Below are 72,089 nucleotides of genomic sequence, written 5' to 3'. Positions count from 1 at the left end.
TCCATACAATTCAATGCAGTACTATGCGGGCAATAACAACACCAACACAAAGTTCACTACGAGACATGCCATATTTGCGCGATTCTAACGCGCACCTTTTGTTTTTTTGCTAAAAGCAGCCTTTATTTATTTCATTTCATTTCATTTATTTGCTCCTTAAAGGCCCGAAGGCATTACATAAGGGGGGGCTTGCGCCAAGGTATAAGAATACATACACCGAAAATAACAACAACAAAAACAAGACTACAATAAAAAGCAACATCAGTTAGGAATAGCGAAACTATTGCAAACATAATTACTCGACAGATAGAGGGAGAGAGAGAGAGAAAAAAAAGAGAAAACGTGACAACGGAATTTTCACAATCGATTCGGCAGGGGTATCACGTGAAGGCTGAAAGGTTCGCCGTTTCAAGTTTCTTGCGAAATAATTTTCGGTTAGGGCATGCAGCTATGTCATTGGGTAGGGAATTCCAAATTGCTATTGCGTGAGGAAAGAAAGAACTATTCATTGATAATGTACGGCACTTGATTCTAGAGATTGGGTGACTATGGTTAAGACGGGCAGAAGCTCTTGGTGGGGGCGTTAATAAAGCATGTCGTGATTGGGACGGGAAATAAAAGGTGTGTAGAAGGCACAAACGAGCGATAACGCGGCGTGTAGCGAGGGTGGGGAGGTTGATGGACTGTTTGAGTGACGTCACACTGACTGTGTGAGAGTACTGTGATGTTATAAAACGGGTGGCACGGTTTTGTATCGATTCCAAATCGTGAGAAAGATATGATTGCGAGGGGTTCCAAATTGATGATGCATATTCTAGCCTTGGTCGAACGAACGTTAGATATGCAAGTTTTTTAACATCGGCGGATGCGGTTTTAAGGTTGCGACGGAGGTAGCCAAGTGTGCGTGAAGCGTCTGAGCAGATGGATTCGATATGGGACACCCATGACAACGATGACGTCAGATGAACACCAAGGTATTTATACGTAGTGGCCGGGATTACTGGTACTGATTTAATTGTGTAAAGGTGTTGAGCAATAGTGTGTTTTCGGGAGAATGACAAGACTTTGCATTTTTCGAGGTTTAATGGCATGAGGGATTTATCGCACCAAGTAGAAATTGTGTTGAGATCGTGTTGCAAGGAGTGGTTGTCAGAGGGACAGCGGATGGGGTTATAGATGACGCAGTCATCAGCGAATAATCGTAATTTTGTTGTAATATTGGTAGGTAAATCGTTTATGTAGATGAGGAACAACAATGGTGACAGGCTTGCGCCTTGCGGGACTCCAGAAGTTACATTGGTGAGCGATGAGCGTTGGTTGTTAGCGGTAGTATATTGCATGCGGCCTTGTAGAAAGTGTTCGATCCAGCGTAGTATATTAATGGGAATTCCAAGAGAAGAAAGCTTAAGCAAGAGAAGATTATGGGGAACCCGGTCAAACGCCTTTGAAAAATCCAGAAATACTGCGTCCACTTGGAGGTTGTCTTCCATGTTGTAAAAGATGTCATATGTAAATTCTGCTAACTGCGTTTCGCAGGAAAATGACTTTCGAAAACCGTGTTGATGTGGATAGAAGAAGTTAGTTGTTTCCAGGTAATTCATGAGGGCAGATGCTATTATATGCTCGAGCAATTTGCAGGGGACACTTGTGAGCGAAATAGGACGATAGTTAGCGGGGTCTGCTCGATTTCCCGATTTAAAAAGCGGCACAACCTGCGCAACCCTCCAATCATCGGGAATGATGCTGGATTCTAAGGATTGCGAAAATATCAAGAAAAGTATCTGACTGGATAAAACAATAGTGTTTTTCAATAATTTACTGTTAATTTGATCACAACCGGCAGAAGATGACAACTTAAGTTCTTTGATGAGATTAAAAATGCCTTCACAGCTAACGTGGATAGCGGACATCGTGCTCACGCAAGTGGTTGAAATGGGGACCGAAATAGCAGCGTTAATAGGGGAAAAAACGGAACAAAAATAGTCATTTAAGGCATCTGCACACTTATCGTTATTTATTGGCTCGTTGCCTTGGTCAGTAAGTTGTATTAGATTAGAGCCGGGCTTATTGCTAATCATGCGCCAAAACTTGTTGGGGTTAGTTTGAAGAATATTTAGCAGGTCTGTAGAGAAGAATTTTTGTTTAGCTTTACCTAACTCCTGAATGTACTGTTTAGAACATAACTGGTACCTGTGCCAGGCCTCAGAATGACCAGTTGCGTTTGCTCGTTTGTACAGACGTTTCTTACGGTTTAGGAGTGATTTCAAATGTTTATTAAACCAAGGGTTGTTTGAATCAGTCTTGACCAGAATATTCGGTACGTATTTCTTTTTTAAGTTTAGCATGACATTTTTATAAATTTCCCAGTTTGCGTTGACAGAGCGGTTTAGGTATATATTTTTAAAGTCTTGAAAGAAATGCTCTAGCTCCCGGTTAAACGCCTCAAAATTTCCTTTCCTGTAATCGCAGATGAACTTTTTTGATGGTGATCTTTTACGTAGTGGCAGGGAAAGGCAAATATGTATAAGATTGTGGTCGCTCAAGCCTCCAAGAACAGTAACATTTTGAACGTTATCAGGGCAGGATGTTAGCAGTAAGTCTAGTGTATTATCTCCTCTGGTAGGGGACGTTATCATTTGATTAAGGTTGAAGTCCAAAATTAAGTTTATAAACTCTTTTGATTCGCTGTGCGGTGAACTGTGGGTAGTTGTCAGCAAAGGCCATGAAATTTCCGGAAAGTTAAAATCTCCGTACAGAAAAATAGGTGCTTGTGGAAACATATCTCTAACGCGAGTAAGTGAAGAACGGAGGCAGCTACAGAAGGAATTGGGGTGATCCGGTGGGCGGTAGCAGATGCCAAATACTGACTTCACATTGGTGTTGTACACGAGCACCCATGTTAGTTCCAAGTCACCGTCATGAAAGATGAGGGAAGAAGAGAAATAATTCTTTACGGCGATTAGGACGCCGCCACCGCGGCGATTGCTGCGGTCACGACGATAAAGCGTCAAATTGAGATTGGCGGGAAATATTTCACTATCATTTATGTCCTCGTTCAACCAAGTTTCTGTTAATAGGATTATATCTGCCGATACGTCTTCAATAAAGCTGCAAAATGCATCGCGTTTTGGAATAATACTGCGCACGTTAGTAAAGGCGATGTTAAGGGTCATATAAGATAGGGTCGACTGGCGGAACGGAGGCGGGGAAAGATATGTCTTAGCGTGTCATTGGCCATCAGGTGCAGCGCTTTCTGGTGAACTAGATGAAGACGAAAGTGTACTTTGACTAGAGATTTCGATGACTGTGTCTGAAACAGGGTCATAGGAATAAGACTTCGAGCCAACGAGGAGCTTATCGAGTTGCAGTTTGAAGGCGCACTTTTTCGGACGAATAAATTTGATTAGCTTAGCACGTGCGAGTCGTGTTGCCGCTTCAAAGTCTTCTCTAATGGCAAAATCTGTTCCTTGAAGTTTTCGGCCACATGCAAGAATTTTTTCTTTAATTTTGAAATGGGCAAGCTTTATGATTACAGGGCGCTTTTTGTTAGCGGAATATCTGCCCAGGCGATGAGACCGTTCAATGTCATTTGGGCTCAGCTGCAGTTCCAAGTTGTTAGCACAAAATTGTAAAACCTTTTCTTCCGACTCCTTCCAAGTTTCTTTTTCGCAGTCGTCAAGGCCTAAGAAAAGAATGTTATTTCGGCGCATGCGGTTGTTCGCGTCGATGTGAGCGGCCTTCAAAACCTCGAGTTCCTGTTTCATCTGGGAAGTTTCATTTAGTTGAGTGGTGGACGTTGGCTCGGACTGTTTTAATTCTAGCATGTTAATCCGGTTACTCAATGACGATATCAGCTGTTCATGGGCAGCTTGAGCTGCCTTGACTTGAACTAGCTCTGCACGAATATCTGTTTGCCCGTCTTCCAGTTTTTTGATAGCAGCAACCAGCGAGGCGATGTCAGGCTTAGGAGGCCCGGGGTTGACCTCTACATCTCCCGACAGTAACAGCAACAACTCAGACAACAAGTGGTATGCAAACGAATCGCTTATTAGGCGAATAATGCTACTGCACTGCAGGTCGCTGGGGCACGACACCGCGACAAGGAAACGGTTGCTGCTTCGATATTCTTCAGAACAAGTAAGGTAACAAACCTGGAACAGTAGAAGGGCGGTGAACATGTTGCGGCGAACGATGTCGTGCCCCAAGCGTCCTGCGCGGCTGTCCAGCTTATATACACTACGATGCGGTCCCGTCACAGATGACGTACACGAATGAACATGTTGCCAGGTGACGAGGGGAATCCGGGCCAGAACTGGTGGTTCTGGTTTTGTTGGTGGGCGCAGGAATTTTCCAGGAAGCGGAAGCCGAGTGACGAATGCCGGGGTGTCTGGGCCCTCCATGGTTGTGAGTGGTCCAGGGAAAAGGCATGCTGTCGGGGAAATCCAGTAGGCCAGGGCCTGGAACAGTAGAAGGGCGGTGAACATGTTGCGGCGAACGATGTCGTGCCCCAAGCGTCCTGCGCGGCTGTCCAGCTTATATACACTACGATGCGGTCCCGTCACAGATGACGTACACGAATGAACATGTTGCCAGGTGACGAGGGGAATCCGGGCCAGAACTGGTGGTTCTGGTTTTGTTGGTGGGCGCAGGAATTTTCCAGGAAGCGGAAGCCGAGTGACGAATGCCGGGGTGTCTGGGCCCTCCATGGTTGTGAGTGGTCCAGGGAAAAGGCATGCTGTCGGGGAAATCCAGTAGGCCAGGGCCTGGAACAGTAGAAGGGCGGTGAACATGTTGCGGCGAACGATTTATTTATTTATTTATTTATTTATTTATTTATTTACATTACCTGCAGCGCCAATAAGGCATTACAGCAGGGGGTATACAGAAATACATTTATATAGTTCGTCACATGGGGGAAAAAAGAGAAGTGGGTGTGTGACACAAATCAGCACAACAGTGAGTCAGATGTACAAGCAATGCCACCGTCGGAAAAAAAAAATTACAAGTGTGACAGAAACGTGCGGAACAGAGCATCAGATGTACAATCAACAGTATTACCTGGTAGCTTATTCCATTCACCGAGGGAATGGGCCGGCAATGGAACCCGCGTCCTCGTGGTCAGCAGCGCAACGCCTTAACCACTCAGCGCGCATAGAAACCGTTCAACCGGACACTATATTACGTCGTAACGGCTACAGGCACATACGTCTGCTGTGTAGAGGAGACGACGGCTGTCCTGTTACCTTCATGAGCCCCTGGAGCGCTCTGCTTCCTTCGTTTTGAAGACAATCGTGGCACGGCAGCATCGGGCGAGGGCCTCACATAGTTCTGTGTCCGCGCGGGGACCCTGAGTGCGCTCACTATCCATTACTAGGACGAAGTGCAGCATCCACACGCGCTCAACGCATTCGCAGCGGGGGAGGAGGAAAACTTTTATTGAGCACTGTGTTCGGTGGGAGCGGCCCCTCAGTTATAAGAAGCTGGCTTGGTGAAGAAACAGCGCGGTTTGACGAGAACGCAAGGAAAAGAGCCAGTCAGGACGAGCGCTCTCCTGTCTGGTTCTTTTCCTTGCGTTCTCGTCAAACCGCGCTGTTTCTTCCCCGTGTCGCAACACCAACTCGCCCAACTTTCCAGCCTGCTGTGGTAAAGCTGGGTTTTCATGAGTCATGACGCCCCCAGAGGATGCGAGGTAGCAAACCTGGTTGTCCCCAGAATTTGCAAAGTGGGTCGTATTGGTAAGGAAACGGTAAATTCATTTTAATGAAGTGTGTGTGTGTGTGTGGGAAGGGGGGGGGGGAGGGAGTAGGGGGGGGGGGGAGGGAGGGAGGGGGAGGGAGTAAGGGGGAGGGAGTAAAAGAGGCTATCGACCAGCGAAGAAAGGCGTCTAGAGAACATAGAGAAGCAAAAAGAACTAGTATGGAACCGGAGGTAGTGAAGGAAAAGTGGGATGTCTACCGTGGGAAAAAACTAGAAGTGCAGAAAATGGTGCAAGCGAATATCAAGCAGAAAAGCGAACAATGGATGTCAGAAATACGGAAGAAGGACAAAAGCGCATCCAAGAAGTTTTGGAACCATGTAAAATCACTAAGCTCAAAAAACGATAACCATCAAAAATTCCTGATTGATGAGGAGGGGGAACACTTAGAAGGAGAGCACGCGTTGGCGCATATTCATCGAGTGATTAGTGAGAAGTTTAGGATAATAGTGGTAGGGAAACCTGCACCGATAACATCAGCGCCACAAAAGACTGCGGAAAGGGAAATAAGTTTGAGCAACCTTGATTGGAAAAAAGCAGAGCAAAAGGTTTCCCCTCAGACAGCAGTGGGCCCGGACGGAATACCAATGCAACTGATAAACATACTTGGACCTAAAAGTAAGGAATCGTTTATGAGGGCAATAGATAAGGTAATAGAAACCAAACAAGTACCAGAGGACTGGTTAGAAAGTAGGATGAATTTAATATATAAAGGCAGAGGAGACAAAGCCAGTATTGAGGCATACAGACCACTCACAGTAACGTCGGTGGTGTATAGATTCGTAATGCAGGCGATAAAATCAGAAATTCAAGCATGGATGGAAGAAAATGAAATACTTGGTGAACTGCAGAATGGATTTAGACAAGACAGGCGACTGGATGACAATCTGTTCGTGATAACGCAATGCATTGAAATTGCGAAAGCACAGAATAGACCACTATGGATTACGTTCTTGGACATTAAAGGGGCATATGACAACGTAAACAGAGAACGGCTGTGGAGAATGTTGAAACTCCAGGGATTAGATGACGAGTTAGTACAGTTCCTTATAGCAATCTATAAAGACAATAGAGTGCACCTTACTTGGGAAGGACAGAAATGCGCCCGGCAGGTCAACATCCATCGGGGACTGAAACAGGGATGCCCTTTGAGCCCAATACTGTTCATGCTTTACATGGCAGGGTTAGAAAAGAAACTGGAAGAAAGTCAAGTAGGGTTTAGCCTAACCCATATGCTGCAAGGCGAAGTGGTACAACAGCATATTCCGGGAATGTTATACGCAGACGACATTGTTCTTTTAGCTGATAACCAAACCGATATGCAGCGGCTAATAAATATTTGCGGCCAGGAAGCCACTGACCTCGGGTTAAATTTCGGTGCAGAAAAATCAGGAATAATGGTTTTCAATGACGCTACCACCGACGTAGTGTCTATCCAGCAAGGCGAATTACCTAGAGTCAAGGAATATAAATATTTGGGAGTGTGGATAAACGAAGGGGATAGCTACTTAAGTACTCACGAGGAGCAACTTAAGGTTAAGGGAAAGCGAAACGCAGCTATAATGAAGCATAGAGCTCTGTGGGGGTATAACAAATATGAAGTAGTAAGAGGAATGTGGAAAGGAGTAATGGTTCCGGGTCTCACGTTTGCGAATGCGGTACTCTGCTTAAAATCAGACGTTCTATCACGCCTTGAAGTAAACCAGAGAACGGTAGGACGTCTGGCCTTAGGCGCGCATGGAAAAACAACTAACGAAGCAGTTCAGGGAGATATGGGCTGGGCGTCGTTTGAAGTTAGAGAAGCTCAGAGTAAAATATGCTTTGAGATGAGGTTGAGGGCAATGGATCAACGAAGGTGGGCAGCTAAGGTTTTTAGGTACCTATACTTGAAAAGCGTGGACACGCAGTGGTTAAGAAAGACTAGAATGCTAACGATGAAATACGGAAAGAACAGTGGGGAATCCAAAACAGCCAAGGTAACCAAAAAAGAGGCAAGGCAGATTGAAACGAATAAATGGAGGGAAAAAATGGAAGCCAAAACGTCGTTAGAGATGTACAGGGCTGAGAAGATGAACATCAGAAAGGAAAATTTCTACGATAATTCCCAGGGCAGTGCTTTGCTTTTTGAGGCTAGAGCAGGTTGCCTGCGAACTAAGAGTTTTGTGGGGAAGTATTCACAAAATGATGGGGTATGCGTGGTCTGCGGAAAAGAAACAGAAACTATGCGGCACATCGTGCTAGAGTGTGAGGGTATCCATCCAAATCTACATAAAGGGAATATTGGGCTGTCAGAAGCCCTAGGATTTAAAGGTATCACAGAGGAAGTTAACTTCAAGGCTGTCGAGGGGACGAAAAGAAGATTAGAATGCTGGTGGACGAAAAGCAGAGAGGGGAATATTGCCTAGGACAGTTACCACTTGTAACAGAAAAAAAAAAGTATTTTGTGCCTAATAAGCTTTTTGTGCCTGCCCTAAGCAGCGCTAGTATTGAACCAAAAGTGTAAAACATAGGTATATTAGGTTTTTTTTGGTAAGATGACATGTCATCACCCCGATACAAAGGGGAAACCAATAGAAATCATCATCATCATCAGGAACCTGGGAGTGAGCCCCGAGTATTCGGAGGAAACGGCACGGTAGTGAAGGCCCGTCCATTCGATGTCCGAGTGAACGCCGAGAAAGCACTGCACCTCGAACCAGAAAAAAAAAGTGCGCTGAGTTACAATCAGGGAACACGTGCTCCACTGTCACCTGCGTCCCCAGACATGAAGCATCCTGCGCCGCGCGGCAAAAAGAAGCAACGATCCCACCCCAGGGTAAAAATGAAAGAAAAGGTGTTTATAGCCAGCCTGTATCGGCAGGGACAAACATGGGTCGGCGTACTCACTCTTGAGTACACTCATTTGTACTCATTTGTACTCAAACACATGAGCGAATATGATGATGAGCGAGTGCAGACAAATACAAAAAGAGTGAGTACGATGAAGAGTGAGTACAGATCCAGGAAAGAAGTAAGTACGATGGCGAGTGAGCACAGATGTGAGTACATGGACTGGCGAGTACAGTACTCATGAGTACTACACGCGAGTGAATGTACTCGTGAGTAATGCACTCGCGACTACTGTACTCATGAGTACAGCATTCGCGAGTACATGTACTCACGAGTACATGCACTCGAGAGTCGAGAGTAGTACTCATGAGTGCTGTACTCGCCAGTACAAACTTGTGAGTTTGACCCCGCACTCGAGTCGCGACGTGTATGCACTAGTCTCACGCATTTGGCGGCGCCCGCTCGTTGCGGCTTTGCCTTAATAAAAGCCCAGGCAAGTATGTGGCTTCGCTGCAGTTCTTTCGTTCAAATTGTTCGATGGGAGGGGCGCGAGAGGCTGCTTGCATGTACAACGCACGCTACAGCCACCCTTTCTCGGTCTGAAAGAATCGGTAACAGGTGGAGCTTTTACCCCTTTCAGTTAGACAAAAAGGTGAGAAGGGAACGAGGAGAACCAACAACTCGTACGAGCTGGAAGCGTTCTCTGACTGGTTTTGTCGAGTCCATAGACCTAGTGCAGCGTGTGAACGCAAGTGGTTGATTGAGAGAACAAATTAGTCGAAACACTTTTGAATACGAGTAAATGTGAGGACAGAGACTGAGTACAAGTGAATACAAATGAGTGCGAATGAGTACAGATTGAGTACGAGTACACGTGAGAACAGATAGAGTACGAATGAGTACAGATTGAGTACGAGTACTAATGAGGACTAATGAGTTTTAGTAAAAGCGAGTATGATTACAAATGAGCATGTGATGAGTGAGTATGAGTGATTTTGAGTACAGACAAGCTTTTAGGGGCGAAGCTCCTCTTGCTCGGGCCATATACCGCTGATGATGATTGCGCCAGGATGCACTTAGGGATCAACCAACTTAAGATTGAACGAAGAGGACAAAACGTTCAACGCGTTCGTTGCTACCCAACAAGGAGGAGAGGAAGAAGAAGAGGTTGTCGTTCGTCATCTGCGAGCTCAAGACACGTACCGGGGGTACGCGACACAAGACGCTCTGCAGAAGGCGACGGCCAAGGGGCTAAAATGTCACACACCGAACTTTGCAACTTACCCATGGAGATTCTCATCGTCCCAAACAAGCCCTACATGATCACCACAAACATCGACGTCGTCGACGGGCTTGTCAATGGAGCGGTGGGAAGTCTCAAGCTTTGCGAGCGAGGAGTGGTGGTCTTGACGCGGCGGCGCCCGGTTTCGTTCCCACGACTCCCTGGCCGTGACAGGAGGTACGTGGCGCTCTTCCCACTGCGCTACAAACCAAGACGCGAGCATGGCTACGAAGACGCCTTATATCCTTCACTCATTCAGATGGTGCACGCCGTCAAGAAGACCTATAACAACGTGTCGAGTCTTTATATGATGTGTGGGCGAATGTTTCACGGTTTTACCGATCAGCATTTTAGCTTCGCCCCTCTCATCATCATTCACTTCGTGGAGATGGCGGGATTTTTTTGTCTTAGAAGTTGAGTTCTTTCTGTTTTGCCGACCTATGGGGACAATTAAAGCACGTTTCAATACGCCTCGCTCAGCCGCCCGGACCATCGGCCGTCGGTATCCCCTTTGTGACAAGGGTACGGTTCAATAGAAAGCTTCTGTTCACTGTAACAAGGTCGTAGTAAAGCTGACGAGGCTGCTAGGACTGATGCTCAAGAAGGGGGACAGCGCCAGTAATTGCCTGTGACGGCTCGAGCGCCAAGATGAAAAATGGAGTGTTGACTATTTTTTTATAGTCACAATGCCAGGCAGACTGATCCTACGAGCCCACCGAATCGTGAGCACATAACTATCATTTGGTATTTGGAGGAGGAGGGGGAGGGGGGGGGGCAATGTACATTGATGCTGGTAAATGTTAAAACGGTTAAGATTTGCATAAAGACAAAACGAAGCCTTCATTCTGATTACGTCGGTCCACTACGTTCCCGCCCTGGCTGCTGGATTGATTGATTGATTGATTGATTGATTGATTGATTGATTGATTGATTGATTGATTGATTGATTGATTGATTGATTGATTGATTGATTGATTGATTGATTGATTGTGTGGTTTACAGCGCCGAAGCTGCATCTGGCCTCCATCAGAAAAGCAGCCAGCGCGGCCGGGACCGTACCCGCGTCCTTGAGCTCAGCAGCACAACGCCTTAGCCACTGAGTCACCGCGGCGGATGGCTGCTAGAACCACTTCATGGAGGCAAATCACGGTCCTCTAAGAATACAGGGTGGGCCAGTCAGGAGTAAAAATTGTAGGAACGTTAGTTGCGTAGTAATGTTTTAAGAGTATTAGCTAATCTAGGGCATGCTTCGCTGGCCCTTAGCTGTATTGAAGACTCCTTGTGTAATTTGTAATAAAGCAGGTATTTGTTTTATTCTACTGCTTGCACACACCACGCCTGGCAGATCTATACATGGCCATTCAGGTTTTTTTTCTCTCTCTCTTCCTCCATTCCCCATTACCATTTCTGCAGAAAGACGCCCCGCCCTTCCTTTCCCCCCATATCTTGCACCGTAGTCCCACAGTGAGCTGACGACAAGACATTACCGCGTCCGACAGTACGATCGTGGGGGAGGGGAGTGGTCTGCCTTGATGGATGGCGTATTTATTCTGGTGACGATGGCCACCGACTAGCGGCCGCCACTCGATCCGATAAGTGCGTTCTCCGAGGCGACACGGAAAGTCCCTTTTCGGCTCTGCCAGGGCCGCGCCGCTGCGGCCAGGCATCGACCGCGGCTGCAACTACCTCCCTTTCCCATGAAAGAGCCGGCAGGCCGCAACCCGAGATTGGACCGCGAGGACGCACGCTGCTCCTTGCGTTTTCGATCCGCCCGAGAAGCGTCGGCTGGGTGACAACGACGCGGCGCAAAACAGCCAAAAGCAACGCCGCAGTAATAAAGACGGCGAACAAGCTTGAAGAAATACCGCAATTTTACGCCGTTGCTATAGGGGAGCTGAGATAGATCGATATAGAGCAAAATCCGATCTGTGATCCTGTCCTGCTTGTATTTCACTTGTCGGGCCTTACTTTATGATCCCCCCCCCCCTCACTCCCGATCGCGTCTTTCTTTTTTTTTCCCCGCGCTGTCTCTGCCTGTCCCCTAACTTTTCTTGCGTTCTCCTTGGGTGCGCGAAGTCAGCGCTGTCACCGTGCCCGGTCGGCAGAGCCCTAAAAAGAGCTCGGTTGCGGTCTCATCTTGAATGCGCCTGCTTCGCACCCTGCGTGCCCCGTCGGGCGCTGGGAGCAGCAAAAGGCGGCGAAGTTGAGCGCCGTCACCTGCTGCGTCTTGCCGCGGAAGCATAGTCTCAGCTGGAGGAGGGAAGAAGAACAAAAGAAAGGGGAGCCCTGTCAGAGAGAGCAAAAGGCGAAGTTTTACACGCTTCAAGCTCTCCAGGGGTGTCGGGATTTTGCAACAGCCTCGCTGGACACCCACTTTCGGCGGGTCGGAATATTTTTATTTTATGTGTGGAGCATATCTTGGAGAATCCCGGCATGTTTTTTTGGCATCGGTTTAGTGACTTGGGTTGTTTGCAGTCGGCTTTTTGCTGCCGCCATTTCCAAGCGGAATCAAGCTCATGTTACGGAAAGACTTGGTACACCTACACACACGAGCGGAGAACCAACAGTTTATTCGTACGGTAGGAAACATAAAACACACACACACACATGTGACACGCACACACACGCACGCACACACACAGACGCACGCACGCACGCAAGAAGACAGGACTTGCACCGAGTTGAGGCTGCAACCTTGTCCGAAGCGCTCCTTCCTGTTTCCTTATATATGTCAGCGGCAGCCACAACACAATGTACTACTAATTCACAGCAGCGCATGAGCAGCTCTCTACAGCTCTCTTTTTGCGCTCCATCTCTATATCTCCTTTCGCGCGGCCCAGCCTGGTTTATGAGCTCAGCTTCAGTTATCTCCAAGACGACTGCTATCCGAAGGAGAGATAGAGCGACGGAGAGCTAGAAGGCCACCAGGCACGTTTCTTTCAAGAGCGTTCGTTAGCCTGTTAGCATGTTCCCTTCCACGCATTCAACGCACTCCCATCCTCTTACTGCAGGTCTCTCCCCTAGTATCCGGATCGCTCGTTGTGTTAAGCTCCAGAAGCTTATTAGAGACAGAAAAGACGACTTTGAAGTCCTAGCATTGGGCCACTTTTTTCCCAATGCGTGGTAACTTGTGCAAACATTGGATAACGGCAACACGCCTTGGGTCTGCTCAACGTTGTCCCTGCACATGACTGAGCCTAATTATCACCCATTCTTCCCGGCATTGTCTCGGAAACGGAAGCGGGAACAGGTGTTGGATATCCAGTGCTCTGGACTCTGCTCCTCTTGGCCGTGAAAGTTACCGGCAGTAAGGTGCGGTCAGGGTTTTGCCTTAGAATTCTTAAAACACAGGGTGACAATAGCCCCTTTTCACACGTTTAGAATGGGCCCAGTTGTGAGGCAGACGGTGTTTTTGTTTGTTTGTTTGTTTGTTTGTTTGTTTGTTTGTTTGTTTGTTTGTTTGTTTGTTTGGTGCGCGGTATCATAGCACCACCAGACGCCGTCAGGACTGAAATAAACCGAATATCTAAAATCCTGATTCCCCTTATTACCGGAAGCTCGAATATTATTTGGTCCAGAGGATACAGGCAATTCCGCAACAAAATTAACGTCTTCGCGCACTAACGTTCCAGCGCATTGGGTTCACACTGCACGGCAAATAAAAATCGCCAACCCTTCCAAACACGCGCGCAACATGTGTGGTGTGCGGTCTACAGATATGTCTCTTGTACTGTGTATAAGTTTCCGATTTATATTTGCACTTTTTTTTCTAGAAATTTACTGCAAACAAACGGCTCCTTCTCTAAAAACCACGCAACATAAAGCAGTTTTTATGGTGGAGGCGAAAAACTAGAACAGCCCTGGGTGCGCATCTTTGTCAACAGCCCACAAGATGGTCTAATAACTTCCTACCTTCCTTCCACTACTACTTGCCCCATAAGTTATAACCCAGATTTATGTTCGGTGCGTAATGCCCCTAGGTCGCATAGTATAACAGGTTCAAAATGCTCAGAACTGCAGATCACTCGGTTTCAGTACATCAGCATTTCAAATTTTCAACCACATAGAGGCCTTAGTCATGGCGGGCAGCTTTAACGCTCGGTGTCCTCATCTCGCGCACCTCCCGCCCTCGTGTTCCGGAAAGAAAGAAGAAGAAAAAAAGCCGAAAAGCAAACTTTTGACTTTTTTTTTTTTCAAAATCATGGGGTACGGGATCCCTTCAACAAGAATTACTGGTTATGGCCCTGCACCAGAGCAGGGTAACATCGTTTAGAAAACAAGGTAAAAGGTACACGCACCCGTGCGGCGAATGTTCTGGAACTTTTAAAGGGTCCACCCATGAAGACAAAATAGAAGTTTGGTTCATTAGAAAGACTGCCTTGTCCCGATAACAACGACACCGATTTTACCGCAAACTTCGAACCAATAATGGAGACATTAAAAAGCATGTGAAGCAGTGGCGACTCCCTAGCCACTTTCCGGCAACTTTTCTATGACGTCACATAATCTTGTCTGTGCGGGCCGCCGAACTAACCAATCGCTAGACGCGTGACTGGACGATTGTAGTAGGACGTTTAGTTCTGTTTGATCGCATCACTTGAATACAGTTGATCACTTGATCGCATCACTTGAGTGCAGTTAACTCGTTGATAAAGTGTTTTTTATTGCTGGCCCACATGACGTCACTCCCGCTCATAACACGTCACTGTAGCGGGAAATTTGAATGTTTTTCATATTTCTTGCATTTTTTTCGGTTAAAAACGTCTTTCGTGGTTGGAAAAGAGCTGAGTTAAGTACTGAAGCCTAGTTCTTTCAATTTAGGCAAAGTTGTATTTTTTCTTGCTCAGAAGCCTTGCTCAGATGCCTGCCAGGACTTGCACGGCCGGGATGTTTTCGCCAAGCGCAGGGAGGCGTCCGCACCCCAATAGACTCGAGGCCCAGGCAAGTGGTTTTGCACGTGTGCAGGCCAGGTTCGCTGTGCATCGACTTCCGTGAACAAGTCGCCATAAAACATGCGCAGGCGTCGAGAAAGGAAAGATGCGTATCGATTTCATTTCGGGAAGAGGAACAACAAAGATCCCGTTTCACTGGGTTGTGACAGTCGGCGCTGTTGCGGGATATATTTGGTCCATCTTCTGTGCTGCTTATTTTTGTCTTTTCTTTTTCTTGCGTACTGGGGGAGACGACTCGCGGCAAGTGTAAGCTTAAGCGCCGCGTGCTTCGTTTGTGGAAATTGTACAGAGCCGAAGTTGAGACGTGAGTGTGCCTGACTGCAGTGCGATGGAGCATTTCCCACTAGCGATTGACATACATCGCATGCGACCGCCGGCGCCGCGATGAAGAGGTGTTCATATATTATAGCGACTATGCCCGGGTACAAGCTAAGAACGGTAATAGCGCATGTAGTGTGTCACTCTGCCGAAGCAAAGAAATCATGACGTCGCACGCGCTACCTTCGAAAGGACTCGAGGTTGCGCTCACTCGGGGAAATCGTCGTTTGCACTGCGTTTGACTTTAAAGTTTACACTCGGAAGAGCATTAAGTTCGTTAGTTTTATTTATGCACCTGCTAGTATTTTGGCTTACCAAAGTACTCGCAGTAACGGACAGTTTTCTCAGTGCGGAGGAACAGCTGGTTGTGGTGATAAGGCGTATAGAGGCAGTGTCGATGGCGACAAAGAACGGAAGGCCGTTTGGCCTTAGGAGCGCCGCATGGTAAAACAACTAACGAAGCAGTGCAGTGAGATATGGGCTGGACGTCGTTTGAAGTTCGAGAAGCTCAGAGTACAATATGTTTTGAGGGGAGGTTGAGAGAAATGGACCCATGTAGGTGGACAGCCAAATGTTTTAGGTACTATCGTGATAAACTGAAATACGAACAGCGGTGCGCGTGGTTTTCAGTAGATGCTGCGCTCCCTGGCGACGGGCCGCGTATGCACAGAAGGCATAAGGTTGGGAAAGCCCTCTGGTAACTTATTCTATACTGCGCAGGTGAAGCCCCTCACTTAGAATGCGGATCATGTACTAAAAACCACGCGCACCGTTGTTCGTATTTATATTTATCCCGATAGTACCTATACTATAAAAGTCGACACGCAGTGGCTAACGAAGACTGGAAGGCGAACGATGAAATACGGAAAGAACAGTGGAGAATCAAAGGCAGCCAAGGTAACCAAAAAAAGAAGAAAGGCAGATAAAAACAAATAATTGGAGAGAAAAATTGGAAGCTAAAACGTCGTTAGAGATGTACAGTGCAGAGAAATCGGCCATCAGAAAGGAAAATTTCTACGATAATTCCAAGAGCAGTGCTTTACTTTTTGAGGCTCCAGCAGGTTGCTTGAGAACTAACACCATTGTGAGAAAGTATAGGAAAATGATGGGGTTACACAGTGATTTCCCTACACCCCCCCTAGGGGGTGTGTAGACCCCCCCCTAGTTTTTCTGGACACCCCCCCTTGAATCCCCAAATTTCACTCTTGTCAGTCCTTGTATGGACCTTTTTCACTGTGCATGCGCGGGCTGCCCGTCTGCTATTCTTGGCAGTAGCCTCGGGCAAAATAAACAAAAGTGCGCCCACCGAGCTTGCTGCGCCCCCCGAGGCCGCCTTTGACTTGAACTAAGTGCAGTAAACACACATATAATTTACTTTCTTCATTGATTCGGTGCCGTTCTTTGTTTACAACCGTAATCTTTGCAGAAGCTCTTTCAGCATGTACATTTAAAATGGGCAATTTGGCGAGGCGAAGCGCTACGGAAGCTAATCCTGGCGTTTTAATAAATCGGGAGCGTACAATCGGTGCCTGATTTATAAGTGCTGCATAATTCGTGTACTACCTAAACATTGTTTCAAGAACTCAAATTTCGTCACTGGCCCTGGTAAAAAGTTCGAAAATGTCCTTATACGTTGAAAAATGGCGGGAAATTAAAAAAAAAGAACTGAATACGGACCTTTCATGGTAAAAAATTAATTTCTCTATATTTGTTTTTTCTTATATTGAATAGAAAGCACCGCCTCTCAGGTGTGTGTATATATATATATATATATATATATATATAGCAAATGAAAAACGTGCGTCACGGGGATGAGCGTTTGGTTAACAGACGTCTATTATTTAACTAGTGGGATAAAAAAACAGCTTTTCTAGTTTATGATGATGATGATGATGATGATGATGATGATTTCTATTGGTTTCCCCTTTGTATCGGGGTGATGACATGTCATCTCACCAAAAAAGACCAATACACCTATGTTTTACACTTTTGGTTCAATACTAGCGCTGCTTAGGGCAGGCACAAAAAGCTTATTAGGCACGAAATACTTATTTTTTTTCTGTTACAGGTGGTAACTGTCCTAGGCAATATTCCCCTCTCTGCTTTTCGTCCACCAGCATTCTAATCTTCTTTTCGTCCCCTCGACAGCCTTGAAGTTAACTTCCTCTGTGATACCCTTAAATCCTAGGGCTTCTGAAAGCCCAATATTCCCTTCATGTAGATTTGGATGGATACCCTCACATTCTAGCACGATGTGCCGCATAGTTTCTGTTTCTTTTCCGCAGACCCCCCTTCCCTCCCTCCCCCCCCCCCCCCCCAGAGCCATTGAGACACCCCCCCTTGATTCGATGCCTGGGGAAACCCCTGATGGGGTATGCCGCAGTGTGCGGAAAAGCAACAGAAACTGTCCGGCACATTGTGTTGGAATGTGAGTGTATGCATCCAAATCTACATGAGGGAAATATTCGGCTTCCACAAGCCCTAGGATTTCTTGGTAGGACAGAGGGAGTTGACTTCAAGGCTGCCTAGGAGACTAAAAGAAGATTAGAATGCTGGTGGACGAAAAGCAGAGGAGAATATCGCGTAGGACAGGCTGAGACAGCTACCACCTGTAACACACAAAAAAAGTATTTTGAGCCTGCCCTAAGAGCCACGTTAAAATTAAACAAAGACTATAAAACATAAATATGTTGGTTTCTTCTGTAAAATGACACGTCATTACTCCGTTACAAAGGGGATGCCGTTATCAATCAATCAATCAATCAATCAATCAATCAATCAATCAATCAATCAATCAATCAATCAATCAATCAATCGATCGATCGATCGATCGATCGATCGATCGATCGATCGATCGATGCGACCGCATGGAGCTAAGTCATTCAAGATCAGCGTCTTTCTGTCGGGTCGCGTGCCACGCGCGAGCCAAATGCAGGAACTCCTCGTCGCAAGGGATCGCCCAGGTTCCGGGAGGACAACGAACATCCCGGTGTTTTCCATCACCGCGCGCTCACCATCGAAGTTGTAGCACGTTCGAGACGTTAAGAGGAACGCCGTAGGCGCCACAGAGTTGAGAAGAAGCCCCGAGGGGAGGGTGGAGCCAGAAGCATCGACGGCCGAGGCAGACGCCCCAACGGTCGAGCCTACGGCCGGGGCAGGCGACCAACCTATGCTCCTCCTCCCTCCCCTCACCCCCACCAACTAAACCAAAATTAGAAGCCATTCCCCTCGGGGTATTGGCGCATGACTGACGGAGCTGTTATAGAATGTGCGCTCATGTTTCTTTTTCATCATTTTATTGGTAAAGGCAGTGTCGACGGCTTTGCCATTTTTAGTTGTTTTCATAGGTCCTTCTTTAAAGTCTTTGCCGTAATTTTGTTGAGGGCACGGGTCGGGGCACTTTTTCCCGTAGGGGAACTGAAAAAGTTCCACAACCCTTGAACAAAACATGTGGCGTGGGGAAGTTGCCTTAGTTGTTTTTTGCTCAAGAACAACACCCGGAGCTCCCGGTCGCTTCCGTGCCTTACTCGTCTTGTCGGCGGCGTCGAGCGAACGAGGGGACATCCCTTTAGTCAAGCACGCCGATGGCCGCGCCCGTGCCTACCGTCAAGTTCCCTCTTACCGTTACCTTCAAAAGCCAAGGTTGCGTTCGTTTTTAATCTTTCCACGTCTTCCTCCAAAATTGAAGGACCGTTTATGCTTTTATAATTTCTTTTACATGAACTCCTGGTGAGAAGTGTGTTTGGTGGATGTGGGAAGACAGCTTCGCCGAGTTCAGGGCACGCGGGGCAAGACCCAGCAGAGACTAGGTCGCCTTTCTATGATCTTTATGTTGTCTCCTGTCAGAATGCCCTAGTCTACCGTCCAACCTTGATCAACCTAAACAGTGAATAATCAACTTAATATGTCCCCCCGTCTTTCGGAGTTCACCTGTCTGCCCTTTAATTCCGCGTAGCGAATACACGGAATTTGGCGCTACAATGTCACACAACAGCAAATCCACGTATTCCTCCTCCTACGTCTAAGCGTGCGCGTAAAGACACTGAAGCCAGAAAAGATAAATATACGTACCGTAAAACCGGATAACCACGCTATTTCTTTTTTGGCTTTTTATTTGTTCAAAGTATGGGACGTAAAATGCAAGATCTTGAAGTCTAGAATCAGGTTTTCGTAGGAGAAATGGTACTGGTCGATACGTTTTCAAAACAATAAAATATCACTGATAAACTTGTAGTCAAGTTAGAGGGAAAAGATGCATTATTTGCGCTAGTAAGCGTTAACATCAGCAACATGTACAGCCGCTCTTTCTCAAAATTCGAGTCCACTGACTTTCCTTCGAGAAGACATTCTTTCATGCATTCTTTTCAGTACTGAGACCTTTTCAGTATATGCCCTGTTTTTTGTTGTTGTTGTTTTTTAGTCGGCCCTTCACTTACATCGGGCGAAAAACTATTGTCTTCACACTAGGGCACCTTTTAAACACACATTTAATTTAATATATAACGCATTTTTGCTTGTAATTCCACCGATATAGTCATGTTACATCACGACGCCAGTGTTCGAACACACCTCCCGATTTCAGTGGCAATAGATAGTCTTCTTTTTGCCTGTATTCACTGTCTTTGTATGTGTCGGGTTAACCTTATGTGCTCGCTGAAATTTATTCTTTGTTGGCCTTGTTTAATGGAATATGTACGCGGTAATATGTAATATGTACATATTGATATATATAAGCAATATGTTGGCATAAAAGACATCGGCGTTAAGATTTGTTCCTAACCGTCGCATGTGTGCAGAAATTTAAAGAGGATTCTTGGATGACAAAGTGACAATAAACTAAAACGGCCGCCCTCAAGTTGTATATATTTCGTGCTTTTCAGGTTTGTGATATCCGCTGCATGCAATCCTTCATTAGCTTTAGATGAATGCAGTTCTTTACTTCTATGTTCTTGCTTCCATGTTTGTTAAGCATATAAGTTTTTATTTGTTCTACATTTCCGTATCTTTCAGTGTTTTTTCTTTTTATGTAGGCAAAATGGAAAATTGCAAGCAGCGATATCAGTTCTGCCACAATTCTCAGAATATACGAAAAAATATTTTATTTTTCTTGTTCTTGGCGCCGGATACAAAAATTTATCCGCAATGTGTAGCGTACATTGGTGTCAGTTAATATTTATGGAATTATTATGAATATGTTTAATCCTCGAAAAATCGTATACAAGAGGTCGAGGTGCAATCCCATGCCCCCCCCCCGAGCGAGATTTCTGGCTACGCCCGTGTTCTCAGGTTCACCAAGAGCAGCTGCTTCTGGCGGCATGCTGTCCAGTGACAATTTTTGTTGGCCAAGGTGCCATGGCGCTACCTATAACAGCTAAGAGGCCGATATTTTATGACAATGAATCAAGGACCGGTTGAGGCTATTGATTTATTGATTAATCAGCATAGGAATAGAGACAAATCGCGTTGATTTTAAACGACTTATTGCACTGAGATATTGACTTCAACAGATCGACAAAAAATAACCAAGAGGTGACTTGCAATAATATGAAAGACGAATTTCAATCACAGAGCACATCCATGGAGAGATTTGCGCCTCGCATTTATTCATGCAAATAAATAAGAACCTCGGTTGTTAGCACTGGACCAGTGACCTGAAGTCTGTGAAATGTGCGGTTTAGCCGAAAACATAAGAAGCAAGATACAATTCAGAGGTAACATGACTCACCCTCTGAAAAACTGAATGACCAAACTCAATGGGGCCTTTTGAGTACTCTATACGCGAATGCGTGATCTTGCTGTTGATATATCATGTATGATAATCGCCTTCATTTATTGACTAATTGTTCGATTGATTGAGTTATTCATTCATTAATCATAGCGTCGTTATTGGGAGGTGATGAAAATTGCGCTTAATTAATTAAATGCCCTCGGGGTCGCTTCACCCTCATATTTTTTGGTGATCATTGTTTTTTTGCTAACTGACAATCTCAATTTGCAGCGCCAGTATACCGACACGAGGAAGAAATCCAGGAGGCTCGCCCTGGAAATTTGAAAACTTGAAAACTTGGGTGCGGGGAAGCCACAAATTATGCTCTGCAAGACTAAAATTTTACCTGTGAGTGCGCTTTAAGTAATTCTAGGTATTTCGCGAACCCCTTTTTGAAAATACCTATTTGCAGGGCTGGTATAACCGCTAGTATCGCTAAACAAATCAAAAATGAAAAGCCCCGGCCCGAAAAATTTAGGTGCGCGAGGAAGCCGCAATTAATGCTTTGCACTGTTGTAATTTTACTTGCGATTGATTGCGCTTTAAGTAGTTTTAGGTATTTCATGAAGGCTTTTTGCAAGACTTGCTTCCATGCAAGAGCTACGATTTTTTTTTTTTTTTGCTCCCTCTTATTCAGTTACGCTCACCGTCCAGGGCTGCCACCGAAAGAGGACCTATAGGCGGGTGTCCCTGAAAGTTGGGGATGCTCCTGTTTCTCGTTCGTCCCAGACTAGGCTCGGAAGGGCGCACGCAACTAAAGAAGTTCCAGGACTCATTGGCGATCTCCGGAGGTCAGCAGTCAAAAACAAGTCAGACCCAGTCGTCATAGCAACGGCCACCGATGCGCGCCGGGCAGATTCCCGTCTCGCCAGACCACTTCGTACCCGCGCTGCTATTGCGTTGCCTTTAGTGAAAAAGGTGCCACATGGAGCCGCTGAACAAATCCGTCCATCCCGAGGCGCACCAAGGAGGCTGCAGAGCACGACCTGCGAAGGAAGCCAGAATTAGGCACAACGTGTCATGGATAGGCGGACAGATATCGCGGTCGTTGAGTTACTACACCCGGTTGCCGAAACCGATTTTTTTCTCTTGTCTTTATTACACCTATGTATACGGTTTTTACTGGCTTAAAAATCCTGTGCAGTGTACAGTATGAATGAAAGGAAAGCAAAAAAAAGTGTGTACTCATTTAAAAATAAACGTCAACCAATTTGTCGGCGATTGGTAAAATTTGTAAGTGCGCCTTTTCTCGATTTAGGTACATACATTGATGGACACTATAGTTCATTTAAGAAGCTGCGTGACGCACTGTGGAGGCTACATGTTGTCAACAGGCCGCCCACTTGCGCACGCAACCAATCACAACCGCCTCATTGTTCTGTCAAGAAAACTCAGCGCCAATCTCATTTTATGCCATCATTTCAGTGTGCAAGAGTACGTGTTTGTCAGCGTTCGCGTTTGGAGTGTGTCGAAATATCTCATGCGGGTCATTGCAGGCACAGGACAGCACATATGCTTTGCCGTGCTAAGCCGAGTGTGCGCGGGTGGGACGCAACTGCAGCGGAGATTTTATCTCGGCCACGAGCCGGTGTTTTTCGGTGCGGCAGCGCATCACGAAATGAGCCCGCCAATGCGAGTGAGGCCCCGCTGTCCGAGCAGCGTCACTCCGCAAAAGGGCGCACGCCTGTCTGTCCCTCGAGCGCTAAATAAATGCTCCGCCCGCAGGTCCTTTCATATATCGATGTTGCTTCCCGTGCTATCCGGGCACCTGCGTGGCCCCGTGTGCCTAAGGTCTGCAAGGAACGCAGCAGCGGGCACACGCGCATGTCTCTAAACGAATTTATTCCATGCTTCGGGTTGATCATACGAACTTGGGTTCGTTCTTGAATCGGAAGCAGATGCTTCTGTCAGCAAAGCCATTTTCAATCAGCCGCGGTGGCTCAGTGGCTAAGGCGTTGCGCTGCTGAGCACGAGGTCGCGGGTTCGATTCCCGGCCGCGGCGGCCGCTTTTCTGATGGAGGCGAAAAGCAGAAACGCCCGTGTGTACGAGATTTCGGCGCACGATAAAGATCCCCAGGTGGTCAAAATTAATCCGGAGCCCTCCACTACGGCACGCCTCATCGCCTGCGTTGCGTCGGCGCGTTAAACCCCAGAATCAATCATCAATCAGAGCCATTTTCAGTTAGTTCAGTCTAGTTCGGCTGGTTATGCTATGTTCGTTAAGTTACATACAGCACATCACCCAAACCATTTTTTCTCTTTTTTGCATTATTCTTCCGTCGAAGAAATCCGTCACCGAAGTATAGTGGTCGCTGGACCATACGTTGCGGTTACACGTATGACGCATGTTCTCTAACAAACGAGAAAATAGGCAGTTTTAGCATATCGTTACCGTGTTTACGTTACCGTTTACCGTGTTTGCGGGAGTCGACTGCGCAGCGCGAGAGGTACCGCGAACGGTAACTTACCGGCACATGCTTCACCGTCGCCAGCGGCTCCCGGTAACACGGTAAACGGTAACGCAAACACGGTAACGATATGCTAAAACTGCCTAATAAAACATCTCCCCGTGTTACTTTCTGAGGGAGATGTAACGGCGAAAGTGAGTGCGGCCCCCTAGAGCTAGCTTGTTTAGTGACTCTAAGGCCCCGTATCACACGGAACTGAGCCTGTGGGATATCGCTATTGCGGTAGTCTCAAGATATCAATGAATATGTTTTCTTTTTATGGGGGAGGGGGAAAAACCATTACGGGTAACGCAAGGACAAACTACGAGTGTAGGGCAGCGCAGAACCACCCGCATTGTGACCTTCGCGTTTCCCCCTCATCCTTAAGCGCAAACCGCATGGAGCGTTTTCTGCTCGCGAAAACGCGCCGCGCACGCCACAGGCGTGCTGACGCCGCCGCGAAACCACCCGCACGCTGCGCGCGGCGCTGCCGGCGGTGGCAACATGTCGGCCGCGGAACGGTTCGGGGAGCTGGAGTGACCGCTTCTAACCGCGCTTTAAAATGCCGCTCAAGGCACCCACGAAGTAGCTTGTGCGGTAAATGAGCTGTCAATGTGGGCAAAAACGGTACTGTAAACAGTGTAAAGCATCATCCGCGCCGCTAGTGAAAGCGCTCATGAAAAATCTGTCGGGGTAGTCAGCCTAAACTAAACATCTCCGGCGTAGCTGGCCGGCTGTCTCGAGCGCTTCGAAACTGCCGGCATGAGGCGCGCTCCTCCCCATTGGCGTAGAGTTCCTCTATATAGCTCCCTGCGGAGCAAGTCGTCAGGCTCCTCCCACTGGAGCGCGCGTCACGCGTCATTTTCTTATCGAGGCAGAAGGGCCTGAGAAGGCCGACGCGCACGAATCGCGTGCAAACACGCTCCATGCGGTTCACGCTTTACTCCACCCCAGGGCCTCACGGAGTCTCGTTTCAATAAAGTGCTTCACTCACTCAACCAGCATAATCAACAGTACGGAGGGCCTCGCGGTCTTGTGCTGTCTTAGAAACGACGGTGCATCGCTACGCGAACACTTTCCGAGCGAGTGGCGCGTGGAGCGGGTGCTTCAACAGCACGACGGCCCCGCGTTGTCTGTGCCTGGCGGCGGCGTGCGTCCGCTTGCGTCGCGGCAGAAATTTTTAACAAATTTCGAATGTGAGGCACGCTGTATTCCGTTCAAACAGCTCTCATCAGCACTTGGCGCGACAGGCTTTATGCCCTCACCAGACATGCCCGTTTTGCTGGCTAAAGATTTAAAAGTGGACGTCTCACGCCACAATGAGACCTCGCTGCTGTCTTCCGTAATCGAGTGTTAGGGCTGGTGTGTTACACAGACAGTAAGAGGTGTTAATCGTGGACCAGGACGAATTTTTCTTGAACTGCGAAGTTTCTGCGAAAGCTGTAAACCCGTTTTGTTTCGTGCACTATCAGACTGTGCCCAGCTTCGCTGGTCATCCTGTTTCACAGAGTGGAAGGGCATTGATATATATATTTTTTTATCGTTGTGATGATGATGAATGCGTAGCAGTCAGTGGTAATTTAACATGTTCCGAGGGTTAGGTGTTTCGTAACGCTTTTTGCGGGCGCCAGCCGGGTGTGCGCTTTCGTCAACCTAGCCAAGTAAAGCTTTCACGTTTGTAACGGTTTCGAAGCCACATTCGCGGTCCTAAGAATGACTTTCACCATTAAAAAAAGAGCTCCGACAAACGGCATCGATAAGTGCGCTGAAATACCGCCACCCTGTAAACTGCACGCAAACATCTCCGTGCTGGTAATTAATGGCGTGTACAGCCGAATTCGCTTACGCTCGGTAACATGAGCACAGAGACGGTCAAAGGCCTTTTTATTCACAGGAGAAAGAGTACACGTGCGTGAGGGACGCCTTCACTCCCACTTTTGACGATGCTTTTAAACCAAGGCGTGTTGTGAGAGCGCACAGAGCGCTTGTGTTTGTCGTCTTTCTGTTGTCCTGGTTGAGTCGCGCTCTACTTTTTACCAAATATGCACCAACTTGCCCAACAGTGTGTTCTACTGACGTACAGCTGAGTTGCTCACGCACTATAACCCTTTTGTACGTACGCGTACGTATACAAATCTCATTCTTGGATACATAGGTTAGTCTTGAGCGCAGCACCAGCGCGGTCTCACCCTTTCAAGCTGTCTTCTCAGTTCGCGCTACCGGTAAATGACGGGTTGCGCGGCATTCTGTAAAGGCGCAACCACATGCGACGTTTTGGTCGCGTTTGGAGACCGTCCGCGGCGACGCGCGTTCAGCGCGCGCCACCAAATACACAGCAGCGCGCTCGGAGCGCCGGTGTCTGCGCGTCCCAAATTTTCGGTCCGTTTTCGGCGTCTGCGCCGGATGTTGCTATCCTCAATTTCCGGTCCCTCTCCGCACGCAACATGGCGGCTCTTTATTTGGCTTCTCTTTAGCACTTTATTGAATAGAACATCAATTTAACGTGTTTTGTTTGTTGAAGTTTTGATTATTCTTCAGTTTATTAGGAATTACTTAAACAGAACGATGCTGCCTTTACCAAAGTAAGTCTGGCAACTTGGATCGGAGAAGCGCTCTTCGCGCGTCCCATGTGGTTGCTCGCCCTCTCCAACGCCCGTTCCGCGTCGGCGCCAGGCGCCGCAGACGGCCGCAAGACGCGACCAAAACGTTGCATGTGGTTTCGCCTTAAAAGCTTCTCCGTTTCCCTTTTCCGAGCGCTTCCACGAGCTGTGAGAGGCGCCTGTCATTCTCATGCCCGGCTTCCTCTGAGCCCGGCTAGCCCGGCTAGAACGAAAGGGGGAGGGGCATGGCAAAAAAGCGGGAGGCGGCTCCTTTTGTATTTGCCGCCCTTTGAGGTGGTGTGCGTCGCAAACGGCTCCCTCCGCGCTGCGACCGAAGGCAGCAGTCGGTACTTCGCACACCGAGCAGAGTGCACCGGCGATCGGCGAGAAAAACAGGGGCCCTGCGAGCGGTACAACAACAGGCTGGCGCGCTGCACCCCAGAGGCCTACTTGCCTCCATTAGCCGCGGGAGCTCGTAAAACCGGCACCCAGCGGCGGCCGGAGAAACAGCGGCGGCCTCGCCTATCCAAGTCGCGGGATGGGCTGCTCCGCCGTAGTAAAACGGCATTCCCTTCCGCCCAGCTCGCTGCCACTGCGGCAGCCTGCCGCCGCCGAACAGCGCCCAAAGTTGTGCCGCGTCGGCTGCGAAGCGACCGGCCATCTCTTTTCAGCCTTTTTATACCCCGCTTCCCAGATTGTAGCTACAGGCTATGCCCGTGTTAAGAACTCCTCTCGCGCGGGATGACAGTCGTATACACGGAGCCCCATCATTCTGGGAGGCGCAGATGCTTCCTTTGATCTGTGCACTCCGTTTCTCCTTGAGGGTTTTCGCGCAAGTCTGGAAACGAGGGAGGCACTCAGCGAGCTCCTGCGCGGTTCTTTCTCTCAGCATTTTTCTGACTCTTTCTCATTCCTGTTTATAAATACCCCGAGTGTCTTTAAAAGAGCAGCTCCGACGTGTCAAGCGATTGTGATCACTGTTGTCGCATTGTCTTTTTTTAACGGAGTCGCTGCACCCGTAAAAGTTCCAGCAGGCCTCCTTCACCACAAAACACCGAATGAGGCCCCTTTCGGAGTAAAATCGGGCCGCCATTCCGTCCCTTCCTCTCTCATTCTCAGAGCAGTATACGGAGAACCATGCCCACGCAGGTTCTTAAGAGGATGTTCCAGTTTAACTTACCTGCGCAGGTCAGGCCACAGTGAAACACAAACGCAGAAATACTATCCCGATCGCACAGCTTTCAAGATTCAGTCTTGTAAACGTAAAACATTGAATTACATAATATCGCGTTCAAATGAGATGCATGTATTATACCTGGAAATACGTTGTTTCACCTCCACGCGTTGGCGTACGCAATATTTTATTTCTGGGAAGGAGGAGGCCAGACCCAGAAACAAAAAAGGAGGGAGAGAACAGAGCAAGAATTCAAAAAGCAGAACAGAAACAAGAAAAAATACAAAACGCGATAAAAAGACAGGAAATAAATTGCAAATTTAAATACCAAATCTTCGGAATGCGGTGGGGGTACTCTACATAACCTTCCGATTGTTTTATGCATTTCATTTTTACTCCAGGGACGGAGCAAAGCGGGTACCGTTGTGGTGAGAGCTGACGTCGAAGCCGTGCAAGCCTGAAGCACTGATAGCGGCCTCATGGAAGTTGTCTGTCTGATAAGCAGAGACAATGGCCTCGTCCGTTCTTTTTCTCCCAGGACCCCCCCCCCCCCCCCCCCCAAAAAAAAAAAAAAAAAAAAAGGTGTGTGAGTGTAGGGGGGGGGGGGTTAAATAATTTAGCTTTTCGTTGTAATAGCCTACCTCAAAGGCGAAATAAGCAAATTCGTAGGCAGAAAATGGACTCGGACAGCGAAGGACAGGAGCGGGTAGTGGTGAATGGTAGCGGCCTTCGTCCTGCAGTGGACCTAAATGGGATGACGACGACGATGATGATGATGATTATATCTCACTGACGTATGTCCCTATATGTGTCTAATGAACCGGTTGGTCAACATAAGCATCGATTTATATACAGACAAGTCTTTATAGATCGTCATATAGACGTCTGTCATGTCTATATGACGTAAGACAGACAGTAAAGAAAGCCGAGCTAGTTGGTGGGGTGGCATATTTCCGGCAGCGCTAACACGACGGGAAAAAGAAAGGTCGGAAGAGCGCTTGTGTCGTTCTCCTTTATTTGTCCCCGTCGTGTTAGCGCTGTTCCAACTATGTAAAACAGACGCTGTGTGCGTGTATACCCGGTGTTCATATTTCTCTCTTCAAGTGTAACACGTTTTTCTTGGTGTGCAAATTGAGTGTTTCTCTTTGACAACTTTGTTGCGGAAAGTAATTTGATATACCAAAAGCGTACGAGGTTCAAGCTTGGTCATTTGATGTTCTCCTAGCCTGCATGCGATGCGGCCAACAGTTGCATATCGCTCCCATGCAACGCCCCAGGGGTCAGTCTCCAATAAACGTGCATTTTCTTCCCCGTAATGCGCATTGTTTTTAGTGCCCTACCCGCCTGCGTATTCCATGGTACTGAATTGACTGGACGACCACACGTCGTTGTTGCCCAGTGATAAAAAAAACGCGCTCACACGACATCTGTGCCTCGGAGTCCACAGTTGAAAAGGGGCACACATACGCTCTAGCCCCTCGTTCGTGCAGCTCCTACAGAGCGGTCGGTGGTCGTTCCTAAGTTGGCCAACCCGGCAGAGCATCGATAGCCATTCGCGTTATTGCTGAAGGACAAACCGAGCGTACACAATCACTATAGTGATTGTGTACGCTATACTACACTATAGTGATACTACACTATACTACACTACGCTACAATCACTATAGTGATTGTGTTCACCCAGTGAGTTCGCGGACAGAGCTTTTGGGATTCGCCATGTCAGCGCGTTCAACGCATCAGCGCGTTCAATTGAGGTCCACTTCATCGCATTCCGTTCCACCTGGCTTGATGCCGAGCGACGCCTGGCTAGTGGAGTGTGATTCCACCCCGTGCAGCGATACTCCCCGCCACACGCTCTCTTGTCGAAGTGTATACCTCCATCGACGCGGAAGGATCTTAACAGACGAAAGCAGACGGCTGCTTCAAAATGTGCTCTGGCTGGCTACTCCTCGCGTGACGATGGCAGTAAATGAAGGGGCAGCCACTGCATTCTCCCCGCGGAGTGGAGGGGCAGAGATGAAGCTCCTTACGCCGGCAACGGCGCACGGCGTGGGACGCAAACGTCGGAAGAAGCTGCGTGGCGTTTGAGCCCGTGACGGTGGCCATCCGATGTGAGGCAGGCGAGCGGGGCGAGAAGTGCTCCCCGGAGGAAATTGCGCGCACCACGGCCATTACCTCCGGCCGGGGCTCGAGCACCCCTTTGGGCACCGGCGAGCGCCCGCAGGAACCACGACGTGCGGGCACGACACGCTATGGGCACGGCGGGGATATGCTCACGTTCGAGTCTCCCGCCGTCCTTCATGCGCTCCCCGAGGAGCAACTCTGCCCGCAGACCTGCACCCGCCATGGTACGGAAGACCTTCTTTGGGGAGCTCCTGGGGAGGCCGTTAAAGTGGAAAATAAGCGAAGAAGAACTCGGCGAAACGGGAGGGAGAAAAAAATGCGCCTAGGGAGCGCACGAAGCGCCCGTGCAACGCTAGGCAGCATCCTCTCCGGTGCCGCGGCGGTGCGCCTTGGGAGAGAAGGAAAAGAGCAACGGAGGAGCAAAGAGACTCTGGGGGGCCCGGAATGAAGAGAACGGAAACGGCGCTTTCTTTTGCGCGGCTCTCCTGATCGAGCTATAAAACAGAAGCCGACTAAATCAAACCCTCCCCGCGCCAGCACGGCCTGTATCCCTCTTTTATCTGCGCCGAAGCTCGGGTTCACTCGGCTCAGCCGGGAACTCGGAGTTTACGACCCGAGAGCTAAAATAGCTGGGCGCCGTCGATGGCCCGCGTTTGTCCGCTCGCAAACAAGTTTTTCGAAAAGCTCCAACGAAGGCCGTTTGTGCTGTATATACGCGTTGGAAGAAGAAGAAGAAGAAAAAAAAAAACTCGTGCGCATAATAAAATGAGAAGAGAAGAACGTGAAAAAAAAGGCTGGAACTGTGTACGGAGGGGGCTGGCAGTGTTCGGGATCGGGTGCCACGGAAACGATATACCGGGCGCGTATACGATTCGCGAACATCACTTACGCACGAGCGATTGTGTGAAGTCAGCTGATACTATATCGGCACGTCATTGAAGGACTACAAACTATAAATTTCGATTTTTCGTTGCTCTTTTTGTGTGCTCTGCAGGTGTTTACGGTGCTGCGCTGACACGGGAGATGATTGCGGGGTTTAACCGTGGGTTTAACCCGCCGAAGCTACCTGGACTATGAGGCGCTCCGTAGTGGAGGGCTCCGGATTAATTTTTGACCACCCGGGGATCCTTAATGTGCGCCGAAATCTCGACACACGGGCGTTTTCGCTTTTCGCCTCCAGGCACGGGAGATGCCAGAGCCGTGATAATTAGGCTTCCACCACGCCTCAGCAGATAACGTCATTCTGTAATCTATTCATGAATAATGCACGTGTGATAATTGTCCAGAAAAAATCCAAAATTGCCCACTTGGAGCACGTGTTTGTTTTTTTTCTTGTTTTTTTTTTTTTTTTAGGTTCGCGATCACAACGTATGCAGGCCGCGCGAATCTATACTGATATTGGGTTGCGCACGGTTTGAGGAAGACAGGAATAAATATATTGTTGCCGTCAAGAGAAACATTATATCTACAAAATTGTGGGAAGCAAATGCCAGAAGAGCTATGCTCGTTTTAGTTCACTTGCGCAGTTGTAAGGATATATTAACCAGAATTTTAAACTTCAAAATTTATCAATTGGGAATAATTATATACCCCTTACTTAACCACTCTCCTACTCCGGCTCCACGTGTAACACGTATTGCGAAGTACTGTAAACATGAATAAATAAGAACGAAATAAAACACAAGACAAGCGCGCGCGCCTTTGTGGTTCCATATAGTGCGTGCTTCGAAAACGGTCCTCGCGGCACTTAAATCTACAACTCGGTTTTTGCATTCAAAGCACGTAAGCAGGCTTAAGCGCTCCGAGGAATTTTCTTTTCGATTTATTATCATCGGCTATGAGCAATCGTAGGTTTAAAGATGTTTATCCGACTGTGAAACTTCTGATTTTATTAAAACTCATTACTATCAGTAATCTGCAAAGGCAGTACTGAAACTAATGGCACAATGCCGTCGCTTCTGCAACTGTTCCAGAAGCCGCGAAACTGCCGTTATTATTACATCGCTGCTTCTACGATTTTTCTCAAACAACCGTCACGGAAAGCCTTTACTAATTTTTGGTAGTAACCAATGATTAAAACAGCATTTGCGCGACTTTTCCACAATAAATTGGAAATTTATTTTCATTACTTTTCAGGGGCGATTTTTTCTGTGCGGTTTCTTCGTAGCGTGATGTTGGCGAAGTGCTCGCGGGTCGCAACGGTAGAGTGGCCGTACGGTGTTCAGGAACCGACGTTTCCGTTCACCGTGAATCCGCATGCTGTCATGCCGACTTCCTAACGTATGGCGACGTTCCCCTGCAGAGCGCGGCGCTACTCTGTCGATGCAGCGTGCCGCCCCTCGGCAGCCGACAACTGGACCGTTTCAGCCAGAGCTCCGGCGGTCGGCGCGCGGCACCGAAAAGGGCCCGCCTCGGCGTCGGCACGCACGGACCCTCTTTGTGTTGCCTCATGCGCGGCCCTTGATCTTTGCCGCCCACGGTGTCGTGCAAAGGGAACGCGGTCCGGGAAGAGAAAAAGGCTTATCTCTCAAGTTCGGCGCGGCTCTCCGACAACGGGCCGCCCTATCTCAGTGAGAGGCCGGCCGCGATAGGGCTACTCGAGCCGGCCTCGCGGCCTGGACCGCCGAGCACGGCATACGCGCGCGGCCGAGAAAGCTCGATAAGATAATGATCATGATTCATAACGGGGGAAAATGAAAGGAGCAATGCAGGCAAGGTACAAAGTTCCGCTCACATGTTACCGGCGGAGTGCCGTGCATGCGTATGAAACTCTTACGACGAGTTAAGAGGACGAGAACGAAAATTGAGAAAGGACTAGCCGACCCAGCGCATGTCGTGCCAGATTCGCTAGCAAAAAACGAATACGCAAAGAAACCGGTTTCTCTTTGTGGGAAATTTAACACTTTTTCAACTGCGCGCCCCTGACCACGTGTAAGACGTGCAGCTTTCGGCACGGAAAGGGAAAAGAGCTAGTCTGGTGATAACAGGTTCAAACTCAATTCGGGCCTTGAAGGAAGTTTTAACGAAAACAAGATAACCAATACTGAGGACCTTCCAAATTTACCGTTACACCATGTCAGCAGTGGCGTCATTCGTCTGGCCCCGGCGCGGTCTCTCCGATAAGTAATCTGGTGGGAAGTCCCCCGCTGGAAATCGAAGAGCCACAGTTAGCTTTCAAGCGGTGCGATCGAACCGAACCACAGGGATCCCTACCATAGAGTTTGCCACAACACACACTGGAGAGGAATGTGGCGCTATAGCGTCTATGCGGCTCACATGAAAGGCCGTCTGTGTCGTCATGGGCGGCCATTAGATCATGCGCTCGCCTGTTTCATCATTGACTTGGAATGAAACGTTTTAGTGAACGCAAATTTAAACGAAGTGCCTCAAAAACGCGAAGAATAGTGTGCAATTATGTAAGTGGAAAATAAAACAGGCTGTTTTAAATCTAAAGGAAGTAAAGCGTATTTTTTTGCCGGAACGATTGTGCCTGCTATTCTGAGGCCAACGTGGTAGTTACGAACAATGTTAACATTTGGGGGGGGGGGACTCATTAGAGACTTTTATTTTATTATTTTATCATTATTTCAGATAATAAGTTGTTTGAAGAGTTTGTAAAGTTTTTTGAGCGTGCCTACGAAAACGTCGCCTTCGTGGTGAACCGGTGCACCGACCGACCGTGGACGATTACATGTACGATACGACGGATACAGGCGCCCGTATCTGCCGTATCTTGTCTTCGCCGAAGTACGTTTTGTTTCTTTTTTTCGTCAGCTACAAATTTCGCGGCGGCATATTACCCGCTCAGTCATACGTCCTTTGACTGCCGCATGACCAACGTCAGGTACGATCACGCACTGCCTGCTGTTTACCCGAAGACGGCTACCAGAACAGGGAGGATTTCGGCTTCCTCGTAGTTCGTAGGCGTGATAATGCATAGTGAAGAAAGCAAATCCCAAAAACCGCTTAAGAATCCAATTGTCACGCCAAACCCAAGCCACAAGCGGGGGTCTTCCCATACACCCCCACGACGATATGGCTCACCAGGCGCAGTTTCCTCTCTAGTATACTTACTAAAAAACACTATGGATCCCTACTATCGCAGAACCATGTTTACTGACCTTGAACCATGGGGCTGACCTTGAGTCTCCGTACTTTGAGGCAGTGTTCGTAGAGGTGACGTTTGCCAAGGGAACGTCCCTCATATGCTGCGTGTACTGCCCCCCACCACTACGAAGGGAGTCGTACGACATGCTCAGTGTGGCCCTGTCGAATGCCACCTCAAAGCATTACGTCAACGTGTATGTTGTCGGAGACTTCAATGCTCATGTCGACTGGTCCAACGTTGAAGCACCCTCCCCTTCCGATGCCGTCGACGACTACCTCCTGGAAGTTGTCCATGGCGCTGGTCTCGCTCAGTTTGCTCAAGAGGCATCATACACTGCTAAATCTGGCCGGAGAGCATTTCTGGATCTGGCGTTTGCCACAAATGCCACCCTAGTGCACAGTTGAAAGCTTTCTCCGAGTCTCCCAGTATCAGACCACTCCTTACTCGCGGTTGACACCTTTCAACATCTGCCTAAATACGGCCGTTTTGTTAAGACGGTACAGCTGTTCCACAAAATGGATGTTCCACATCTGCAGCAGCTCGTGCACCTTGTCACATGGTCCATGGCTCTCTCTGAGGAGTCGCCCAATGATATATACGAAGTCTGGCTTGACTGGCCATCCAAAAAGAGTGCCTACCCACACGTCCCTCTTCCTCGCGTCACCCCTGGATAACCCGTGACATTGTAAAACTTTGTCACCGAAAAAAAAAACTCTTTCACAAGGCCAAGTTTACCGGGAATCCAAGCCACTTGAGCAGAGCAAAAGACCTTCAGCGTGAACTGAAACGGCTCATCTATGTGTCACATGCCCGTTACGTGCAGTCAATCGCCACCAAAGCCTCGCAGTACCCCAAGCTTTTCTGGGCCTATGTTAACTCACAACAGAAGTCCCAACCGGCTCCGCAGTTCCCCACCCAAGATGCCGTTATCACCGATCCCCAATCCATCGCCAACCTCTTCAGCAGCCAATTCGCTCTAACTCGAACTGCCGATCCTACCCCACCAACTGCACCACCTGGTTTACAAGGTAGCCACCCCAATACCCAATTCGACTTCACGGCCATTAACCCTGCTGCAACTCTGCGCGCTCTTAACTGTCTTAACCCCTACCAAGCAGCCGGACCCGACGGCACCACACCTGCAGTACTGAAAGCTTCAGCCCCTCAAATTGCCCCCATCCTCTCATCAATGTTTTCTCGTTTCCTCATCATGGGATGTTCCCCCGAACACTGGAAGCTATCGTTTGTCACACCTCTTCTGAAAGGTGTCAGTTTACCAACCGACCAAACCTCGTCCTACCGGCCGATCTCCGTTACCTCCATTGTTTGCCGCACCATGGAACGTCTCGTCTCAAAAGAACTCACCGAATACCTGGAGCAAAATTCCCTACCTGGAGCAAAGTTCCCTCCTCTCCCAATACCAATTTGGCTTCCGACCCGGCCGCTCTTGTGCCTCAGCGCTTGCTCTTGCAGTCCATATCCTGAGCGACCACATGGATAGCAAGGTACCCTGTCATATCCTGCAGATCGACTTTCGTCAAGCCTTCGACAGGGTAAACCATGCCCTTCTTGCAGAAAAACTTGTTCTCTTTGGCATACACGGCAACCTTCTTCGTTGGCTCACGGACTTCATTGCCCACCGCCAGTTTCAGGGTCTTTTTCATGCTGTCGCTCAGAGCGCACACCAGTTCGCTCGGGTGTCCCGAAGGGCTCCGTCCTTGGGCCAGTGTTTTTCAAAATCTTCATCAACGACATAACCTACAACCTTGAGTCCATGCCCCTACTGTACGCTGACGATGTCACCCTCATCCAACCGATCCGAACATCCCAATCTCTTCTTTCCTTGCAGAATGACTTGAACAAAATTGTTTCCTGGTCCAATCGTAATCGGCTCCTGCTAAGTCTCTCAAAATGCACCTCTATGGTTTGAACAGCATGCCGCCCAGCCAACTTAGACCTCCCTGTCCTGAAGATACTTGACACGCCACTCACGCAGGCTACAAAGATATAGCTTCTAGGTGTCACCATCGACAACAGATTCTCCTTCAGCGTACACACGGACGCCACCATTGCCCGTGCGCGTCGTCTCTTCGCATTCGCCCAGCGCGCTACGTTCGGCGCCCGACCGGTCGCCCTGCGAACGCTATTCACAGCGCTTGTGCTTCCCCAGTTGGAGTACTGTGCCCCTGTGTGGTTGCCGCATCAGGCCTCCCGTGTTGCACGTCTCGCGAGCGTACAGAGGCGTGCAGCATTTGCCATCCTCAAGAAATCCTCCCCCCACCCCCGACCGCCCTTGCCGTGACTACCGAACACCGGAGCTGCTTCGCGCCGTCGGTTGGCAGTCCATTGCGCAGAGTTACGCCTTGCCGTGACTACCGAACACCGGAGCTGCTTCGCGCCGTCGGTTGGCAGTCCATTGCGCAGAGTTACGCCTTGCCGTGACTACCGAACACCGGAGCTGCTTCGCGCCGTCGGTTGGCAGTCCATTGCGCAGAGGTACGACGCTGCATCACTCCGGCTGCTTCTGGCAGTCGTTGGCCCTCTCGGTGCCCCCCACCCACTGGCAGGGTATATTCGTCGCACCAGGACCAACGACTTGGCCCCCATCCTTGCCCGCACAGTGCGCCACCAGAACTCCTCCGTTACGCGCGTGGTGAGCTTGTGGCGCTCCCTCCCAAGTGCTCTCAGGAGCCAACCTGCCACTGACGCGGATGAAGTGAAAAGCCCCTGCCGCCAAGCAATACGCCGCCTGAGAACGGTCTACTGAACGACGGAATCCACTCCTCTCTCTCTCTACATCCTTTTCATCCCCCTCTCCCTCCCTCCTTTTCTTGCACTGTAAAAGTCGGTGTGCTGGGCCCCTCGGTATGAGCCTTTGGCCTTTCCAGCACACCCCAGCCCTCCTGGGTTGAAATAAAGTATTGTTATTGTTATTGTTACTGGCTGTAGCTTCGTCTACGGCAGCCTATCGCACAGGTTATCGTCCTCGTGACGTCACAAGGGAAGTGCGAGAAAGTGGCCAGTCAGCCGGCACTTTCGCATCTGTTTTCCTTATCTGGCTTCATGGTTTGAAGATCGCGCAAACTTACTGGCGTGATCATTATACCGGCGTGGAGATCTTTGGAATGAGCTAAGCTCGTATATTGTGTTCGTGGTCCGCTCAGGCCTGTTTTCTTCGGTCGTATTGGGGCACGACCTCAACGTGCAGGTAAGGGTGGCGAGGGAAAGAGGGTTTCGGCGGGCAGGCCCGTACGGAGGGACCGTTTGTTTTTCTTCCAAGTTGTTGATTGGGCGTCGAGCAACGCGCTTCAAATTTGAACGTCGCGACTGGTTCATGGGCGAAGTCAAAGAAAGCGTTCTATGATCCAAGGCGTTGCCCAAGGTTGCCAACCTAGTTCTTTTTGTTTACGCTCAGAGTCAGCCAGCTGTTCTGGAAACTCCGTCGATTCGTTGCGTGCGTTGTACATGTTCTACAAAATGCGTGCGAGTGTCTGTATCGACAGACGAGACCAGCTGGCAGCCGCAACGTTCGTGCTAAAGCGAGCTCATTGCAGCTCTTCCTTCAGACCGACGAACGCATGGCGATCTTGGTCTGGGTCATGACAGCGGAAGCGACAGGAACTCTTTTCAACTTTTCCGGGTGTCAGAAGCAAGGCAGTGTAACAGGCGCCTAAGGCGCAGCCCACTATGATTATGCAGAAATAAGATACTTGCTCAGTACATCGTATTCTGAGGTGACGTATAGGCTGTTTGCATATTCAGCGCGGATAAATGTTAGCGTTAGGTTCGTGAATTGGAGCGAGCGCTTGCACGTTAAGTGTAGTTTCTGGTATACACAAATACTGGCCGCGTGTATACTTTTGATGAAGTAATATAACTGTACCGTCCACATTGCAAACGGTTTCACGCTATTTTTTGTTTAATTTATGGTTGCAATAATTTTCCCCTCTTGGTGCAATGGGGCACAACTGCGGTGGCCAGCGACCATGTGCACGTGCAAGACACACAAAAAGGAATTAATTTCCTTGACGAGCGCCGCGGTGCAGTGCCTTGCTGTCACCATTTTCCATATATATTGCGGAAAGTTTGCCACAAAATGTGCAGTTGGCAGTCAGCACCGTTTCCCACGCTTCCTTTATTCCGTACCGTGTTGTGAAAGCGCCGTTCTCATGCTTTGCATAGTGTACCAATTAACCCGTTTCCTTCAAAATTAAAAAAAAAAAACAAATTTGGGGGGCTTAACGCGCCGATCGAAGCTACACCTGGGCTGTGAGGCGCGCCGCGTAGTGGAGGGCTCCGTATTAATTTTGACCGCCTGGGCATCTTTAACGCGCGCCGAAATCACTACCGTTACCTTGTTCAACCGTTGCCTTGTTCAACCTTTGCCTGCAAGTTCATCCACACCGATTCATACGAAAATACACAGCTGAATCCAAATATATGAACCCGAAGCAGCTCCATCTCAAACACGCGAGACTATATCAATGAAAAATAAATTCCTCGTAGCGAAGCGGACATTCGATAAACCAAATGTTGGGCGCCCACTCTCAGCAACTCAAAGCCTACGGCGCACGCCGCGTTAATGCAGGTTTATTTTTATTTTTCGCTATCGTGGTGGTTCTGGGTAGCTACAGCGGTTCAAGGATCGACACTCGATCATTATCAAGCCACTGTGGAGAGAAAGACTGCACTGTCGCAACCGCTGACATCGAGAAGCGGACACGTGAGAACTAGAGGGCTGTGGCTGCACTAACTCCTAAAGACTGACAACAAGTGGATCAATCGAGTAACAGAATGGGAAGGTAGAAAACTCCCTCTTCTAACGGGAACTAGCAGGACAGTAGCGATTCGAAAAACCCTTCGTCCTGCTTATTACGGTAATGAAGAGAAGCGGCGGGACTTAGCCCGTGCAGACGAAATTAAATGATGCTGCTGCTGCTGATCAAAACTTTTATTGAGCAGATCAGAAGGTGTTATGGCCGCTCGCCACAGGGAGGACTTCTTGGTCCAGGAATCGTTTCGCCCTAGCTGCCAGGCGCGCCCTAGCGACCAGTGCCGTGACGGCCGAAAACCGAGCAAGGCCTGACTGGCGTCAACATCTAAGCAGCGACTAAGCAGCGACCGCCTGTTATCGGGCGGTGTATACGCCGGCCAAGTGTTCTCGCCGGCACCGCGCTGACATTGAGGGAAGATAGAGTGGCGCACGTCCACACAATGCTGCACGTCGAGGACGCTATGCGTAGAGACGACGGGCGAAGGACACGGGCCAAAATTAATGCTTACTACGCGTACCCCTGTCTACAGTAGATTGACTGATTGTCTTTATTCAATAAGGGGGCTCGGGAGGGATTATAGAAAGGGGATAGCTGGGTGGCGCGTTGTCGTTCCTTCAGTCATGGTTGCGATCTTGAGCTGTTTGCCAGGCTCGCTTCAGAGTACTTTATAGAGATCGCGCTATTCAGCGAGTAGCGGCCAATTTCCCCCGAGCGACGATGCCTCGCTACAGCCTGGATTAGACTCTACTAAAGTGCACCTGTCCCAGGTGTCTAGGGTAGCCACCCTTCAATGAGTGTAGCAGTGTGAGGGTGCTTGAAAGCGTTCCACTTTTTTTTACTTACCCATTTTTTACTTACCCTGTTTTTGCATGCTCATCTCCTTGGACGCTCTTACAAATCCAGGGACTTTTAGGGGCGAAGCCCCTGAGGGGCTTGGGCTGTCAGCGTCTCCTGTCGTCGTTGTCGTCTCATGAAATCACGGTACTAAAATACCGGGACCCTCGTTTTCCAACGCGATTCGTGCTCCAAAGACACACAATTTTACAGCAAAGCTCCATACCCCTGCCCCCAACGGTTTCATCTCCGTAGGCAAAAACGCCAGTGCACCAAGAATACAATTTTACACTGCATTATTCGCACCTCCCCAGATTTTACGTTAGTGAAGATGGCCCGGGATTTTTTTTTTTTTGTAGCGCTGAAAAAGGTGATAAATTTTGAAAACGTGGCGTCACTTGGTGCGTATCAGATGGGCCAAGTATGAGCATTGACTTTCGCAACCACACTTTCGTTTCAGAAGCTGAAATCACTATGACAGTGCTGGGTGAATGGAAGCAATGTCTCGTGCTTGATTCCGACAAGCAAGAGGTGCAAAGTAAATTTCTTTGGATACCTTGGAATGTTGAGAACCTCCTCGTTGTGGAGCCGCTCCAGCAGTTTGGCACTGTGCACAGCGTAGGGCGTGAGCAATGGGGATGGTCTGGCATGGAAGCTGTGACGTCATCAAGTCGAATTGCCCCTGCAGGAATGTTGGCCACTGACACCGTGTTCCGTTTCATCAATGTCATCGGCTTCCAGCCTCTCGTTTTGATTGCAGAAAGACGACTGAAACGGTTCCTGTGGAGTGCCAACAGTGTCGGAACTTCCTTTTCGCCTTTCCTCTTTCCCTGTCTATTTTTCTTTCCAGCTAATCGCCTTGCTTCCCCGGTTCCGACTATTTCGTGCGCCCTCTCCTAAATAGATGAGGGGGATGAGCCTGCCTCAAACAAGTTTGCTTATAGAGAGAGCTGTGACCCATTAAAACACACCCCTTAGGCCAGAAATGTTGGAACCAAACAGGAAGTTTTGACACACATGCCGTTTTCGCCGTAATGTTTTAGGGCCTGGAGTACTTTTTTTTTTGCTCTGGAATGCGCAACTTTCTGATGGTCAATTAGAAAAGAATCAGATATTAACTTCCGAATCGGCGGTTTTAGGACCCATGCTTATGTTGTGCAAATGGTGGCAGATAACCACAACAAATTCCCCTTTTAAAAAATCTGAACCTGGCTTAAAGTTACAAATATGCGGCCCGCAGTTGGCGTTACACGTCATATTATGCGCCTAACGTCGGTTTTGAAAGTGTGTGCGCGCGTGCGTAGTGATTTAGTGTGTGCGCGTATGAATACACGGAATATAAGTAATCGCCTTCCTTGATAATTCTTACCGATTGACCCTTAATCCTCCCCCCCCCCTTTTTTTTTCGCCTTGTAGGATAATGTGATTCAAACTCGCCGCGCAGTTATATTACCTGCATAAAAAAACACCCGCGTAAATTCATTCGTTGTGCTTCACCTTGCTCCACAGCTAGTGCCGTGACTAGTGTCGTGAAAGCATTTAACACGAAAGTGTTTTATTCCCGGATACACGAGGATTTCACATACGTCATATCCGTCACGGAAGTGGCGTCAGTACAACGAAGCAAGCGGCCTGTAAAGGGTGCGCCCCTGCACACAGAATCTTCTTGCGGGGAAGCAACCTTTAGTACTAAAGAGTACGTTATACTTCGGGTGGTTTGTTTTCGGGTTTTATAATTTAACACGAAAGTGTTTTATGCCGGGATAACCAAGATTTCACTGACGTCATATCCGTCACGGAAATGAGGCCAGTACACCTTTTCCGAAGCGACCCGCCAGCAGGACGTCGCTCTCCAAGCACACCCACAAGGCAGCCGCCGTCCCGCAAATCATGCTCGGCTGCAGATGTCGCTGCACATTTCGCTTTCGTGTTTTACCAATTCCTATGACAGAGGAATCAACCACAGTTTTCTGCACAATTCCACGAAACAACAACGTGGTTTTATTCGCAAACGTGAGTGTCCAAGTGTCTTACAAGCCTAGCTCGAAGTAGCCGCCAAGCATATATAGCTGAATTATCGTCGTGTCTTTCGCTCGTTAGCAGCAAATGGTGCCGTCCCGTCTACACACAAAATAGATGCAGGGAAAGAAAGAAGGCCATGTCAGCATGGACTAGCACTCAGTCCCCTAAAGTATCGACACACAAGAGCTGAAATGGCGCCAATTTAAACATTTCATGCACGCGAAGTTGGGCTTGGTGTAAGTAAGATTGATGTTTACATCTGCGTGCAACGTACAAGATCCTCCAGTCGCGCCGGGGATTTGAGGCAGCAGTAACGCGGAGCCCTGCGCAAAAAGCTTCGCGAAGGGGGCGCAAAGTAATATTGATTGAAAAAGAAACAAAGAGGCGCAATTAGCACGCAGCGTAAACAAAACGGGCGGCGGAGCACGAGAATCTCGGGGCACATTACTCGCTGCCGTTGTCGAGCGAGTCAGACACGCAGTAACGCTCGGCGCCCAGGCATTTATTTGCCGTGCATCGCTGAGTGGGTTCTGGCGCACTGCCTCGTTTCTGCTGCCAAGAGCACGCCGCCGGCACGCTGAAGATGGTTCCCGATGCTTCTTGAAATGTTGCAGACCATACAGCTTCTGCGAGCAGTTAAGAAACTGCTGCCTTGCGTATGAGAGAGAGAGAGAGAGAGAGAGAGAGAGAGAGAGAGAGAGAGAGAGAGAGAGAGAGAGAGAGAGAGAGAGAGAGAGAGAGAGAGAGAGAGAGAGAGAGAGAGAGAGAGAGAGAGAGAGAGAGAGAGAGAGAGAGAGAGAGAGAGAGAGAGAGAGAGAGAGAGAGAGAGAGAGAGAGAGAGAGAGAGAGAGAGGGGCTGTTTGAAGGAGGGGAGCCTGCTTGCAAGGAAAGAGAAGGCGAGGCAGCTTTCTCGCCGCCGGATGGGAGCAGGCGGAGAGCTGTAGCACCTTCCGCACCTAATTGCGACAGATGGCCCTTGGAAACTGCGCTGCCCCGGCTAGCGTGACAGAAAGAAGAACGACCCAGAAAACAGCCGCCAAAGAAGCGAACGAGAAGGAAACGGGGCCTCCAGAAGAGGCGCAATAAAGGGAAGGCACGCTGCAGGAAAGCCAATACCGGCGTTGTTTCCTGGCAAGAAGACACTTGTTTCCTGGCGACGCCGGGGATAATGACTAATTAAACGCTGACAGGGCTCTGTTGTCCTTGCTGCTTTGTTCGCCTGACTGACCCGGCAACAGAGCCAAACGCTGCCGGAAACCTCTTCTACCTCGAGGTCGTGTAGGCCGTCTTGCTCGCGATGATAGCGAAGATTACTTGCAGTGGCGTGGATCTCGTTTTGCAGCGTGTGCGGCAGCCCGGGCTTCTATAGGACTCCAGTACAACTGGGATGTCATGTGCTCTGAAACCTTAGAGACGGCAACCGTTTTAAGGCAACAATGGTGTTCCATTGGTTAGCGAAGTGTCGTCAGCGCAAGCTGTTCCACGCGAACCTTTATTCCCACAAATGCATTCGGTACATTAAGGGATTGAGCGTTTGTCGATGATTCCGAGTGAAGAACCTGTGGAGAACGTAAATGATTCCGTGGCACGCATCATCGAAGCAGGTCAGAACTCATTCTCTTCCAACTTTTTACCGTAGAGCAAGTTTAACCCACACGCACACACAAAGCATTCTTCCTGCGCGTGTTCAACTACTAGATACCCTTTTAAAGGGTCATCCGCCTGCTGGTTGCCGAAGATTTTATCACATATTTTCAGCTTTAGGTAAGGAGCCACTCCTCCACAGTACGTAGAGCCCATCAGTAGCCTTCTGACTTGCAACTGCAGGTGATGTTCGCGTTGCCTGTCATCAGCAACCATGAAAACGAGGAAGCGTGTCCAGCACAGCACGAGAGAGAGAGAGAGAAAGAGCAGGTTGCCATCAGTCCTCCTCCGGACTCGGGGTCACTATCAGCGCCTCGAGCAAAGTGGACGCGGCGAACTTTGACACGCAAGGAACTGGCTCCGAATGGCCACAAACGGCTACCGGCACGCTCTTTGGCAGCGCGAATGTGGAACCCAGAGCGGTCTACGAGTGAAACCGGTGAAACAAAGCGCCATGAATCGGCAGCATGTGGTGGCAGGCGGGGAGAGAAAGAGCGCGCGCGGCGGCGGCGGCAGACGAGCCCCAGCAGCTAAGTGGCCGCTGTTGCGAGGACAGCAGCCTTTTGGCAGGGGCGCCCCCCGGCCGACCACCCCGCCCAGGCGCCGGCGGCCCCGGGAGGCCCGAGCAATCAGAGGATATTCACCCGGTCCAGCAGAATGGCCCGCACGTCTGCGCGGCGGGCTTCTCCTAAATGCCACTCACAGTACGCACTGTCGCCATCGAAATTCGTTAAGGACCCCGTAATGGCGCCCTGTAATACCTCCGCCAGCCCCTCGGCTCGGTGGTTTTGACTCCCGGCTCTGCTCAGCAAAGCGTGGCCCGTGGCAATGCGCGCCAGTTCTCATTTCTGCTCCGCTCGGGCAAAGCGCTCTTCGCCACACGTTCAACACGCATGTTGCGGCACAGCACCTTATGTGCTTCAAAGGAAACTCAAATGCGATAAGCGCGAACTGCTCGCACATGTTACGTGGGGGAAACGGAAAAAATGTTCCCGAAAAAAAAAAAAGGTCCCATGCTCGGGTCGACGTGTTTCCTTTCAAGTTGTAAGATCTCAACTTTTTGCAAGTTTGATTTTCTCCCTTCGCGTTTTAGCTAAAGGGTTGGGAAATAGATGTGATGCTTTAATATTCATATATGGGCCAGAAATGAACGCTTTTGGATGCTAAAACCTAACAAAGGAAATAGTTTAGACAGACGGACGGACGGACGGACGGTTTTATGGATAGATGGATGGATGGTAGGGGTGAGCATCGATTAAAAATTTTAATCTACTTAATCGGCAGGCAATTGTCGATTAATTGATTGGTTTATCAGTTGATGTAGATTCAAGAAAGAATAAAAACTAATACCATATTTTGAGTTCTAAGTTTCTTTTCTTGCTATCAGGGAATAAAAATGGGGGCGTTGAAATCGTCCCATTCCCGCTTTTTAAAGCAATATCCTGTGTGTGCGTGTGTGCGAGCGTGCGAGCGTGCGTGCTTGTGTGTGCTAAACAGACCCTCGCGTTGTACAGACGTGGCGCGAATGGACCTTTAACTGTCGCTATTTCTTGAAAGAGCGAGGTCCGCGCCTCCCGTCTCCGATTACATGAGGTTGCGACTGTAACCATGGTATTATAAGAACGGGTTCTTGCTATAAGGCGATGCCCTCAAACATTCAAAGATACTTACGAAAAGTTTGTAGGGATTTGATATCTGGTCTGCTTGCTTCACGTGAGTTCAACCGATTAACTGGTTAAAGAATTTTTTCGCGAACAATGCATTAATCGGATTAATCAGTAGGTTAATCGATCAATCATCCACCCCTAAGGATTGGTGGCACGGATAGTAGCCCGAACAACAGGCACCCGAGACTCGAGCTACAAGAGTTAGAAAAAATATAACATGAAGGGACAACACAAGATTTTTTGTAAGTTAGTCGTTCATACAATGTTTTCTGCTTAAAACACGCAATCCGTTCGGGACAGTAAGGAGGCGTACCCCGAACGCGCTTTGTGCTACCAATTTTTCGGGGCCAATTTTTCCGGAACCATTTTTTCCTGCCGTGGCTTTGGGACTATTTTTCCGGGAAAATCGCCCCCCGCTTTTAACAAAGTGTTGCTTACAACGATGTTAGTTTCCTGTCCCGAAGACTTCGTTATAGCGTTTACTGTGTATTTTCTTAAAGTGAAGCTTTCTTGCTCTCACTGATGACGGTGTCGTAACAAAAACGCACTGCAGGGAAGCCAGCTTTACATATTGGGAGGGCACACGATAATGGTGATGATAGAACAAGAAAAAAACCGCTTACCGTGGTCGGAATCGAACGTGGGTCCCTCGCGTTACGAAGCCGACGCATACGACAGCAACATTCCGACCCGGTCGAAGCAGTTCGGACTTTGCAAGCATCTACTCATACTGTAAGCTACTCGAACTTATACATAAATGTAATTCAAATAAATCAAGCGCAAACGCCCACTTACTTAATTTCGCACAGAGCTTAAGGTTTGTTTCAACCGTCTTTCTCGTTATATGAAAGGGGTTTTGATATTTGTAATGCTTCCGATAACTGTAGAACTATCGGCATAGTCAATTTATCGACTGTCTTACATCCTTACTAGTTCATTAATTAGGCAACAAAGTTCCTAAACAGGCGTTCTGACAGAACAGCTCACTGCTTCTAAGTACTACTAGTAGCCTAGCAAACTGATTTCACCCTTGTTTGTATGAAGTATATTATGAGCTGGTGAAAAGAAAAAAATCCCGGGCCATCTCCACTAAACCTGGGGAGGGGCGAAGCATGCAGTGTATAAGTGCATTCTTGGTGCCTTGGCGTTTTTGCCCACGGAGATGAAACCGTTGGGGAATAGGTATACAGCTTTACTGTAAAAGTCTCGTGTCTTTGAAGCACGAAGTGTTCTAGCGCGAGGCGTTGGAAAACGAGTGTCCCGGTGTGTTCCTTTTAGTGCGCGTTACGTTCTAGCGCGAGGGGTTGGAAAAAGAGTGTCCCGGTGTTTTAGTACCGTGACTACATGAAACGACGACAACGACAGGACACGCCAAGAGCCCCTGAAAAGCGCTTCCGCGGCCGGCGTCCAACCTTGGTCCTCACCGGTGCTGACCGACTATGCCACGCCGGCTGGTACGGGCAAAGCGTTGGACGCGATGTCAGCGTAGCGCGCGTTGCTACAGGCACTACCGCCTCGTCTGCAGGTGCGTAACGACGCCTGTTTGCGTACGCGTGAAATATGGCCAGTGAATCGGAAACGCCGCCTGAAATGCCTAAAAGAGTAATTCGTCGCATCACAACCATGACCCCACAGATGACGCATCATCCACATGGGAGATTGACCGAAAAGGGAGATTGACCCAATCATCTCTAAGGGCATCGGACTGAGACCCAGGGCCACTTATGCGCATGCGGCACATCGCGACAGCAAAACATTCAACTAGCAACTGGTCAAACAACGGCCTCGCAGTGCCTAACTTCGGCCAAGAAAGTGGCTAATTTGGCCGATGAAAATGAGCTTCCGTGGCTGGCGCAGCCAAAGCATCCGCCACTGGTTTTCCTCATTGCTAGAACAGTGAAATGGCTAGACGTTTTATAGTAACTGTAGCGTGCATATGATGTTCGCCAGTCCGGAAGGGCAACCCTTTGGATAGGCAGGTCGTGCATGCATTACAAATAAAGTAAAAACCGGAAGTGCTCCACGCGGGGGGTTGCCGTGGCGAAGAGGGACGAGCCGGGCGAATGTGTTCAGCCTCCGTGAGCGCTTCGCGGCGCACGCGAGCGTCAGCGATTTACCAGCGGTCGCGTTTAATGGAACTGCGCTGCTACAGGGACCTCGCGCGCGAGCGAGCGTGTTCGAATAGGGCTGGTCGTCAGCTCCGCGCGGCCGCCGTTTCCTCATAGGCGCGCGTTGATACCCAGCTGCTTTCGCGGGACGCAATCTCCGCTTTATAGGAGGAAGACACCGCCGGGGAGGCAGAAAAACGTGTCCGCAGAGGAGGACGGCAGAAGTCAGTGAAGCGACCCGATTCATGGCGCCGCAACAAAGCGGTCCCTATTCTCACGAACCGGGGCTGCCATTGTACCGAGGTGTGCGGAGAGAAGCTCGCCGAGCCACGGCTGAGGCACGAGGGCGGTGCCTCGGCGATGGTCTCCGTTAACTTCGTGTTGACCGGGCGCCGTTCGTGCTCCCAGCGCGGGACCCTGCGCTAACTGGGCCACCGCCGGCCGCGACGGGCCGGTCGTGCACGATTCACGCGCGGCGGTTATATAACGCGTACGCACGCCTGCAGTGCTGGCTGATTGTACGCAGACAGGGCGCCTTTGTTAGGCACGACAAGCCCGGAAAGAAATTGGCTGTGCGGCCATTCTGCGGCGTTGGGACAGGCCAGTTGCCGCCAACGCACGGCAGAAAAACTAGGCCTTATCGGCACGCGGAGTTCCGCCGCTTCAGCTGGCGCCGCGCGCTATCTGCTCCGTCTGGCACGAGACGTGTCCTGCAGCCCAGCCAATACGCCTTTCGCGCCCGCGGTGAAACAAGAGCCAAAGAACAGCAAAACAAAGTGTGAGGGGGCAGTGGTTGTGCTGTCTGCGTGATAGTTAACGTGCTTTTTCACATCCTACGTTCGCCTCGGAAACTCGTCATTCAGAACTGCCGGTTATACGGAAAGCTCGTCTTCTTGAATGCGGTCCCTCGTTTTTGAGTTTCCCACTCTCTTTGCAAGCACAGGGCAGACTACTCGTGCGGGGTTTTAGGTCGTGGTACCTGACCCTTACGGAATAATAACGGTATTGGCGCCTCATATGAGAACAATCGCGGCTGCGCTAGGAGCCCAAACGCACGAACTGCAAATCAGAGATGGCAAGCAGCATAGCATACTACGGGTACATCCGATAACGCGTGCGACAGGCGTGTTCGCGTCGAGGCTGCGATGACGACTCGATGACTGCACCAGCTGGGAGCGCTTGAAAACGCAAGTGCTGCCTATGCAGCTATGGAAATAAGCTTCGAGGGATGGGCCGATGCGCCAAGGATCACGCTCACGTACGGCGCTTGGCTGAGTGTGTGGTCGACACAAGGCCGAGCGCAGAGTAATATATGCCACCCTAAATCCTAACTCCGCGACCTTCCCACGCACAGGCCAACCCATAAAGCATGGGCCACACGTGAGCTGCCAACTGCGGACAGAAAGAAAACACGTCGCACACGGTGATAATAGGGAGTTTTAGTATAGCGGAAAGCACCACTTTAGCGCGCCCATAGCGTTAGCGGGCACGCTAACCGTAGCATAACGAGGCGCTATCCGTTCGCAATTGCGGCCCGCAAAACGTTAACGCTACAGCTAAAACGCTATACTAAAACTCTCTAATGTATTTAGTCCGACGGCAGGCACTCCCTTCGTTTACGCACGTCGTTGCAACGAATGGCGCATATGCGCCTGGTAACATGCCACATATTCCTCTGCGAGGCGTTTCTTACAGGCTTCACCGGAAGAACTCCGGCATTGCAAACAACACCGAAAAATACAAAAACCACCGTTTTTCTTCGGTTTTTCTTTTTTTTTTTTTTTTTTTGCTGGTGGATTGCTGGCGTATGAGGCAATGCAAGAAGCGTCCTCAACCTTTACGAACGCTTCTAAGTCCTCCCTACAACAGGCACCAGCTCGCGTCCGCGGGCAAGCGAATAAGTACCCAAGGAAGCAAAGATTAACGGCAGCACAGCTGATGGAATAACAGTATCAGAACACCCGTAATACCGCTGCTTACGGCCCATGCGTGGCAACAGGAGCGGCACAAATACAAGTCCAACGAAGTGCTATAAGAAACCGGTAGAATAATCATGCAAGAAATAAACCGCGCACGAGGCAGTTTCTGCTGACGAGGGCGGAAGAAGGTTCCGCGTTCCTTCCTGTTCGCAAGACGAACATATGGGCCGGGTGCGCTCTTCGCGGGCATCATTCGCCAGGGAAAAAAAAACAGCCGCGGGTAAAGCGCACACCGCAACGGGCTTTCGCCTATACGGTGGCTAGGCTAAGTGAAAATTGATAGCACCCTCGAAATGCCGAACTTCCTAGCATTTTCTTTATGAGTCCACAAACTCATTTCTATGCTAAGCACTTCTCCGTATTCGCGCACGCTCTCGTAATGGAAGCCGCTACGCCCCATGCGCCTTCGGAAATGAAATCTCCAAGCTGTGTCGCGCGTCGCGAGTATGCATACTTCGTCGCCTAGCTTGCGTCTTGTGAACTGTGGCGATACGAAGGAGCGAATAGCACTGCATCGATGCAGCGCACTTCATATAGATAACGCGATATATGCGCCCGGGCATAATGACCCAGCGAAAGCGCGCATAAAGTTTGACGCCTTAATCCTGCGCCAAAACTTCCCCTCCTTTTTAAATTCATCCCTAGAAGAAAAACGCAAAAAAAGTGCGTAAAAAAAAAAAGAAAGATGCGATCATTGACACACTGGCGAAAAATGCTATCAAAGAAAGTGAACGGCAAACTTCGATGTGGCACATATTGAACCTGATACTTCAAACTGAACAGCGAGCGGAACGCTACTGCAGAGGATTACTAGCGTATCACTTCATATTATTTGCAGTCTTATATATAATCCAGTGTCAAAGAAAAAAAAAATAGTCGTGGACAGCACGAGCGCAAACTAACAACTGATTGATTGTAGGGTTTAACGCGCCGACGCAACGCAGGCGATGAGGCGCGCCGTAGTGGAGGGCTCCGGATTAATTTTGACCACCTGGGGATCTTTAACGTGCGCCGAAATCTCGTACACACGGGCGTTTTTGCTTTTCGCCTCCATCAGAAAAGCGGCCGCCGCGGCCGGGAATGGAACCCGCGACCTCGTGCTCAGCAGCGCAACGCCTTAGCCACTGCGCCACCGCGGCGGGTGCAAACTAACGACTGATTTATTAGAAGTGAAAAAAAAAAATTTTGCATGGGATCAAAACATTTAGAAAGGGTTACAAAGTACAACTGGAAAAGGTGGGGAGGGCACAAAAAATGAAAGCACAAAAAATGCTCTTTCATTTCCCTCCCAAATTACGATTTTTAGTGCCTGTTTTTATTTAAAAATGCGCTTTCATTTCCTCCTCCTCACCTTTTCCAGTTGTACTTTGTAACCCTTTCTAAATGTTTTGATGCCCAAGCAAAATTTTTTTTCACTTCTAATGAAGCAGTTTGTTTGCACTCGTGCTGTCCACGTCATTCGTTCGTATTCCTTAAAAAAAAGTGTGTCCTTAGTAACCTCAAGCGCAGTTTTCGAACACACAATGGACACTTTTCACACAACGTCCAGAGGCCACATAACTAGGTACGACAACCGGAAGGCATTGCGTATTTCTCATTAAGCTGACGGCCTACCCCGTGCGCGCAAATAGAGCCGCCTGCTCCCGCAATCAAATATATTTGTGTGTAACCCCATCGAAATTGCATTTAAGAAAACTGTTTCTCAAGGTCCTCTGAAATTATTTTTAACAAAGCTTTACTGCATGCAGCCACAAGAAACGCTATTTATATTCAGTGATTTTCATGTTAGTTGTGCTGCCTCTGTGTGATTGATGGACAATGCGGGCCGACCACCACTCTACATTTCTCGAATGAACGGAAGCAGCGGTTAGAGCCACAACTGTGTGCTCATGCTGCATATGCAGTTCTCGTTGACAAAGCAGCTATTGGCGACTTGCATGTAGACAATAATGCGGAGGATACAGCCACACATCTGCAACCACTGCTGTTCCACCCTTACTACCTACTACTTACAACCCTTACAACCTACAACTCACTGAACGAGAGTGCGAAGCTGGGCGAGTCAGTAGGAATCCATTAGCGAGCATGCAAACTCGCTCAAGAAGTTTCAGGGGAGCAATCTGGTAATCCATTGCGGGAAGCATAAATGCTCACCGAAGCTCGACCACACCTCGATAGTTAGCAGATACCCGGACCAGCGCTCACGTGAAATTTCGGAGGCGTTTACTATCTACAAAATGGGGGACTCTTGCGTCAGCATGCCATCAATCGCTCTACATGCTAAAGAGATTAACTATTTAAGTGGTGTGACTGCCGTGGGTGACACCCCGGAACAGGAATCTTAGTTTTGTATGATGTTGCCATTCTTGTTTTTCACATGCTTTGTATTTCCCTTCATATGTCTCTGTTTCTTTCATTAAACTTCAGTCGTCAGTCAGCGCCCGTCTCTGTCTGTTTTCACTCGTGTCACGTCCTTTGCGCTGTTTTTATTAATGTACAAACTCACTATCCAGGCACAAGCAACGAGAAGGCGAGTGTGAGGGTGGCGTGCTGCTCTTGATGCTCATAATATGATCTCTCTTGTCCTCAGCACTGACAGAAAATGCACAGCAGACAGCCAAGTATACCACCTGTAGTACCACCCATTGACGTGCATTACCGGCGATGCATACCAATCGATCCCTGTACGATACCGAACCACTCACCCAATTTGAATAAAATTTGCTGCACTCAAGAGGTATTACCAGGACTCGAAAAATTTTCAAAGCCTCAAACCATCTAATATTCCCCCAGTGTTTACGCAGCTAGTGGAAATGTTCCTTCCAATTAAAGAGGGAGGAATTTGTTGCAAACATATTTTGGATCAAGGCTTTTGGTTTTTTTTTTACAAATGAATCACATATGTTCTGCAAGTGAGCTGAATGAGCCATTTGTACACTTCCCAAGCTATTTCGATGTGAGTTTACAAAAAACTCCAGGCCTAACATAGCAAAAAAAAAACAATAACAAAGTAACTCAAGGGTTGTTTTGATTTACAAAATATCTAAGCCAATTTACAAAAAGCATAAAATGTACATGGAGTAAATATTACTAATAAAGAAATCAACCTGTGCAAGTAAGCATGAAGTGCAACTGCGAACTGAAAATATTTTTATAGCAATGCATCTGTAAATAGTTATTTCGCCCCACACACGCAGCCATTGTACACAGCCCCGAATGGTCCTCCGGCAGTAATGCCAAAACCTTTCTCCTTGCTTTGGTGTGACCAGCAAGACTGACGTATAAACACAACACATCTTCCCAATAACGACTTCCTTTTGAATTTTGAGAGTAAGTTACGATGACGCAAGTACAACTGGAAGTGGTACACTGTACCGAGCACAACTGTGCAGCCAGCTCCCACGCTAAGCCACCTGTTTCATTCCACTGACAAATGCGATGGGAGTTGCGTGGTACACCGGCATGGCTGACATAAGGCAGCTTTAGCATGACAATGACAAAATGCAGATTTCTTAAGATACAGTCGATAAGTGCAAAGTCCAAGAACTTAGGCTGCACCAATAAAAGTTTCTTAAAACAAAGCTGAAATTGTACTGAACCGGACACATCCAATAAGCTTTACATAATGGGAATGGTACTTGGCCTAGGAAAAAAAAGGCACTTTAACTCAACATTACTCTATCATGCCTTCTCAGAATTACATGACAGTTCACCTAGAATGGGACAGCCCACTGAACTGGGACCGCAGACTGGTGATAAGTGTCTGAACAGCGTAAAAAAGCGAAACAGAATTTGGTCTACTTTGCTTTTGTTACAATTTTCTTTAACGCATTCACTGCTGCAGTTGACAGGAACCCAGCCAACAACAATAACACTGCTTCTGTGATGCCACACAGGCACACAAAGAATGCCCTGGATGGACTTTTTGAGCAAACCTGCACGTTATCTGATGCGTGTGGAGCAGTAATATTTGGCTCAGGAAATTGCAGCCATCTAATCTTAAGGTTTGTACGCACTTAATGACCTCATTCTAAAACACTTCTGATATTGAAAAATGTTGAGATGAGTGTTGCAGGGGCCCCTTAAAGAAAACACAACCACACAAAAGTATAAAACCTGGTTCCCCGAAAGAAGTACATGCAAGGTATCCTTGAGCCTATGAGGTAAAACCTATGAGGTATCAGTTATAGAACTGGCCTGCACAGGGTACAAAAAAAAAAAAAAAAAAAAAAAGAAGAAAAAATAAAAAAATAAAAATGAAAACCTCACTTTTATAGAGTTGTGTGCTTCATTTATCCAAAAGCAGTCCAACACCATGAGCAATATAGTCTCTGCCCATGCATGCATTTGACAGCATAATTAGACCTCGATACTTCGAACTCAGAAACAACAATTGATAAGAAGTTCAATACAATGCAAAAATCAAAATGCCGGAATATATTGCAACTTCGAGAAAAAAAAAAACATGTTCATTTACAATAAAGCTTGTCTACAGGAATCTATGTTTTCGATAAAACCACACGGCACATAAGAACCTCCTTTCTGCCTCCACATTTCCTGGTTTTCTGAAAAAAAAAAAAAAAAAAAAAAACACTGCCGTTGTGACAACTACTAGGGAACGCCAAATGCAATGCCCATGCAGCATTGTGCGTTTGTGCCTGTATAGTTCAGGTGAATTCACAGGAACAAACGAGAACATGCAAAAAACAGCCTGGAGATAAGTGTCAACAGCTCATGCCAAAGAAGCCAGCACGACAGACGTGCACATTTGCTTTCTTCTAGCTCTCTAGCAGGCAACAAGTCGGGTAAAGGGGTTTGGAGGAATCACTACTGATGAAAAAAGGTGGATTAAGGAAAAAAAAAAAAACTGATATTCTGTAGTTCCTTTTGTGCTTACCACGCTGGCTATGACATGTTTCTTCCCAACAGGACAGACCGTAAGCAAGTCAGCCTGATTCTTCTGTTGCAACACACTTCAGCAGGCATTAAATGTAGTATCACTGAACTGCAGTTTGATAGTGCCAAATATTATTGTTTTGCAGTTGTGATTAAGCATTTATGATGTAATTAAAAGCACTAAGCCAAGAACAGTGAGAGCAGTCAGCATGGAGGACTGTTCCTGTCAGTTGCAGCAATATCGTTGTGAAGGAGAAAAAAAAATCTAGGGCCTACAGGTCACTCCTCACAACTGCAATTTCTTGAAAACAAAAGGCACAAAACTACATCTAGGCGAGTTGTAAGAGAAGAGGAAATCTTTTGCAGTGGTGTATGCAGTTTGGCAATCCCCAATTTCAAAGCAATGCGGTGGTATTGAACGTTTGATGTATTCCAGTGGCCATCACACTGTTTCTACATGGCATGCCAGAAGTTTTCTTTATATTCTTTCACCAAAATGCTCCAGAAATTATCCTATAACAGTGAAATTTCATACATTTGAAGCAAATATGACTGGGCTTGAGAGTAAGTGAATCTTTAGCAAAAAGGTCGCCCGAAATCTGTGTCAACAAAATGGAGAGTCTAGTTTAAAACAGGCTACTGTGAGGGAGCTTTGATTCTTGAATGTGACAGACATGTGTTTGGCAGCCCAAGAGCTTCCTTTGTATCTAAATTTTCTTTTGATGTCAAGCTGCTTCATGAGCATATTTTCGAGCTGTTGTGATGCTATTTGTCAGACGATTGCTACACTGGAAAACTGACTCGGCATCTGCTGTTGCTCGCTACATTTGTGAGCTGACACCTGTGCCTCTGCAACGAGATACTTTTTGCAAAAACGAACCCCTGACGTAAATTTGTTGACGTCAGCCAATGTAAAAGAACAAATTTGCACAAAAGCATGAAAACAATTCAAAAGTAAAAACAAGATATCAAACAAATACTGTAGTAACATTATGTTCTAGAGAAATGCCCTCCAATAAACAAGTTGGCAGTATTCTTACAATTTTTTTTTCAAATTTTTGTAAATGCCTTGACAGATCTGGGAAATGTTCAATTCTTGGATAAGCATTTGCTTCAAAAATGTTTAAAACTGTTGCAGTAGCAACAGCAAGTTTTACAGAAACCCTGCCCACAATGTCAAGAAAGCTAGGAGTATAAAGTGACCTGAACGGATGCATAATTTCATGTGAAGAAGAAAAGAAGTGGTACAGAATAAACAAAACATCAGTACAGGTGGTATGATCACCAGTGATTGATTTTTGCTTTTCATATAATTAGCGGGTGTTCCACATTTCACCAGTTAGTAAAGAAACTGCCGTGCCTCAAGCCTTAATGCTTGAGAATTTCCTATAAACCATTTTATACGTTTCGCGAGTGTTCCAATGTTCAGCTGGCATGTCATTGCGCAGATATGAAAAACAAATTCGGCAAAGCACAAGACAAAGGCCATGATAAGAGGGACGCCAACATGGGTTTGTGCTCGTTCAGTGCTATGGTTTTTGTTGCATCCTGTCTTCAAAATTTTTTTTTCTAGTTCATTTTTCTAGTTCAAGAACCAGTTACACCCACACAACAGTCAAACCGCTGTGGCTTTTGGTGATAGGCTGCGAATAGTTGTAAAAGGTACCACACCCATGGAGCAATTACTGGCACAATCTACAATGCCAGGTTTTCCCATTTGCTAACTACTCACTCACAAGGTCACCACGTGCCAAACACAATTCCATGCATTGTCGTACCAATGCTCCATTTCAGCACGTTTGCGCCTGTACTTTACATTCTGATTAATAACCATTCGTGTTGAATTTGTGACAGGAGTTCAACTGGCTGGGTACCTACAAACTTGACATCCAGCCTGGACTTTCACATTGCCTTTGTTGTGATAAATGCTTGACTGTTCCGACAGGCCCTTGGTGCTCAAAACATTTGAGTCCCACCACTTGTCTCCAAGGTTTCAATTTAAATCGCGAAGACGTAAAGGCTATAAGGCGGGCACTTTTAGCAACTATTTTTCTGCTTGGAGTCCGCTGCAGTCCAGTTCCCTTCGGCTGATTTGGGTATGGTCCACTTCTGAGCTGTACCTAGAGTCATTAGATCAGGTTTCAGAGTATCGGCACTCTTTTCTGTCATTGTTGCATTCCACCGACAGCGGCCATTGGTTGAACCCCGTCACGTGAAATTTGTTTAACCTGGAAGACCCGTGGGCCCTGACATTTTGGTGCCTCTGTGTTGCCGCGCGCGCCCTCTTCGAAAAGTGGTGATTATCGGAGTGCAGCGTGGCTGTATGACACGTTGAGAGTTTTTTAACCCCCCGACAGAGCAGCGGTGCTGCTCTGTACTGGGCTATTTTAACCGGCGGGAAGGAGGGAAACGCCTGCATCGCTTCCCGCCGGGAAAGAACGACAGTGGTCTAGCATAACCTATAGCCACTTAAAAAAGCGTAGCTTAATTAGTGGCTCTAGCATAACCTAGAGCCACTAAATAAGCTAGGTACCCTAGCGTAATCGAGCCTGACCCCACTGCATCGGCACGCTTCTCTAAATTTTCGAAAGTAAACACAGCTGTCATGATTGCCAAGCAGCACCCGGACCAATTCTGCCCGTCAACGTCAGCCGCAATAGGGCGTATAAAGCTTGCCCCCCTGACGTCAGGCACCAAAATGGCTGCCGCCGTGCGTCAGTGTCATTACTTTAAAGCGTAGCTTATTTAGTGGCTCTAGCTGTACCAGTCCATTCGCAGCCGTGACTGCTGTGCCTTCCCCCGACTGCTACAGAGATCAAGAACATGTTGTAGCCTCACGCAGAGCTATAAATTGTACTGTTATTTTCAAAACGTTTTACTTCCCGACAGGCCAACAGGAAGCATAACATTTTCAAATATCAGTGGTCTTTCAGTGCAGAGTTTCTGGATGTGGTCTTGAAATCACAGCAGACCCTACAGGTTGGTAAACTTGACCTACATGTATGTCATTTTTTTTTCTTTCCCACATATACAGTGGAATCTCGGTCATACGAATCTCAAGGGGCGGCAAAAATATTCGTATCACCCGAAAATTCGTATCACCAGAAAACGAGAAAAAAATGGAAATGTGCTGCGCATGCGACAGGCGGCGGCAATATGGCGTCGGCTCTTGCCGCGAAGAGGTGCAGGTAGCTTCAGCAACCGCTTCTAACCTTTTGTTAAAACGGAGCTCAATGTGTAAATTAAATTGCTCATGCGGGAAATGAGCTGACAGTATGGGAGAAGCACTATAAAATGTCATCTACGCCAAATATCCACCGCGGAGGTGGCCCACCCAGCTGCTGCTAGCGCTCCGAAATTGCCGCAATCACAATGAGGCGCGCAAGTCGTGAGGCTCCTCCCAATGCAGTTAGCGGTAACCGAGGCAGAGGCTGGCGCCTGGGTGCCGGGCTGAATCGTCAGCGCGGGCGTCAAAAGAACGCGCGCTCATCGCCGACGCGACGCGTGCACACGAACTCAAGCCTGAACCGCATGCCATTCGGGCGCGTCCGCGTTTGCGCGCGCGTTCTTTTGACGCCCGCGTCGACGATTTCGCCCCCACGTCAGATTTTACCTCGCTCGTAAAATGACGCGCGACGCGCGCGGCAGTGGGAGGAGCCTGCCGACTTGCGCCAATGGGGAGGCACGCTCTTGATGGCGGCAGTTTGAAAGCGCTCCGGACAGCCCGCTGGCTCCGCCGGAGATGTTTAGGCTTACCACGGTGGCGGATATTTGATAGGCGCTTTCCCTAGCCGCGCGGACGATGCTTTACAGTGTCGTTTTCGGACTCATCAGCTCCCTTACTTCATAAGCAACTTCTTTTGTTCTTTAAAGAGCGGTCAGAAGCGGTCGGTTGAGCCACCCGCCCTACTTCGCGGCCGTTGACGCCGCCATGTTGCCGCGGCTTACCGCGCCGCGCGCCGCATGCGGGTGGTATTCGCGGTGGCGTCAGCGCACCTGTGGCTTGCGCGGCGCGTTTTCGTGAGCAGAAAACGCTCCATGCAGTTCACGCTTAATGATTTTGTGCCTGCGTGCGACCAAGGCCACACGGCCGCACAAACACTCCCGCCTCCCATCCACGCCGCAGTCATCTGCTCGCGGCTCGCGTGTTCGTATCACCCGCACCGGGTGATAAATGCGAACGGATCATCCGAATTTTTTTACATTGCGTACAATGCATTTTGGCCGGGGAATTTTGAAAATTCGTATCACAACGAAATTCGTATCAACCGAATTCGTATCACCGAGATTCCACTGTATGTTACTTTTTGTCTGCCTTCCATAAGGCTATGTCACCAAGGAGAAATGGTTCAAGATTAGATTTGAAAGATAGGTTGCTGCCCGACATGCACAATGGAGACAGGTGGGTGGGAAATGTTCCACCAGATTCAGTATTATATTTCAAGAAAAAAATAACAATCGTACAATGCAACCCATGCTGCCAGTAGCAGCATCCAGCAGGATACTGTTACCGACACAAGGATTTTACACGAAAATTGAAGTTTCCAGTTTCAGTAAAGACGGTAGCTGACAGAATCATAGTAGCCTCATCCTGATATTAAGACGAATTTGCTGTTATGTGATGTCCATAAGAGAGTTTCTCATAAAGAACAAGAGGCACTAAAAACTCCACGTGAACAGAAGTGTTCTATTCAAGAACAAACACAGCATGAGCCAGCATACAATCAGGCAAAGTGAAGAATGACTGCTGCATGTTAATTGTGCAGGCAACTTACAGCAGACTGCCCCATCGTTCACCAGTCCAATCAAAGGCGGAACACAACCATGAAAATGTACATTGTGAGTCAATAAGTTGACACTATTTACAGTGAAGATACCAACTCTGCTAAAATATGTGTTGTGCGAGTAATCCAATGCATTTGATGCCAACATAACATTAACTAGCACTCAACCAAAACTTGTATCAAGCATAGAAAATGCTATTCACGCTACCAAAGTTGGAGGAGCACACAAATGGAGGGCAAAGCTTCCATAACAAACACTTAAATGAACTGATCAAGGTTTGTATCTGTTTTGCGCATAACATGAATGAGTAAAATTATCTTTACCACTGTGAAAAGCACACTGCCTTCGGGTGGGCCACATGGTATACCACTCTGAAAACATCCTTGGCACACGGGTCAATCAGCCGAAGTTTACGTCAGGCAGCATCAGACAGAATGGCCCATGTCGTATCTTGTGCAGGAAACAGAAGGCAGGCAGGTGCACAGCAGTGAAAGACTGACTGCAGTCAAGCAGCCATAAGAGTGAAATGAGAACAGACATCTTCCAGGTGGCAATGACAAGATGAACTGCAGACGGCCCTTTAGCAGGCATTCCAAAGGTGCTTGATGGGCTGGTTACAACAGATTGTGCTCCAATGTGGGCAGTTTGTAGGCTTAGTCACCGAAAAAAAGTAAACAGATTTAAATCCAATTAACTTCTGTACAACAGAAAGAGACGCCAACTTGAGTTCTCCTCAACAGTGCCACACACAAATTCAGGCAAGGTTATTTACACATCGTAGGCAAGTCAACAATACCAAGCTCAACACGTGTTTGACACTCTGTGCTTCCCTGTTACCATGTCTCCTCTGAAAAGATTAATGACAACTCAGGATTGATGCTTAGTGTAGAAAATGGTTTGACTATCAATAAAAGACTACAAAGAAAAGCAGATTGTGGCCATAAAAGATGCAATATTCTCCACTCATTTCAAAATGCAAAGGTTTTTGTTAAAGGTTCACGAGCCAGGGCACCTGTTCCCTACGCAGTCAAATACCAAGGGACACATACCCTTTCCTGTGTGAATTGTCATCTACAACAGCAACAAAAGAAGGGGACTATCTAGCTCTCAGTTTCAACAATTGGGCGCCTTCCCCATTGGAGCTGCTGTGCTACATTAATTCCCATTACCAGCCATTGGTCGTCCACCCCAACACGAAAGTCTCTTCCAACAACCTTCGGCTGCTTCTACCCTGCACCATCCTCAGTTATTCCTTTTCTGCATATGACTGCTCTTCTGCTAAACTCCGCGCTGCAGAGGCTCAGTAGCGACGTGTTCTGCTGCTGAGCCCAAACACGTGGATTTGATCCCAGCTGCGGCACCCGTTCTTCCAATAGAAGAAGAAATGAAAATGCCCGTGTGTGAAGGTTTCCGCACACGTTGAAGGGCCATAAAGACAAAATGCAAGTTTGGTTCATTCGAAAGATTGCCTAGCTAGAACAACAGACACCACTTTTAGTGCAAAACTTCACTCCAATAAGCTACATAATTAGGAAAAAAAGAGAATGGTCATGCGACCCATTAGCTGATTTCCTGCACTAGACCCTATGACGTATTATGGGCAGCTGTGCGATTGGCTAAGGCTCGCAAAAGCAAACGTAAGTTACGCAGGGCTTATAAGCTCGCAGAATAAGATTTTTGAGCTTAAATTTAATGCATATTCTATTTATATCAGTTAGAATGGTGGGGTAAACAATGAAAGTTACGAATGCTTTTGCGAACATAGAGGCACCAGAGTGCGCTGCGTGCACATGTCGGTCATAGCCGCACAGCCGTCCGGTGCATTGAGCTTACACTGGACAACTGGCATAAGCGACATTGTCTTCTGTGACTGTTTGTCAAGAATACCCAATGTTTCACAAAACAATTACTACCAACTGTAACAAATAGTAAGCAGGTAGAAATCCGCTTTAAAACAAAGCGAGTGTGGACAGCAGTCCTGAGCAGTATCATATTGTCATCTAAGAAGACCGACGGTAAAGAAGGTGTTTCGCCATTCGCTGCAGCACTAATCAGCATACTAACGTTCGCTTAAGTACCTGCCCTGGAAATGCCATCGCAGACTTCGTAAAACACGTGATTCAGCGGGGGAATCAAAATTTTGGCTTACCGTAAATTGTTTAATTTCTCAGGGACTAAAGCATCATTTGCTGCCAAACAAGCGTGGGGCACTACAACACATCAAATCTTTCGAATAAAGCAAACTTGTATTTTGTCATCATGGCCCCTTTAAAGATCCCTAGGTGGTCAAAATTAATATGGATCCCTCCACTATGATGTGCCGCATAGCCCAGGTGTACTGAACCAATTACCTTGGATGAACAGGCTCAGTCTAGTCAGATAAATTGCAATGGCCAATAAACTGTTATCATTGGTATACGTGCTTATTGTGGTGTAAGAACAAATAAGGCTTGAGGTGGTGCCAAGGGCATCTGCTGTAAAAGCAAGTCTGAATGTAACGTTTGTAGGATCGCTAGTAGCACTCATTAATATTTGTTACTCTATGAATAAAACATTTATCAACAAATTGCAAAATATTTAATTTTGCTTTGTTTACACTTGTTTCGTGTCCTTTAAACCTTGGTGAGGTTCACGTCAAAAGCTGTAGTTTCCCTCAAAAGCACGGAAGATAAAACTGCATGCGTTCTTTACGGCTACCTTACAAACTACCGACATGACATCACACTGGCTAGCAGTAGGACTATATGCTATCCAAATCCCCAAAGTGTTGATTTTTCCTTCTTTCAGAGTAAATATTGACTTACTGTTTGTTATGTAGGTTAAAATTGTCACAATAAATTAACGTCACCGTGTGGAATTGACGAGGCATAATCATACAGCCAACCTAACTCAGCCGGTGAGGAAGATTGTGCAAGAGCAACGGAACTTTTGAACGCACTTTTCTCACGAGATTTTTCTCTTGCAAATAAGCGGGATAAACTCCGAACATGGCCTACGCTTTCTATGCTTTAAACTGAAAACGTAATTAGGCAACGTTTGAATCTCTTTAGAGCGTCCCTTTAATAAACTTTCACAATTACATTCCGTGATTAGACCTCTGTCTTGTCATTTTTAGGCTTACTTTCCTTGGTACTGTTCCTCCCAGTGGTACCCCTGCTACACGGTCCTTGTTAATCAAGTCCTTGGAACCACATGACATTTGCTTCATTATATTTTCTTAAAGGCACCGAGTTGAGATGCCATTCAATCCAAAAAGCACTGCCAGTGACCTTTGAGGCTCTCTACTGCCTTTGAAACAAACATTCATACCCCTGTGCACAGCGCCTCAATGGCACAAGTGCAAAACAATTATTTTTGTGAATAAATTAAACACCAAGAAGCAAGTACTTCACGAAATTTTAGACGGAATGATTATAGCTCAACAGCAGTAAAAAAAAAAACACAGCAATGAATGGCCACTTTGACAAAGAACAAAAAGTATGTTCTCAACTAGAGCCGAATTTGCCAAGTAACTAGCATTTAGTGAAAACTTCTTATCTTTACAATTATAACCACCTTAATCACATTTTTTATGGTGCAATTAATTAAACTGTAGTTCAACCTCACAGTGGTTCAATGGCTAAAGCCCCGTCTACATGGTGCAAATTTCGCATGCAAATTCGTAGATGCAAAAGAATCTATTCTTGTTGCTATGACAAATTTCCAAATGTTGAAACAGTCGATCTTCTCCTGTGAACGCAGCTTGGAATTTGGCAATTTGTAGTGGCAATGAAAATAGAAAAAAATAAACCATTTTGCTGCACGAGTGGCGCCATATCTGCAAATTCGGAGTCAAAATTCGCACCATGTAGAATGGGCTTAAGGCACGTGCTGCTGAGCCCAAGGATACACGTTCAATCCTGGCTCCAGTGGCTGCTTTTCAGATGGAGGTGAAAAGCGAAAATGCTCATGTGTAGCGATTTTGGCACATATTAAAGATCCCTATATAGTCAAAATTAATCCTAAGCCCTTCACTATGGTATGGCCCATAGCCACGTATAGCTTTAGCGCATTAGACCCCCAAAATGTGAAACTTGGCAGCAGTAGCGACACTGAAACATGGTGGGTGAGCCCTGATAAATTGCTACATAGATCAGCAGAATTCCTTACAGGTCGAATGATGAAAATTGCCAATTTCAACCAACCCACGCTCAAGTAAACACAAATATACCATTATAAAGGCCTCTGTAACAAGTGTATGGACTGCAGATTCGTAGATAATGTTCATTCTTACATGCAGCCTTACCTTCGTCAGTTAAAACTACGAATCTAAACTCTTTTGCGTTGTTTCATAGCTTACCTTAGCTCCAATAAAATGTACGCTGGCTCGCAAACTTTTAAAAAGCTGTACTGCAGGCCTCAGCTTCTTAGAGACAAAGAACGAGTAAAGAATTCTTTGTACATAAGGATGCAAAGTACCAAACTGAACACACCTATGAGGATAAAATGCAAAAGTGCATGCTGAAAGAACTACCCACTCCAGGCTGTCACTATATATGTGACAGGGTTCACAACACACAGTCTTTCTGTTCAATGACAAAGCCCGAATGTTCTTTCTTGCACTTCAAAAGCACTACGAAACTATGTCAAAGTTCTCACAAGTTTGACATCCCTATTAAAATAAGGGCACTGATCACAATGCTAGGTTTTTTCACTCATCAGTTACTGTGGCAAGAGCCAAGCCAAACTTTGACATAAAAGCAGTGCTACAACAAAAAAGCAGAAAGCACTGAATAAAGAGAACAGCTGCACATTATAATATTTGTATATTAAATTGTGAGTATAGCAAAATGCAAAATCTTTGCCTGACCAGCCACTGTAAAAACTGCGGTCTTTCAAAAACGAACTGAAAGAAGTAGTGGCACGCATTGCGCCACCCTTCTTTCAACTCTGGCGACGTGTAAAAATTGTTTCTAAATATTCCTTGCCCTATGAACACATAGAACCTAGCATACAACACTGCTTTGATCAGTTTAATAAACTTGGCAAATCATGCCAAAAGGCAGAGAAAAATGCTCTTAAAACCAGGCCACACAAAAACACGGTGGCAAAAAAAATTGTACGAGTTGTATAGCTGGGAACAAGAAAGCTGCATCAAAAGATGTACTCAAGTAAAAACAAATATATGAAAAACAATGTGCGTATTAGCCTCATATTGAACTGTGTCTTGCCACTCTTCAGGCAAATGCATGCAAAGAGTACGAATTCTTATATAAAATCATCAACCACAAGCATTGTACATCATTCAATGAGCTGAGACATAAAAGCAAATACTGTTTATAAAAACGTAGGTTTCCTCGTAATGACAAAGTTGCTGCGACAGTAGTTTAGGCCATGCACTCAGAATAATTGTTGTGAACATACCATTACTGAAACTGGCCAAGCGAGGGTTCTGTCATTTTAGGCACACTGCTATCAGCAGTGACTCCAAATATCAGAGGTGGGATAGACATCTTTACGTTCCACTACCGTTCATTTACGTGTACTACTAGCACCTTGCTTCCCTGTCAAAGCTAAGACGAGCATATAGCCCACATGTGCGCTTAGAGGTAAAAAATGCGGAGCTTCTAACATCCTCTCTACTGTGCAACCCTGTCGAGTGTTATAAAGAGAATTAAAGGTTCAAAGAGCCGCTCCATTGCTCTCCTGGCTCAGTTTTAGTTGGGACAAGAGAAGGAGAAAATGTACACCCCAAGCCCGCTTTTAGTTACTGATAACGGTCATGGCGATTGCAAATTATGCATGTATGGCAGCCGCACCAGTAACCTTGGCCGATTTCGCCTGCAGAAGCGGTCACGACTCCTGCAGACGACATCCTGCCATGCAGCACTGAACGGAGGACCCACCCGCCTGGGCGGCAGACTTAGCACCCAGCATGACCAGTACCACCTCACCCGCCCCCGTAGGCGGAACGACGCCATCACTTCCACTGAGTGACGGCGTCGCTCGCATTTGGCTGCTTGCGTTGGCACGCCGTAACAAATCGGGCCTACCGTTGTTGCGCTAGTTGTGCGCTATTCCTGAGTTGGTGCTGACGAGATCGCTGGTCAAACGTATGCCTCTGCCCGGCGCCGCGCTGGCTTCGCGGTTGTCAAGTTCTGCAAGCGGGCATAAAAGTTTCTCCACGAGGCGAACGTTTTTCCAGACCAAATCCAGACGCCCGAGGTGATGCCCACAATGAGGATGCCCAGGTACTTGATCATAAAGACGTAGAACTCGGGCCGGCGTAGCGAGCGATCGCGGCGGACGCACGATGGCTCTGGGCAGGGAATGCTCCAGCGTTTCTCGGCATTTACTTGCCAGTGCCAGGCGAGCATCCAATCGTCAAAGTGAGCTTGCTCGTAGAAGTAGCAGCAGAGTACTGTCAGCGCTGGTAGCGTGTACAGAAAGGAAAAGATGCCAATCCTGACCATGAGCTTTTCCAGCTTGTCTGTTTTGGTGCCGTCGTGCTTCATCACAGTGCGGATATGGCAGAGGGATATGAAGCCTGCCATCAGAAAGACCTTGCCCAGTGCGAGGTAGACAAACAGGGGTGCCAGAACAAAGCCGCGCAGCGCGTCCATGTTCCACAGGCCCACATAGCAAACTCCACTCAGCACGTCACCTTCCACCTTGCCCATAGCAAGAATTGTTATGGTCTTCACAGCAGGTATAGTCCAGGCAGCGAGGTGGAAGTACTGCGAGTTGCTCTCAATCGCTTCGTGGCCCCACTTGAGCCCGGCTGCCAAGAACCAGGTGAGGGTGAGGACAACCCACCAAATGGAGCCAGCCATGCTGAAGAAGTACAGCACCATGAACATCACCGTACAGGCCTCTTTCTTGTTGTTCTGCGTGATAGTGCGCACCATTTCGATGTTGCTATGTCCTTCGGTGACTTCAAACGGCTCGTTGCAGGCCACTTGGTCCCCCAGCACGAAGCCCGCGAAGTATGTAGACGACACCATTAGGTTACAAAACGAGAGGAAGATTATGGGCCTCTCCGGGTAGCGGAACCGTTGCATGTCGATGAGGAAAGTCAGCACGGTAAACAGCGTAGACACCATGCACTGGACAGCCCAGGCGCCAATCCAGTATCGCGAAAACTTCAGGTTTTCGCCCCGGAAAAACATGTGGTGACAAGGCATGCCGCAGTTCTTCTCTTCTTTACCGCGGATGCGGAACACGTAGTCCAAACCGAGCGGCACGCGGAATTCACGTGGACACAGAAATCCGTGGTTCACAAGGAGTCCAGTCGAATTTGGCGACGCTGGTGCGTGATTGATGCGGTGCTCGGTGACGTTTTCCCCAACGCAGAGCTTCTCCGACGAACCAACTTCTGGGAACTTGTCGCACTCGAGTGATTCCGGCCACTTGAAGCCGAACTTGTTCATCAGGTGTTCGCAGCCTTCGCGCGCCGACATGCAAAGCGAGCGGCACGGCGGAATGGGGTACTCTAGAATGGTGCACACAGGAGCGTACATGGAGCACAGAAAGAACTGCAAGTCCGCTGAGCACTTGACCTTGACCAGTGGAAAAAATTGGTGCACTTCCATGCCGGCATCTTCCTGTTTCTGGTGGTTCAGCAGATTCGGCATGATGGTCTCATTGTACTTAATGTCTTTGCACAAGGGGATCGTAATGGGTTCACAGCGGCCATGGTGAGGAATCGAGCGGTGATCGGACACGCGCGAGCTTACCACCTGGCCCAAGCCGGGTGCTAGCAGCGCTGCCAGCGCTACTAGGCCTAGCGCGACGTTTCGGGGCCGCATCGCGCCCGCGTTTCCCAGGCGATGGCAGCCGATGGTTGCGTGTCCGGGAGAACTCCGAATGCACGGTCTTCAAGCACACTACATGGCGTCGGGCGGAGGCTGGCCGCTTGGCGCTGTTATTGTTTCGGGCCAACGACACACGCTATCGAAACTGAAACATGGCCGCGCGTCTTGCTTGCTTTGGAAATCTTTCGACGATGCCAAAACGGCCAAAGCAAAGTTGCTCGGTCTCCTCGCCCAAAACCCGCCGAACCGCCGGTCCGCTCCATTGGCTGCCGGCGCGGCAACAGACGCTCGTCCAACCAATGTGCGCCTCCCTGAGTGCCTCCTCTCCCATGGCATTCGAAGGTGGGAAAGAGGGGCAACGTGACGGACGTGGCGTGAAGGAAGCGCCGGTGCCTCCTCGTACGGAGCGGCCGCCGCCGGCTGCCCTCGCTCAGCCTGCAGCTGGCTGGGGAGCCGCGCCTGCCCGCTCTTTGTTCGCGCCAACAACTCGCGTGTCACTGAACGGCCTCCTGCCTAGGCTACAAAGGTCACTTCGGAATGCTACGGAGGTGGTATGGGACCGTACTGACGGAACCAGCAAGCTTTGAGCGCGCCCCGTTTCAGCGTAGCCGCTGCTCGCATGCGTAGTGGGAAGAGTTCTCTTCGAACGTGAAGAGAGGAGAGTTTCTTCAAGTCCGCCGCGGATCGGCCAAGAACAAGAACATTGCTCCGGGCCTCCTCTACAAACCTCTTCCTTTGCTCGTTCGCTCGGTGGACGGCTTTGTGTTACAACAGGTTTTACAGCTTTCGGCCGCACGTGACAGGAGGCCTCGTTAGCAAAGGCGATCAAATTTTAGACACCTCCTCTCCGCGTCCCGTACGACAGGGGACAATGGAGAATTTTCGTCTTTGCGCTTTATCACTCCGCCGCGGCTCCTAGACTTGCTCGAGGGGCTATTTTTTGCCGGCCGACCCTCTTCCTTTCCGCCGCTGCCCTCAGGGCCCCGACACTGTGAGCGGCTTCTGTTGCTTGCCGCCTGCGCTTTCTCGCGAGCGATTTGCGAACACTTATCACCCGGTGAATCTCGCGGCAGGATTTTGGGGACCCCGACAGGAATGACAATGCGGCCCAAATGCAGACTGCTGATTACTCTTCTGTTCGATTGTGCAGGCTGTGACGTCATCCCGCGCTGTTGCCAAAAGTACTACGGACGTTCGCTCTTTTGTCCAACTGGGTCGAAGGAAACGCAGCAACACCCTGCACGCGTGCGAGCCACCTGACTCTGTGTGTTTAGGTCGACGTCAATCAATAAGAACAATTGCGTTCTTGTTTTTTTTTTATTACACCTCGTTGTATTCTGGTGGAAAAAGAAAAGCGCAGTACATTTATGCTTGCGAGTCATTCGTACATCATGTAAGTGCGACGCTCCCAGAAACACTAAACGTGCGTCGAATGCGCATAATAATCGCCCATCATAAGACCAATGACAAATGACGCCTCAGTGCATTAACCCTTTCAGCCCTGAATTTCTTCTTTGTATTGAAACTTCTTTCTGCGTTTTCTTTAATATTTGGACACTATAAGCTTACAAACACAAAATTGAGCTTGTGATGCAAGTAATTAGCTATTTACAAGCATGACATCTTATGAGGTCATTAGGGAATTAAAATTCCAAATTCGAGCAGAAAATTTCTTTCGCTTCTTTTCCTAAATTTCGGAAAGCACTGAGCCCACATACAAAAACAAAGCCGGTAGTGCAAGTATTTTTAGATTTAAAGCGATGTCATCAAACTAGGATTTCGGTCCTTGGGTTCACCCAGACGTCAGTTTGGTCTTCACCTCTTTCTAGCGTTCAGCTCTATGAAAAAAACGAACAATTTAGATATCTATCGGAAGAGGCATCCTTCAAGAACTATTTCCCAGAAAACTAGCTGTATTGGGTTTGTTTTCGAATTGCTAGAAGACTTTAGGTTAATTTCCTAAATATGGACACCAGGGCCGAAAGGGTTAAAAGGGCCATGAAGGCAAAATCCAGCTTTCTTTAATTTGAATTCACTCAACTACATTCCAGCCACGAAAGATGTTGTTCATGTGAGAAAAAAAATGCAAAAAGTATCGAAACACTTTCAAATTTCGCGCTACAGTGACGTGTTATGACGCAGGAGTAACGTAATATGGGCCAGAACTAAAAACATAATTTTGGGTGTATTAATTGCGCATTAGCATTCAAGTAATGCGATCAGACGGAACTGGAGGCCTCACTACAATCGCCCACTCATGTTTCTCGGCTGTGGCTTATATCTACAGGTTGGCGGCCGCCAATCGCGCAAACAAGATTCTGTGACGCCACAGAAGAGTTGCCGGAAAGTGGCTAGGAGGTCGCCTCTGCTTCACGTTTTTTCTTAATATATTCAGTTTTTTTTTTAAGTTTGCTATAAAATTGGTACCATTGTTATCAAGACAAAGCAGTCTTTCGAGTGAACCAATCTTGTATTTTGTCTTCATGGACTTTTTAATGTCGTTGTTTTATCATTTACTTTATAGAATATTTATTCCCTTTACAAATTTTGCTACCGTAAAATTCGAAATAGCGGGCATACCCGCAACGGTGGCTAAGGCGCTGTCCTGTGCTAAGCCCGATGACGAAAGTTTGATTCCCGCCGGGGCAGCTGTTTCGCGGATGGAAGTGAAGAAAAATGAAAACGCTCGCGTGTCGGGATATCGGTACACGCACAGATCAATTAATCCGCAGTGCTGCACGTAGCCGAGTGGAGCTTCAGAAGGCAAAACAAATAAAATATGAACGTTCAGGTCTGCTTCCCTCTAATGCACCAGCAAATCATTGCAATCAATAAGGCCAATTAGGGTATGCACAAACCCGTGTCGTACGGCTTCCTGGAGCTCAGACTGCCTTCGTGGCTTTCTTGACTGCCGACCCTAATTTCTGTCTTCATTCAAAGAGCCCCTCATTTCCCATTCTGATTCAGTCGTACATGCGGCTTCGGTAGCTGATCCTGAAAGTCGCGCTGCCAAGTGCGTGTACTTTCTCGTCACGCTGCATGGTCTTCACCGTACCACTCCGCCCCTCCAAACGGCCTGTCCGCATATTTGCAACGCCTACACCACTCGGCGCCATCATTTCAAAACGGCCGACGCTGTAAAGCGCCGCGATGTTCTAGTCAGGTGATGCACCCACCGATCTTCAAAGCGAGAATACATCTTAAGGGTAAACGGACGGCGCAGACGGCATTCGCTGCGCGGTGGATCGCATCGCCCTCAGCCAACACCACCTTCAGCTCCATCTTTTGAAACCATGATGCGCAGCGAGAGCAGATAGCAGCACGACGGGCGACCACGTGGGCTTGTTTTGGTTTCAATTTATTTGTCTAGCAACATGACGCGGCTGCGGTCTCGTGAGCTTGTTGTTTTGGAAGTTGTTCATCATCATCATCGAATACTCTTGGGTCTACGCTGATAATGCCACAAAGAAAATCTCCCAAGGATACAAAAACAGCTTCGAAGTAGTAGAAAAGGAAGAAGAAAAATGATACGCAGCCCCCACATAAGTCTAGATTAGCACTCATGTTTCCGGATAAGTATAACGAAGAATGCCATAAATGCCATCAGAAGCCAGACCTCTTCCACACTATATGGAACTGCCCGACCATATGGCAACAGAACAACTGCAATACATCAATAGAGTCCTGGGAAGCGGCACTGTCCAGCTCGGACCTCTCCAGTCAGCGAGAACTGCTGGAAAGAGCCAAGCTAGGGGCTTTCGCCACTGGAGTCCTGGAAATAGGATTCCACCCTTGACTCCACCCCCTCCTCTTCTACCTTTGTTGTGAATAAAGTTTACCACCACCACCACCTGACTAGTGTAAATCTTTTTTTGTGGGGGAGGGAGGAGAGGGGGAGGGGGAATGCGGGAAAATTGGAGAATTAAGGGTGGATATACATGATGCCCGCCTCTTAGGAGAAAGGAGACCCACCATTGACTCGACGTGAAGTCATGTAAGGTTGGTCAATTTTCTTAAACGCAAGTGCACGCCTTTCAGGCATATTTTCAAAGGCAGTGCTGAGACAAAAAATAAGCCTGCCCCCTACGCTGTGAGTCACGTTACAAACTGTTATCCCGGATAGCCAACCGCGCTCAAGTTCAAATGAGCAGTAGAACAAGAAATCTATTTATAGTTCGTCACAACTCTTTGCTTGGTTGATCAAACAGTGCACTTTTTTGGCCAATCCCTCTGAGTGCGTATACATTGCGTGTCATCATCATCAGGTCGAAGGCCTCTCCCATTGACCTCCAACCACTCCTGTCCTGCGCTGCTCGAGTCCACATTTTACCCCCGAATTTCTTTATTTCATCCCTCCATCGTGTTATTCGCCTTCCGCTTCTTTTAGACCCATCTCTAGGTATCCACTCTGTTATCTCAATTGTCCACCGGTTGTCGGTTCGTCTCACTACATGGCCAGCCCAAGCCTATTTCTTTTTATTTGTTTGAAATATGATATTATAAACTCTAGTTCTCTGATCCGGGTAGCTCGTTTCCTGTCCCTGAGTGCTATTCGTAACATTATTCGTTCCATATGGCCCGTCGAGCCGACCTACGTTTGCTTTCTAGCTGTTTAGTAACATTGCATGTACAAGCTTGAATTGTAGTGGGCCTGTGACGAAGGGCACACGAAAGAAGCCGCCGAAGAACTCTAAGGAAGCTTCGCTGCAAAACCTCAGTAAAAAGAAAACGTTCTGGGCTCTTTAGTAAACTCCAATGTCACCGTTAGATTCTTACGTAAGGCGAAGCTATACAAGCCTCGGCCAAGAACTGCGCCTCACCGTTTTATGCGGCCCTTCGACCTCTCAGCTTGCAATCGATTATTCCCTGCGCTGTTGCGCGATATCACTTTCGGCGAGGATAGAAGGGAGCCTTCCGGTGCAGGAGAGGGCACCCACCAGCTAGGGTGCGCCATCGGATTCCCGTGATTAGTGCGGGGACGTCCGCGGGCTGTCCTTGTCATCGAGGATCGGGACCCTAATGGGAAAGCCCATTTTCACGAAGGGCTGTGCCTTGCTCAGATCCGAAACGTCCGCGGCTGAGTGGTTTGCCTCTGAATTATAGAAACTGCTCAGCTCCCGCGAGGCGACCAATGTAAACGCGGGCGCTCGCAGGATCCGCGCGGTCCAGCAGCTCTGCGCACTGGCTTTGTCCTCCTTCCGAGTGCTCAGCTGGCCGCATTTCAGCCCACGAGACATAAAAGGGCGACACTGAAACGGCTTTATTTGCTGCGGTCGTCTCATTTCTGGCAGTGAACACTCGTTAAGAGCGAAATTGGGATTAAGTAACTTCTCTTTCGGCAGCAGATTTCAGCGAACGAGCGCTATATATGACATACCAGAAATGGCTTCCTGCCCATGGGAGTACCCGCATGAGATTCGTATTTTTCTGTTTGCCATTAATTTATACAGCTTCTTTCGATTCCAATTTGAGGAGCTAGAGCCCGAAGGAAATCTTGATTAGGCCGGGCCCTGCAGCGGCGGCTCTCTATCTGACTCCCGATGGACCAATCACTTTTAATTAGAGAGCCGCCAAAGCAAAGACATACACAGAGGAGCGCTCATCGAGTTTCCGCCGAGGTTCCCACCGCCGCGCAGTGGGCGCGAATTCAGGCGCGGGCAAGCTCAGCTCTACCTTCGGCGGTGCGCGACCGAAGGAAAGAAGCGGGCGAATCGAAGCCCGCCGCCTTCCGCACGAGTGCACGCGGCCCGTATTTGGAGCACAATGAACGGCGGGTGGGGGCCGCGCGCGAAAGAGGCCCGAGGATCCGCATTCCGTGCCCAAAGCAAGAAGAGCGTGGCGCGCATTGAAAGCGGGAAGTTGCGCGTCTCTGTTTTCACGGGTCATTACGCGTGTGCGAGAAAGGCGCTTCGTAACGCAAACTAATGGGAGCGCGGAAGCTAATTCGGCGGCCGGCGACCGAATCGGACGCCGACGACGCGCGACACGACGTTTGCTTGCCGTGCGGGGAAGCGACGAGGGGCCCCCGTTCGGGTCAGGGGACGTATACACACGCGCGCGCAGCTTTTCATCTTGCCGGCTGCCGGCCGGCCTCCGGAAGCCGGTCGGGACCTCTCGCGCCTCTGCATAATACTCCGGTCTCGAGCGCCGCGAGCGATGGCCGGCTCGCCATTGAAGTGGAAGAGCTTGGCGGACTACGTTTACACGGGTCTTCTAAAACCTGCCGGAGA

At 48.3% G+C, this 72,089-nt stretch overlaps 1 protein-coding gene across 1 annotated transcript; it reads right to left on the bottom strand.

Moving 5' to 3' along the window:
* Positions 1-21,537: 21,537 nt before the first annotated feature.
* LOC144155787 (frizzled-2-like) lies at positions 21,538-66,139 on the bottom strand. The gene is made up of 2 exons (XM_077687441.1): positions 64,099-66,139; positions 21,538-21,889 (listed from the first exon to the last, which is right to left on the bottom strand). The coding sequence occupies exon 1, from the start codon at positions 65,851-65,853 to the stop codon at positions 64,153-64,155; it is 1,701 nt and encodes a 566-aa protein (XP_077543567.1). The 5' UTR covers positions 65,854-66,139; the 3' UTR covers positions 21,538-21,889; positions 64,099-64,152.
* Positions 66,140-72,089: the final 5,950 nt, after the last annotated feature.

The sequence above is a fragment of the Haemaphysalis longicornis genome, unplaced genomic scaffold (assembly GCF_048455015.1).
Source record: "Haemaphysalis longicornis isolate Haplotype H1 unplaced genomic scaffold, Haemaphysalis longicornis Haplotype H1 scaffold_1, whole genome shotgun sequence".
Lineage (NCBI taxonomy): Eukaryota > Metazoa > Arthropoda > Arachnida > Ixodida > Ixodidae > Haemaphysalis > Haemaphysalis longicornis.
The sequence above is the reverse complement of the archived record's forward strand: the minus strand, read 5'-3'. Positions and strand labels throughout refer to the sequence as shown.

Bases quoted from the DNA above. Each gene is read 5' to 3' on its own strand.
- LOC144155787 (XM_077687441.1), bottom strand. From the start codon at position 65,853: ATGCGGCCCCGAAACGTCGCGCTAGGCCTAGTAGCGCTGGCAGCGCTG.